This window comes from Eretmochelys imbricata, chromosome 3, assembly GCF_965152235.1.
Source record: "Eretmochelys imbricata isolate rEreImb1 chromosome 3, rEreImb1.hap1, whole genome shotgun sequence".
NCBI classification, from domain to species: domain Eukaryota; kingdom Metazoa; phylum Chordata; order Testudines; family Cheloniidae; genus Eretmochelys; species Eretmochelys imbricata.
This window is the reverse complement of record NC_135574.1, coordinates 102,373,061-102,445,149: the sequence shown is the minus strand read 5'-3', so window position 1 is coordinate 102,445,149 and position 72,089 is coordinate 102,373,061. Positions and strand designations below refer to the sequence as shown.

Here is a 72,089-nt window from a genome sequence, read left to right as displayed (position 1 = left end):
CGGCTTCATGAGCCATGGCATTAAGGAGTAGGCTGGGTCCCCAAGGATAACTATAGGCATTTCAACATCCCCAATGATTATTTTCTGGTCTGGAAAGTAAGTTCCTTCCTGCAGCCGTTCCCACAGACCAGAGTTCCTGAAGATGCGAGCATCATGTACCTTTCCTGGCCATCCTACGTTGATGTTTGTGAAGCGTCCCTTGTGATCCACCAGTGCTTGCAGCACCATTGAAAAGTACCCCTTGCGGTTTATGTACTGGCTGCCTTGGTAGTCCGGTCCCAAGATAGGCATATGCATTCCGTCTATCGCCCCATCACAGTTAGGGAATCCCATTGCAGCAAAGCCATCCACTATGACTTGCACATTTTCCAGAGTCGCTACCCTTGATAGCAGCAGGTCAGTGATCACACTGGCTACTTGGATCACAGCAGCCCCCACAGTAGATTTGCCCACTCCAAATTGATTCCCGACTGACCGGTAGCTGTCTGGTGTTGCAAGCTTCCAGAGGGCTATCGCCACTCACTTGTGAATTGTGAGGGCTGCTCTCATCTTGGTATTCTGGCACTTCAGGGCAGGGAAAGCAAGTCACAAAGTTCCATGAAAGTGCCCTTACGCATGCGAAAGTTTCACAGCCATTGGGAATCATCCCAGACCTGCAACACTACGCGGTCCCACCAGTCTGGGCTTGTTTCCCGGGCCCAGAATCAGCATTCCACGGCATGAGCCTGCCCCATTGCCACCAGGATGGCCAAATTGCTGGGGCCTGTGCTTTGAGAGAAGTCTGTGTCCATGTCCTCATCACTCTTCTCACCGCACTGCTGTCGCCTACTCGCCTGCTTTTGCAGGTTCTGGTTCTGCATACACTGCTGGATAATATGCATGATGTTTAGAGCTGTCACAACTGCCGCAGTGATCTGAGCGGGCTCCATGCTTGCCATGGTATGGCGTGAGCAGGAGAGCAGAGTGGCAGTGGAAGCGGTGGATGGACAGCAATATGGCGCCCGCACGGAAAAAGGAGCAAAATGATTGTTGGCCATTGCTTTCAAGGAGGAAGGAGCAAGGGGTAGGCTGGCAGCTGATGGTGCTAGCTGTCATTGTCTCCTGGGTGCTCACGGTGCTGCTGGCTGGGAGAGCAGCCTGAGGCAGAATGGCCCCCTCAAGGACTGAGTTCACAACCCGGGGTTGAGCAGGCTAATGCTCTGCCAATATTCCAGGCAGGACTGAATCTCCATTGGACAAACCTTAAAGAAGAGAATGACCTGAGTCACTCCCATTTATATCCAGGCACCACTGACAGACCTTACCCAGATCCGTCAGGAGCACCCATGTCTGCCCAGGCACCCTGACTGACCTCACTGAGGCCAGCCAAGAGCACCAAGGAGACGGAAAGAACAGATATCAGTCATACTACACCGTCTGCTGCCACAAGGCAATGAGCTGCTGCTGTGTAGCAATGCAGTCCCATGTCTGCCAGCACCCAGGAGACATATGGTGACGGTGAGGTGAGTGGGCTCCATGTTTGCCGTGGTATGGCATCTGCACGGGTAACCCAGGAAAAAAGCTGTGAAACGATTGTCTGCCATTGCTTTAACAGGGGGGTGGGGGGGCCTGACAACATGTACCCAGAACCACTCACAACTATGTTTTTTGCCCCATCAGGCATTGGGACCTCAACCCAGAAGTCCAATGGGCAGCGAAGACTGCAGAAACTGTGGGATAGCTACCCACAGTGCAACGCTCCAGAAGTCGACGCTAGCCTCAGTACTGGGGACGCACTCCGCCAACTTATTGGTCTTAATGGTCTTAAGTGGGGACACACACAATTGACTCTATAAAATCGCTTTCTAAAAAATCGACTTCTATAAATTCGACCTAATTCTGTAGTGTAGACATACCTTTAGACTGCATCTCTTCATTTCAGTGCTTGTGAATAACTCACATACTATCCTTAGAAGTCTGTCCTCGCAACCTGTTTTCTGAAAGTTATGGAGAAGCATTTGTTGTAGTGGAATTGTCTGAACTGCTCTTCTGGTGGTCAGAAACTAGGCTAGATCTTCCTCTATGCTAGAAGAGTGTCAATAGTACACTGGTCATAAATTGCTCAAAAGATATAGCATGTCAGTTACCATTTTTGCTGCTCCCAGTGAAGCCAGCTCATTAACTCATGCAGACGTGCACACATATCTCTGACGACAGCTGTGCAGCGGTCCTTGCCCCAGGCATACTATATATATATTATATAGAGTAGGCATCCTGCTGAGAGCTGAACTATCTAGAATTAGTTATATAGTCTAAAAACAGCCTTTGTGTAGACTTGTAGAAAAGAAATATATGTCATGCAATTTTGGTTGGTGTCCATCTGTGCTGAGATACACTGATAAATGTAGATGATCTTAACATGGATGTCACCTGCTTTATTTAAGGGAACATCTTTTGTTAAAGGATCATGGAACCCCATATATTTATTTTAAGTGATAGTTATGAAACACGCATGCTGGATTAGGTTAATGTTAAACAGGGAGTGAGCCAGAAAATGTGAACATAGATCTAAACTTTTAGTGTTCAGGGATGTTCAGATTCAGGGTTTTGTTTCAGCCCATTATAGACGTAAGAGTCAGTTGCAAAGTTTGGAACTGTTCACAGCCAGTGTTCTGGCCTATTCCCAACTTCAGTTCATCACTTTGTAGCATACAGTACCTGTAATTGAAAAATGCTGGGGCCCACTTCCAACTCCCCTACTTCCCTGGATAGGAGTAACTCCTACTCTCATATCCTGCAAAGGGCTGCAAAAAATAAATAGAGTCCCTATTGTTCTAGATATTCCAAGCAGGGAGCCATAGAAAGATAATTAAAATGTGTGGAAACAAATAGATATAAAAACTGATTTTAAAAGAAAAAAATCCTTTATTTTAGAGATATGTTTATTTTCAATTAATATTTAAGAGAGGGGGAAAAGACAATGAGAGAGCGAGGGAGAGAGAGATGACAAAAACACCTTTATTTGCATAAACTTTCATTCAAAACTGTTTCAGATTTCATAAAATTACAATATACACACAAAATATATCAATAAAATAAAGCAAAACTCTTATTAAGTGAACATTATACAAGAATCACTAGAGCATCGTCACCAAGTTCACTCAAAATATTGTTAACACACAAAGTCAGCTGAAAAGTGTCCAGGTTACAAGTCAATTTATACAAGGTGTAATCAATCTGCAGCCAGACCACAATCAGTGCACAGAACAGCCCCAGCACATCATACCGCTCTACCCCGGCCATTAGGTTCTGGTGAGATTTCAAAACAGCTAGTTTTGCATGACTCAGCAAAAAGTTAGGTAGGCATGAAAATGGCTGAATGTGAGCACTGTATCTCACTCCAAGAACAAAGAGCGGCTTGGAGAAAACCAGTTCTAACCCTCAGAAAAGCTGCTGCAAAAAAACACAAAGAGGAATCAAAGGAGGGCAATGTAGGATAAAATTGAACACGGTGTCTGAAGCCAAACATAAGGGGCACTGTGCAGATATCTTAGGGGTAATATGGTGCACAAAATGCTTGATTGCTACTATACTGTGTGGGACCCTCCACTGCAAGATACTGGAGCACTTAAAAAGAGGTAGTTTTTACAATGTCCTCCAAGCTGGGGATATAGAGTCAACCAGGGACAGGGGCATCCTCCAGGCTGTATCAGGGAGATCAGAGAGGGCGGCATAATACTGCAGCTTGACACACATGCCACAGAGCTTCTTCTTGGTCATGGTTGCAAATGGAACATTCACCAAACCCTTCCAGGACAACAATCTGCCTGGTTGCTCAAGGATCTCATCAACAGAAGGGGAGGACACAGGATTCTCCCCTGGAAGAACTATCCCGGAAAAAACTTCCCACAAATACTGAGCAGCCTGCAGAGGAAGCACCATCTGGTATTTAGAGAGGACCTTATCCAAAAAACACACAGGCCAGATTCTGGTCTAAACAGCAAGAGCTGTCCTGACTTCTCGATTAACCAACTAGGAACAATCAAGTGGTTCAGCTTGGTCAACACAGCCTGAGTAAAGGCAGAAAATGGGCTCCTGGAGGAAAGTACTTCATCAGGAAAAAGTGGGTTAAAAAACAGCAGCTCTTCCAAGAGTCATAAGCTGGAAAATGCCTGGTCCGGTCGCACATTCTGCAGAAGTCATCAGGTGTTAAAAGGGCCATTATAGAACGAAGGCAAATCTAGACACTAATCAACCAGGTTCCAACAAAAATAGGTTAGCATCAAAGCCCATTCCACCAGTGCAATGGAGGAGAGAAAAAGCAAGGGACTGCCAGGCCTGCAGGGAGCCAGAGTATAAGAGTACAGCAACAGGTGCATGGACTGGAGGCAAAAGGCTGCCATGCTGCTGACTAAATCAATGAGTCGCTGTACCCCTTCATCTAATGGCAGGAGCAGCAAAGAGGGCACAACCAGTGGTAATGATTAGAAAAAAAATGGTTAATATGCCACTGAAAGGCCCAAGGCAGGGTGCAGCCACACTAGCTGGTGCCACAATGATGAGACAACAAGATTGTTAGCAATCAAAACCTGCCCCTGAAAAGAGCGTCCAGGAAGGAGCCAGCGCCATTTCTGCAGATGGCCTTGCACCTTCTCCTCAGCCCCCTCCCAGTTCCTTAGCATGTATTGTTCAGATCCGAAAAAGACCCTTAACACTTTAATCCCAGAGGTGTCCCACTGCAATTGTTGGGGCAACAAAGGGGGACCACTGTGCTATCAAGAGCCCAGTAAGATAAAATTCCTCTTACTTGAGTGTCACGGGCTCCTCTATTCACTGCTGGGTGGCACCTCTTTCTGGCTATTCTGGGGATTACCTCTGCCCAGTTTAGCACCCCTTTCTTCTCTTCCACCGTCACAGCTCTCCTCCAGCTCACAGAGCTGCAGTATGGCTCCTTCAGGGCTCAGCCCTCCAGCCAGGTCACACTGTGATCCCCCTTCTGGGGGAGCTTTTCAAAGTCTCTCTCCACAGGCAGTGTCAGGCAGTCTTCATGCCCACTGCCTTGCTAGGGTTGCCAACTTTCTAATCCCACAAAACTGAACACCGTAGTCCTGGCCCTTCCCTAGGTCCTGCCCCTTGCTCACTACATTCCCCTTCCCTCAGTGGCTCACTCTTCCCCACCCTCACTCACTTTCACTGAGCTGGGACGGGGGTTGGGGTGCAGGAGGGGGGTGAGGGCTCTCGCTGGGGGTGTGGGCTCTGGGATGGGGCTATAAATGAGGGGTTCAGGGTGCAGGAGGGGGATCCAGGCTGGGGCAGGGGGTTGCAGTGTGGGAGGGGGTGAGGGCTCCAGGAGGGTGTGCAGGAGGGGGCTGCAGGTTGAGGCAGAGTGTTGGGGTATGGGGGGCATGGGCTCTTGGGTGGGGTCAGGGATGAGGGGTTTGGGGTACAGGAGGGGGCTCTGGGTTGGGGGGGGCTTAGGGCTGGGACAGGGGATTGGGGCTCAGGGTTGGGGCAGGGGATTACCTCCAGCAGCTCCCGGTCAGCAGCACAGTGAGGGGGATAAGGCAGGCTTCCTGCCTGTCCTGGAACCACAGACTGCGCTGAGCCTCAGAAGCAGCCAGCAGATCCTCACCTAGGCGGAGGTGCGGCAGGAGGCTCTGCAGCTGCAGCTGCTGCAGCTCCCATTGGCCACAGTTCCTGGCTAGGAGCCAGGAGCCAGACCTGCTGGCCTCTTCCAAGGTGCAGCACAGAGCCAGGACAGGTAAGGATTAGCCTGCCTTAGCGCCGCAATTCCGCTGACCGGCATTTGAACGGCCCGGTCTGCGGTACTGACCAGAGCCGCCAGGGTCCCTTTTCGATCGGGTGTTCCTGTCGAAAACCAGACACCTGGTCACCCTATGCCTTGACTACATCCCTCGTGCAGCGACTCAGGCAGACTTCCCATTCACTACCCTATGCAAACACCACTCTGCAGTGCATGGTAGGGGAGCCCAGGCCCACCCTCTGCTCTGGGCTCCAGCCCAGGTTCCTGTAGTGCCCAGTTAAGGTCTGCAGCTACTCCAACCTTACCACCCTCACTCCTGGACCACTTCCTACCTTGCTTCTGCAAGCATTTCATTTTCCAGCTTCCCTAGTCAGGCCCTCTCTCTTAGGCCTACTCAGTCAACCCTTTTCCAGGGGGTTCCTCTCTTCCTTTCTTCTCCCTTACCTCAAGGAGAGAAACTGCAGGTTTCCTCCCTTCAGCATCCCACCCTGCTGCCAGTCTCCTGGCTTTATAGATGCCCTGCTTGTTCCCTCACAGGTGAACTTCCTTCTAATTAGTACCCTCCACACAGCCTATATCTCCCTCTTCGCAGCTTCATTGGCTGATCGAGCCCACCTGGTCTAATTCAACACTTTCAGGGCCAGTGTGGGGAGTACACCCTATCACTCCCAGTTAATGCAGACAGAAGACCCTGTTCATACACTTGTAAACAGGCACAAAGTGCCTGCACGTCAGTCTCAGGCATGATAAAAACTGAGATATTATCCGCATGGGCTGACAGATGAACCAGGAAAGCATCCAACACCCCTGGCACAGAAAGGCCAGTCAGACGGCTTCTGAGGAGGTGCAGGAATGGCTTCATACTAAGACATACAGCATCCTAGACAGGGGACATCTCTGATTGTTGCCTCTGTGAACTGGGAAGCAGTGGCTAAGATCCACATTAATCTTTAGGACACTAAAAATGTTATGGTACCATAAAGAAATATCAGAAGAGAACACTGGCCCAACCTCAAAAGCGTCTAACATTTTTAAAAGATAACTATGGTTAACTCTATGAAAGGCCTTTTCCTGGTCCATTGAAACAAGCCCTACATCCAGATTACAAAGTTTGCTAACAGCAAAAACACCACAAATTAAAAGCAAATTATCCAAAATACAGCAGTTAGGAATACAATGTGTTTTATCGGGGGGTATCAAAGAGTCCAGACTGTCCTTCAGCTGGTTGGCTAAGGCTCTGGATAAAATCTTATGATCAGAACAGAGAACAGAAATAGGTCACCTGTTCCGTAAGTCACAGATGTCCCCTTTTTTGTGCAGCAGAGTGATCACTACTCGGCAACAACTAAGGTGCAACTCTTTCTTCCAGTTACACTCCAGCAGCACTAGAAAAAAGTCAGGACCAATAAGATGCAAAAATGCTTGTAAAATTCAGATGGCAGCCCATCAACACCTGGGGCCTTGCCTATAGAAAGTTGGACTACAATGGAGAGTTTCTGCAGTAACAATGGGGTGTCCAGACACCACTGTTCCTCAGATGGGGGACAGTTCCTGCAGTAACATTGGGGTGTCCAGTCAGATGGGGTAATCTCTGGTACGGCTTCTCCATTGCCAGTGCTACAGAATACTGTAAAAGAAACAGTTGTTTTCTGGATCTCAGCAGGGTCAGACATCAGATGACCATCCAGTAGCCACAGGCAAAAAAACTCCAATCTGCAAAAGAATCTTGTGGGAACTTCAATTTCATGGAGCTGAGTAAAATGGGTCTGAACCAGGGCTCCTTGCACCTTCTCTTCCAACAAGCTCCTCAGGAGTTAGTACTTCTCAGTTAAGGTTTCGTGAAGCTGCACTGGGTTTCCATCAAGGTGCCATGAAGGCCGAAGATGGCTTGTTCCAGCGTGCTCATGGCTTGATACAAGGGCCATGTGGCAGCCTGGGTATGCTGTTGGCAGAACAGTTGGATCTGGACCTTTCCCACATCCCACCACTGTCTCAGGAATTTATACAGGGCCTTGTGCTGTTGCCAACACTCCCAAAACACAGCAACCATCTGGGTGAAATTCAAGTCCTGTAATAATTTGGTATGAAAGTGCCAGTGGGAAGCACAGGAAGGAAGAGGGAGACACACACTGACAGAGACATAATGATGATCAGACAAATGAGTGGGGGTCGTGGAAAACCGAACAAACATATTTACACTGGCCTTCATGGTATAAAAGTGATCCTGTCTAGCCCCTGAGATCTGGTTGGAGTAGCCTTCAGCCAAGAGTACTGCCTAACAGTGGGTGGGAGAACCTCCAAACATCTACTAGCCCAAAGGTCTGCAAGAGACAATACAGTTCCCTGACTGACTGTGTGGCTCCTCATGGTTCCTGTCTAAAACATAACCTTCAGAGCAATTGAAATCCTCTCCCAGAACAATAATAGAATCATGGTCACAGCCAAGCATGGCCTGGGCAAGTGTCTGCAGAAGGAGACATGATATCACCCCAGGGTAGGGACAAACACAGTAAAAAGTTTTAAAACAATAGTGCCAATATGTGTCTCCACCTGGAGGAGCTAGACCTGCACGATCTCTTTCACAGAAAGGATCTCCTCCCCTGTACTCTGGGGAAAGAGAACATCTACCCCAGCAGTGACATTGGAGCCAGGGCTCAAGAAAGTTCCCCCTTCCCATTCCTTCAACCAGTTCCCCTGATAATCAGGGTCTGAGTGTATTACTTGCAAAAGGACAACATCAGTCCATTTTGGTCTGAGAAATTCAGAGTTGTGCCCTTCTATGACCATCCTGCATCCATTAATATTTAGGGGACCAAAGTTGGCAGCAGCACAGAGACTAGAAGGAAAGAACCAAGCAGCAGAGAGAGACAATGAAAGTACTTTGAAGAAAGCGAGCCATGGGGTGGACTTTTTATCTTGAATGACCCCGCACACTTCCTCATCTTGCTCAACAACTTTTTGAGAAGGAAATGTTTCCTATGATCAACCTAGGTCTCTCTTAAAACAAGGGCAGTTGAGCGAACAAAGCATTGTAAATCAGGGAAATAGGCCGCAGTCTCAACTCCCTGCTTCCCTTTAGTGCTATTACTAATCTCCTTCACACTATACTCACCCTTCCTAGATATCTGACTGGCTGGGACATCAGGAACCAGTGAGGAGTCAAAGAGATCATCATTGTTCTCTTCACCTCCCTTAGACTCCACTAACACAGAAGAGCCATTGAGCTACCACTGTAACTTTCTCATCATTCACAAAGGAGAGAGATTCAGTGGGAGTAGCTGTTCCCAACAGTGGTAGGCAGTGCAGCCCCAGGCTGGGACCCAGCATCATCATGGCATCATGAGGAATCTCCATGCCAGGGGAAGAGAGTACCCCACTGGGTGCTTCAGGCATAGAGTTACCACCCAACGCAAGACTATCTTCCTCCTTAGGGCACACAGCTCCATACTCAGCCACTGTCAGAAGCTTAGGGGCCTATGAAGTCTTAGCCCTTTTAGAAATAGTCCCGCATAAATCCGTATTGTTGGTCTGTCCTTCACCCCCATGTCTAGAACCTGTCTCTGCTTCCTCTGCAGGGAGGTGCTTCTCAATATCCAGGACTTGCTTCTGGGGTCACAACAGAGGGTTCCTCTGGGAGGGGGCTGCTACCTGGACAATAGCAGACTACATACAGCAAGGAGGGGAGATACAGGCTTTCTCTCCTGTTGGTCCCTTGATATCCCTTGACTATCCTGGGGTCCTCTCCCACATTCTTCCCAGGGACCCCTAAACCAGCAGTGCATGGGCACGAACCCCTCAAATGACCAGGGTCACCACACAGGAAACATTGCAGAAGTAGCAAACACTATATTAGCTGCTCTATCTATGTGGTGGTTTAAAGCCAGGTTCAAGGGCTGTTTGGGGTAATTTACCAGCAAATAAACCCGGTGCCAGAACAATCTTAACAGGCCTCATATCTGGGTTCAAGCAGCCTAACGGAATCATCATAACATCACAAATGACCTTCCCATGATGGGAGAGAGCGGACAGTAGCATCTCGTTGTGAAGGAAATGGGGATGACATTGGAAAAAACTACTTTTGTAGCAGAAGTTAACAAGGAAAAAACTTGAACAAAAGACTTCTTGGCCCAGTGCCTCTCCTGTACCAAACGATTCACAGACTGCTCCTGGGCCAGGAAAATCATTATGGATATGCTCATTTGAGAGGCTGATTTTATATTAGCATAGCCAATTACCGCCCACAATCTCTAGAGAGAGACAAAGAGAAAGGCTATACAACCTTTTGTGAGAGGATCTTGACTTTGGAACAAAGGGCCAGCTCCTCAGCTGGTGTAAATCCCTAAGCCACTATATACCAGCTGAGGATATGGCCTAATATACTGAAAACTATATCAATAATAACCATAGTGTCAACATGTTTTTCCAATGAATCATGCAAATGAAATATCATGGATTACAAGGTTTGTGCCTTTAAGAATAACAAGGTATTGTCATGTTTTTCTAGAGGGCATTTCAAAACTCTATGAAGAATGGTTGCCACATGAAGGCAGTGTATAGTAAACACCCAGGGTCTCTGCCAATCTGACCTGGGGGGAAATTCCTTCCTGACTCCAAATAAGGAGATCAGTTAGACTCTGAGCATGTGGGCAAGACCCACCAGCCAGACACTTGGGAAAGAATTCTCTGTAGTAACTCAGAGCTCTCCCCATCTAATGTCCCATCACCAGCTGTTGGAGATATTTACTGCTAGCAATTGCAGATTGGCTGCATGCCATTGTAGGCAGTCTCCTCATACCATCCCCTCCATAAATTTATCATCAGTTAGGTTTTTTGCCCTCACTGTTCCTCTTGAAAGGCTGTTACAGAACTTCACTCTGGCATGAAGTGAAATGACATAGAAAACTAGAACAAAGACAACCCCCGGTGATTATTGGAGTGATCCCTGAGCTTATGAACGACCAGCTCAAGAATACATTAGGAATGCAAGACATCATGATCCGTGTCCTCTGGAAGACAGCGCTCTTCAACACTGTAAGAATTTTAAGGAAAGTCAAAGGATAATGAGTGCATTTGAATACCAAAATGCAAGAATTTTGCAGAGAGTTTAACAAAGCTCCTGACTACCCAAATCTGCTGAGTCAGTTTATGGTCAGGATTTATTGATGACTCATGAGAATAAATTTTAGACCATAGCTTTCCCTTTTTTTGTGCTTAAAGAGCCTGTATATTGTGAATATGATTTGTTTAAATAAACTTCCACATGGTGTAACACTGATGACTAAATAAATAATGATGAATTTCCAATATAGACTTGTGGGATTTGTGAACTTTTCATGAATATAAGTTTTCAAATGAAGCCTCAAGTAACAAATAATATGGGCCTCATGAATAAGTGTGAATCACATTTAAATAATTTGCCTTAGGTATATTCACACATCTGTTGTTTTTTTTTTTGTCATTATGGAGCCAGTTCTAACAATCATTTTGGAAATTTGGTAATGCTTCAGTTAAGGTTCCCAAAACCACATTAATCCATTTTGCCTTTATAATGTTATTTTATCTAAATTTAATCAGAATTGCCAACTGACGATTAAAAGAACAAACACAATAGGCCTGACTCTGACCTCGCCTTTTACCAGTTTTACGCTGATGTAACCTCACTGACTTCACAGCTGATTGTCGCCTATGTAATTAAGAGAAAAATCAGGGTTCATGATGTGTTTTAAATTGTATGACTAGTACACAATTGTTGTAGCACAAGAGGATTGCTAATCCTTTGTAAGACATTTTTCTTATCAAAAACTTTTTTATGTAACACACAATAATTCTCAACAGGCCAAATCTCGAACCCTGCCAAAGCCTAAGTAAATGCAAGCAGGCAAGTTGGAATCTGGCCTGATGCATTTTTGACCTAAATTTCTGAATGTTTGTCCATCAATACTAAATCCAATACTAACTACCTCCAAAGCCAACAGGGTATATGTGGTCACCAGAAAGGGGGATAGTCTTCCCATTTGTGGATATGTGAATAGCCTCTATTCAATGCCCATATGTTTGGAAACGCCTTTTGTCTAGTGCAGCAAAGACATCTTTTTAATATAGTATAGTCCTACACTTATTCTTCAAGCAGCGAAGTAAAAAGGATTTATAGCTCATCAGGGATTTTTTGATTTTAAATGATTTTAAATGATAAATAAACCCATTTCCTGTATCAGGGTTCAGGAACCCAATTTTCTTTGTCCACACAGGCATGGCAGATTGTTCACAGGTGATGTATGATGTTTCTGCATGCAGTATTAGTCATATGGGTACCTGCAGTACCCAGGCCATTACAATGTGCTTGTAATATATATTGCTTATAGTTTAATATCTAACATTTATCTACAGTAACTGAATAAAAATGAGACCTATTATACCTCTCTCTATTTTATCTGTCACTCAGTTATAAATTATAATTGTAATGCAGCTAAGGTGATAATGCTAAAAACATAATTCCAATGTCCACATCTTATTTAGGTGCCTGCCCATTGATTCTGTGCACTTATGGTCACCAGGTCTATACAGATTCGGTAATGGCATTTTAACTGCAGCAATGAAATCCTATACCTTATATTTTTTTCTAACATATATTGTGCTATCCTTAATCTACAATAGATGGACTTCTGTAGGAACTATCTCCTCCCTTGTGTATACAGCTAAATTAAACAGATCTAGCAGTTAGAGTATAAGATATACATATTTATGCAAACTGCAGGCTTCTAACTAATAACAGCTTTGGGGATTTACCATTTGATCCTAATGAATGCATAACACTAGCACGGGATTATGGACAAATTTTGCTTTCAGTTACACTGGTGTAAATGACCACAAGTAGTGAGTTAACAATAATAGCAAATCAAGCAAACTAACAAAATCCTTCTAAGGCCCTGATCCAGCAAAGCACTTAAGTATAGGCTTTATTATAAGCATGTGGATAGTCAAGTTGAAGTCACGGGAGTAACTATGTGTTTAAAGTTAAGACCATGCTTATGTGCTTTGCTGGATCTGGGCCTAAATTACTTGTTCTGATTTCCCATTTCATTCTCTCTTCTATGTGTCTGTCTTTTATGCTTCCATCCTGGCATACAGGGTTAAAATTTTAAAAGTACATGTAAATGACTTAGGAGATTTTCAGTGGGACTTATGATCCTAAGTCACTTGGGTGCTTTTGAAAATTTTACCCATAGTCTATATGAAATCTGTGTGATTCCACACAACAATAACTGCTTACCTGGGTATAATTCACTATGACACTGAGGCCCGAGAATGGGATAAAGACTGCACATTGGCAGCATTTAACACATAAAAAATAAATACAGACTGCCTGTATTGACTGTGATGGGGTTACTGCATATTTAGACGGGTATGACTGAAAGCAGAATGTGGCCCTCAATTCTGTGTACTTTTGAATGAGATTTCTGGGGGAAAGGTGCCTCTTCACCTCCCTACACACTTGTGTATCTTCCAGGCAGAATGTAATTGGTGCACAGTTATTATTCACAGGTAGGAACATGGGAACTTCATGCAGAATCATTTAGGGTGCAGGTATTATTCATTCAGTGTGGGTGATTTTCACCCATATGCAGAGATCAGCACCAGGTTAATGTGCCACTTAAAGCCAATTTAAGCCCACAAAATAGGGCTTTTAACTACTTTTTCCCTCTCAACTACCTTCCTGCTCAGTACAGCACTGAGAATAGCTTGGCAGGACCCAAGGATGTGGCCCATGATTTCTAACATGACAAACAGCATCCTTTTAATATAACGGTACTCTATACCAATAGGGGTGCAGATTTAACTATATATCTGTTCTATATGTCTTAATGTGTTTCTGTCTCTGATGTTATTAAAGTGGTCACCATTTCTACCACAGGTTGGTATAATGTTAATATTTCTGGTACAAATCTCATACTTCCTGTCTATGGAAAGGTTTTCCCATATATGCAACTTTCTATCCATGCATGACATTTGCTGAAAAGCCTACCAAGCTCTGTGCTATTTCTGGAGTTTCTAAATAACCATTTTAAATCATTTTTGTTTGCTGTTCAGTTGAAAGAAAATAAATTTCATTTAAATCAGACTCCTTGACCCTTCTGGTTTTTAGAAAGAACAGAATAAAAACCTACGGTCAAATTCTGCTCTTATTTATATCAGTGCAAATTATAATAATACCAGTTTACATAAGTACCTAAGACAAAAATTTGGCCCTCCTATTTCTAAATGGCAAATGCTGTAGAAGCAAATTGCTTGGCACTAATCTGTTTCCATTATGCTCTCTGTCCTAAATTTTAGTTCTAAGAACAAGGCTTTCCATTATCCTTCCTAAATTCAGAATGTATGTCTTTACGGGTTTAAATTTTCTGCTTACATTCTCAGTAAATCCATAGTCTTTTGCAATGATCCTAAATAAGGTGAGGAGTTAAACGAAATAATTACTTTGACCCTACAGATAAAGACTAAACTGATGACACTGTCAGGATATAAAAAGGATATTAATTTGTGAATGTAAATGTGGTATTTCCAGGAAGCTTCATTCCCTCCAGAGAGCTTTCTTTCTAGTTTATTAAAGAAATCCACAATCTGAAAAGAGAGTACAGACTAGCTCTACCACTCAAATTAAAAGAATCATTACAAAAGCTAGTTAATTGCTTAAAACTAAAAGCTTTCCTTTGCCCCTGTTCCTTTTAAATGTAGTATCTGCTGTCTAAAAGATTCCAAAATCAGGATTATACATTTTTAATATTAGAAATTCTCCATCAGAAATTAGTGTAAAGAGCATTTGTTTAATTAAAAATATACTTTACTGGACTCTTCAAAGTAATAGATGCACTATGGGACAACTCTTTAAAGCAGGTTAACTTTAAAAGTCTAATTACAATGCAACATAATCTGTAGACAGAACCCGCCCCCCCCCAAATATCTATTTAGTTCATGTTTAACCTCCCAGCAAGTGTATCGTGATAGTTAGCAGATGTATTCTACTCTATTTTCCGATTCTAAGTATACTGTATCCCTCTTTGCCTTTTTCTACTTTGTGCGTCCAGGCCATGATAGAGTAGCCTGTTGCATATTCCAATTAATCTGAGTGAAGAAGCTCTTCCTTGCCAGTTTTGGCCTGAGCACAAACCAAAAGACAGAAGTACTAATTCTTCTTTTAAGGATGGGCATGGTGGTGTGTTCTGAGCACAGGAGATGGGAAATCCTGAATCCTAAACCCTGCTATTACTCTCTGTCCTTTCAGATTAAGTCAGATACACCACTTAGCACCAATGGTACTCCTTTCATATAGGTTGATGGGAACAAAATCTAATGTCAGAGGGATGTGTAGCCAGAAGTTGGGGAAGCAGCAGCTCCTCTGCACATCCCTCCCATCCCAGGATCCTACAGAAGCCTCTCCACGCTCCTTCATGAATTTAGGACTTTGGGAAGTAGAGGGCAGATATAGCATGTGTAGGAGTCAAGGGAAGTACCAGGAGGCATCTGTACTCTACAGCGTGGTGCTTTTGTAACCATGGAGATTTCCTTGTAGATGTTATTGCTGCTAGAAGCAACATTAGCTGACCCTCAGCACCTGCCCTTTCCAGATTATCTAATGCTTGCCAAGTGCTTTGAAGATTCAAGGCATTATGTAAGTGTATGTAAGTGCTAACTTGTTTTCATCTCACTGGACCCCTTTGGAAATCTTAGACATAGTCTGCAGACCACAGGTTGAAAACCACTGGTGTAGTAGATAGGAATGCTGGCCTTGCTTTATTTCCCAGCCCAGTCACCTGACTTGAGTCATGGTTACAAAGCTTAATCCCTTTATCGTGTGACCCCAGGTAGCCAAATGTAGGCTTTGACTCTCTGCAATACCACTTGCTTCCAGGAACATCTGGACACTCTGCAGTCACCTCCTGCAGTTCCCTGCCAGGCTCCTGTCTAGGCTGAGAAATGGAGGCAGTTTCCTTTGTTACATTTTTATTAACATTGTCTTTACCCAGGGCTGCCACCACAGTCCAGGCTTTCGGCAGCCTGCCCCATCAGATGTCCCCACAGCCTAGGGGGACCCTCGCGCATCCAGCTGCGTGGCCAGCAAAAGCTGCAGTTCACCCCCTAGCCACTGGGGGCTGCTGTGGCACTTGGCCTGAGGGAGGCAGGTGGCCTCTCTGCCTCTCCTCTCACTGCTCCCCGTGGGTGGGCACAGCCAGCTGGTGCATCAGGGAGGAGGTCGTGGTGGCGGCAGCTGGTAGGGTGGGAAAGGCCAGGGGCCTGCAGGGGGCAGCGGAGCAGGGAGAGAATAGGGTGGGGTCTGCAGTGGGCTGGGGTCAGGAAAGGGGAGGCTGTTGGGAGGAAGGTTGGGAATATGTTTACAAATATGCAAATTATCCCATTAAATAATTTACATAAAATGCCCCACGTGGAGCCGCACAAAGCCTGGCAGCCACGCCTGCCTCCAGCGCCAACTGAGCAGCACACAGCCGTGCGGCAGAGATTCCCTTTGTTTCCTGGCCCGCTCACGTCAGGGCAGGTAAATTCCCGTGTCACACACCGCTGACTCCACTGGCTGTGGTTAGACGCTGTTATGTCATGACCCGCAGGATGCGTGTGGGAGACTGAGCCCCTGGCTGGGAAAGCGTGCTGAAGTCTGAAGTTTGGGTATTCACAGAGACAAAACTCTCCAGCAGTTGAACCTATATATTGGCCCTCGAGTCTGCCACATGACCTCAGCCCCTTTAGAGGGCTTCAGGTAATGCATAGGGTGGTAAAGGCAGGGCCATAAAATCATTTCTTCTCCTTTCAGTACAGACCTTGTCATGCTGACCGGGAGCCAGGGGCATGCACAAGGGGGGGCATGCCGAGAGGAGCAAGTGGTGGGCGGGGTTGGGGTAGGGGGGAGCCAGCGGGCTGGTGGGGTCTCAGGGCATAGTGCAAGCAGAGGAGGCTGGGGCCCCTTCTGAGCATGGGCCCAGCTCCATGACACCACTGGTGCCATTGTAAACCCAACACTGGCCATAGGAGAGGCGGAACAGAAACTCTAACTACAAATACTCATTTTAGCAGTTACTCTCTTTTTTAGGGAATGTTCTTCTTTTTGAATTATTTCCAACTGTTAATTGTACTGATATGAAAAACCAGAAGAAGAAGAAGGCACATTAGGTCTTGTGTAAACAGGGGAAATTAACTGGTACAGGTGTTCCAGAGTAACTATTCTGCTATAGCTAGTCTGGTATAAATTAGTTATTCCAGAATAATTTTTGACAGGAAATAATTTATAGATTTTATTGCAGAATAATAACACTTTTATTCTGTAATAGGGTCTCCAAACCAGGCAGCTATTCCACAATAGCTATTGTGGCTATTCTGGAGTAGCTATTGCTGGTCAATTTCCCCATGTAGGCAAACCCTAAGTAACGTGCCCATTCATTGACTGAAATGTTATTGAGATATTCTGTGCTAGCCGTTCCCATAGTCTGTTTGTAAAATTATAGTGTTGGTGACACCCAGTGGAAGAAAAAATTATATCTTACATCTTCCCCTTCAAAGCAGCTCCCATTTCAAGTCAATAGTCCACAGAAACAAAAATGTCTCTCATTAAATATGCCTGAATGTTTGCTCAGTTTGGTATGTGTCAGAGCACCTTAAAACATTAGCTGACTTTTCCTATTGGCATTTACAATAGGAACTCTAAATAGCTTGGGGCTCTAAATAACTGAAGAGTATAGATATAAATCTGATTCTGTGGGGTTCTGTGTTCTCCAAACTCTGATTCTTTTTCTCTCTCACTCTATAACTGTTATTATTCATGCTACATGTATTATTTGCAAAACAAATCTCATCATAGTATCTGAGCACAGGGAAAGATCTTGCAAGTGAAAAAATTCCACAAAGCATTCTGATCCTAAAGGCAGCTGATGGTATTTCCCAGTAGGACCACAGGACGGAGCTGTAAAGAATCACAGCCTCTGAAAGACTCAGCATGTTATCAAAACATACAAAATGTAGGTACAAAGCTCATTGAGAGGTCTCTGCATTACCATCAAGTGATTCAATTCATACCTAAAAGCTATTTGTTTCCTTTTTCCTGCTCTGTCTGAAGGTAGTGGGCACTATAGATACCTTTGCCAAGGGGACCGACTGAACAATAAAGATCACCTCCCAGAAGAGAGGATGCTTTCTCAGTGTCTGGCAGACAGCTGGAACTCACTCCTGGAAGAGATGAGAACAACCACAACTTGAGCCGCTTTCAGATCTGACAGAACTGTCAAAGACATTGATTTGACCTCGCCCTCCCACAATAACAAAGGGTGTGGAACAATAGAAGAGATCCCTAAATGCACTGCTTTGCTAACTTTAAAGCCTAATGTCCCAAATCTAAAATTAAAAAATACCTTTTGATTATATTCAGAGTAGCTACAATGGATTCTTAATCTGATACTATTCTGGTTTATATATATCACATTCAGGCAAAGAGTGAGTGAGATATCCGCTGAAGATACTAGATAAGGAGAATGGGCCTGCTGTCCCCCATATCCTATGAAGGCAACTGCAGCTAAGGACAGTGAAAAAATAAAATCATAGTTCCAGTCATAGGCAAGAATGTTTTTTGTATGCATTGTATTCGTGGCAGGAAGAGTTTTCACAGCCAACTTTTAGTAGCAATTACGAAGTATTTTCTCATCCACGCTTTGCACCAATCTATCTCATCCAGAACAGATGCATTATTGGAACTATAAAGCTTTGTTTGCATCATATTAACTAGAATATTTGTTATATCTAGCTATCTGCATGTATACAATGCCAAATCAGAGTTTGTAGCAGTGCAAGGGAATAATGGGATATAAGACATCATATACTCCCTTGCACCAGCTACCCGTACCACAGTTGAGGAAGAGAGGAGGCTGTACAGAGCCAAGGCAGGCCCTTCCTGGTAGGTGGCAGGCGGAGAAGGGAAGTGGATGGAGTCTTCATTCCTCCAAACAACTCCTCCCAGATATGCCAGGGAAGTAAGCTGCATAGGCGCCGACTCCTTGGGTGCTCCAGTGCTGGAGCACCCATGGGGAAAAATTAGTGGGTGCACCCACCAGCAGCCAAGCTCCCCTGCCCCCCCACCCCACCTCCCCGCTCCTCCGCCTACCTTTCAGCGCTTCCCACCCAGCCGCCACCAAACAGCTGTTTGGCCGCTCTGGGAGGGCGGGGGAGGGAGGAATGGGAATGTGGCACACTCAGGGGAGGAGGCGGGGCTGGAATTTGGGGAAGGAGTCTGAATAGGGGCAGGGAGAGGGCAGAGTTGGTGCAGGGACTTTGGGGAAGGAGTTGGAATGGGTACAGGGGCGGGGTCTCATGGAAAGGGTGGAGTTGGGGTGGAGCCGGGGAAGGTGCGGGGGGTCGAGCACCCACTGACAGGAGCAGAAGTTCGATCCCGCCTGCCGACGACCAGGGTCTGTCAGTGTTACACTGGCACAGGGCACCTCTTCCTTGGAGCAATGGGGAAATTCTGTTACAATCTGCCTCCTGGTCTGCTCCAAAAGGGCAGCACAACAATGCATTGTCCCTTGCTCGGGGCTTGTGGCAAAGCCACAGTTAAGCTTAGAGTGTTTTTCACTCAGGAAGTGGAATATTGATAATTTTAGAGGTGTCAGAGTTGTAGGCCAACCTAATGAAATACAGATTTACAAACAAGATCCAATGAGTGTGTAGGCATAGGGGTGGTGGCAGAGGAATTGGGGTCAGAGAGACTCAATGACAGATTTGAGGTGGGGAGCTGTAGGCAGAGTACAACAGCAAAGTGGCCGATTTCAAGTGAACAGGAGAGAGGGAAGGGACTGGAGGCATATGTGGGATGATATATCCAGTGAAGAATCCACTTTGCTTGTGGTTTTGAACTGCAGACTAATAATAAAAAAGTTATCAGAATTTTGCAACTTCAAAACAATCTGAGTTTTATTTTATTCAAACTGGTTCCTCCATCCAACTGTATGTAGGCAGGGCTTCTCAATGGCTCACAGGAGCCCCTTGTTAAAATCATATTGTTAAACTAAAGGGAGGGTTGGGGTAATTTCCTTTTCCCTCATGGGAGTTCATTCCCTCCCTGCACATTGCTAACCATCTCTGCCAAAGATGATGTAGCCCCAGGGTTTATTAAAAGAAAAAACTTCTGAAGAGACAATTGTGGTCTGAGGAATATAGCAGACTATATCAAATGTCAGGTATTTTCAGGAAAAGTATTTTCAAGGATGATACTCCACCCCAGCTCCCTTTACAAGGTACTCCCTCCCCTCTGCCCTCACACCCTCACCCCTACAAGCACATGCACAAAACTTGTTTCAAACAACACAAGTAGATACTATCAATACACTCAACATAATTTCTGAGGAACAAAGTCTAAACATTTCCAGAGAATTACACTTAATACAAGTTTGTCTGCCAAAATAGCATCCCCTTACTCTTTATAGTTATAAGAGAGAGCTTTTTTTGGTTTAAACTAGAAAACAAATGAATAGTTTCCGCAGTCCCTCACTGCTTTACGCCTGGCTCATGGGTCTTACCACAGTCTGAGGAGGTCATAGGCGCGGACTCCGTGGGTGCTCCGGGGCTGGAGTACCCACGGGGAAAAATTGGTGGGTGCACTGTACCCACCAGCAGCCAAGCTCCCCACCATGCCCCAGCTCACGTCACCTCCGCCTCCTCCCCTAAGTACGCCACGTCCCCACTTCTCCCAGCGCTTGCCACCGCAAAACAGCTGTTTCGTGGAGTAACAAGCTGCGGGAGGGAGGGGGAGGAGTGGGAACGTGGTGCGCTCAGGAAAGGAGGCGGGGAAGAGGCGGGGCCAGGGCGGAGATTCGGGAAAGGAATCCAATAGGGGCAAGGAGGGGGCAGAGTTGGGGCAGGGACTTTGGGGAAGGGGTTGGAATGGGGGCAGGGCAGGGGTGGAGTTGGGGCACAGGGGCAGGCTGAGGGCGGGGGGGTTCGAGCACCCACTGGCGCCAGGAGAAGTTGGCACCTATGGAGGAGATAATATTTTGTGGGAGCCCTTTGTCAAAATACTGCCAGCGCAGCATTTCGCTCATCTCTATTTCAAAACATAAATACAGAGACAGTGCCTAGAACACTGGACTAGGACTTAGAAGACCTTGGTTCTGTTCTAAACATTGTCACTGGCCTGCTAGATCATCTTGGATAAGTCATGTCACCTCTCTGTGCCTCAGTTGTGCCACCATAAAATGGGGATAATGATAGTTAACTCCTTTATAAAGCACTTTGAGATCTATGGATGAATAGAAGCTAGGTATTATTCGCATGAAGATGCCTGTGGTCCTAACACACCTGGATGCTCCCCTTCACCCAGCAGGGCTCATATTCTAATAACTTTGGTACTAATAGTCATTAGTTTAATAGCAACGTGTTGGCATAATAGATTAGATTAGGAAAAAACTGTTTGTTTTTCTTTCCAAGAAAAAGTCAGGATGACATGCTGGCACTTTTGCTGTGCAAGACTCTTGCTCCTTCTTTTCTCTCTGAGTTCTGTCCCTTCTGTGCCCTTCTCAGAGTTTTGATAACTCTTGTTAAGAATTACAGATATAAATGTTCAAAAGTGACTAGTGAATTGGGGTGACTTGATTTTTAGGTGCCCAATTTGAGACCTTAAAGGGGACTGAAATGCAGATGGCAAGTGCTGAGCATGAATTTCAAACTCTGTTGAAGTTCCCTCATCTTTAGCTATTAGTTAACAATCTCAAAGAAGTATTCACAAAACCAGACTATTTTTAACATACATCCCTTACTTAACATTATTGTGCACTGTGTTTGTACATTTATACACATTGTAGAACAACCCGTACATTTGAGACAGGACGTGTATGGAACATAACATTCCCTTTTAGCATATAACTTTTTGAAAACTTTGCTGAACTTTGGAAATCTGGTTCCAGTCATTCAGTATTACTCATTGCATGTAGAATTTCTTTTAAATTGCAAACTATGGTCAATAAAATTGCCATAACTTGAAATACCACTTTCTGACACTTACCTTTTTTTTTTGTGCTTTAGATATTCAATAAAAATACATTATGGAAATTAAAAACATGAACATTTTGTGTCTGATGAATAAATGGTGGAAGGGCATAAATGTTATTGGGCAAACAAAATACATATTAGTAATTTACATTTCTCTTGATAAGGAAGGGCAGTGAGAATTTTCAGTGATGCATCACATGAGGACCGTATACAGAAGAAACATATTTACATGTTATGAATTACAAAAACCTTGAGGTAAATTTCCAAGTGAGTAGTCTTTTGGGGAGATTCCATTTTTGGGTGCCCTACTTGAGACACCTTAAAGAGGCCTCATTTTCAGCATGTGGGTGTCATTATAAACTCACTGATTTAAAGCCCATATAGTGCAACTAACAGCACATGGGCAGATTACAGCACCAATGCAAACCAAATTGCAGGACTGGGCCTTAACTAATATTCAGCATAATCAAAGTCGTTAAAATTCCAAATGTAATTAACTCCATTGTGCCCTCTGCCCCTTCCCAAAAATATATGTAAAATGCATACTTCTGTGAGCTAAGCTTATAGTGCCAATCTGCACTGAAGTGGTTGGATAAAATAAGTCCTTCATTCACCTACTGTTGGAAGTAACATATTGGCCACAAATATGTTGGAAGTAAGATATTGGCCACGAATAGTCACTTTTTACAGTTTTACACCAGTTTTTCTCCGTTAACTACAATGGGAATACTGCATATACACTACATAGGTCAGAGAAAAATTAAGCCAAAGATATTTCCAATTTGATGGCAAAAAATAGGGCTGTCAATTAATCAGTTAACTCATATGATTAACTCAAAAAAAATGAATCACGATTAAAAAAATGAATCACAATTAATCACACTGTTAAACAATAGAATACCAATTGAAATGTATTAAATATTTTGAATGTTTTTGTACATTTTCATGTAGGTTGTATTCTGTGTTGTAATTGAAATAAAAGTGTATATTATTTTTTATTATAAATAATAATGATAAACAAAAGAAATAGTATTTTTCGATTCACCTCATATAAGTACTGAAAGTGCAATTTACAAATGTATATTTTTATGTTACATAACTGCACTCAAAAACAAAACAATGTAAAACTTCAGAGCCTACAAGTCCACTCAGTTCTATTTCTCGTTCAGCCAATTGCTAAGACAAACAAGTTTGTTTACATTTATGGGAGATAATGCTGCTCTCTTCTTATTTACAGTGTCACCAGAAAGTGAGAACAGGCACTTTTGTAGCTGGCATTGCAAGGTATTTACGTGCCAGATATGGTAAACATTCATATGCGCCTTCATATTTCAGCTACCATTCCAGAGGACGTGCTTCCATGCTGATGACTCTCATTAAAAAAAAACAAACGTTAATTAAATTTGTGACTGAACTCCTTGGGGGAGAAGTGTATGTCCCCTCCTCTGTTTTACCTGCATTTTGCCATATATTTCATGTTATAGCAATCTCGGATGATGACCCAGCACATGTTCATTTTAAGAACACTTTCACTGCAGATTTCACAAAACGCAAAGAAGGTACCAATGTGAGATTTCTAAAGATAGCTACAGCACTGGACCCAAGCTTTAAGAATCTGAAGTGCCTTCCAAAATCTGAGTAGGACGAGATTGGGAGCATGCTTTCAGAAGTTTTAAAAGAGCAACACTCCGATGCGGAAACTACAGAACCCAAACCACAAAAAAAGAAAATCAGCCTCTGCTAGTGGCATCTGACTCAGATGATGAAAATGACCATGCGTTGGTGCGCACGGCTTTGGATTGTTATCGAGCAGAACCCATCACCAGCATGGACGCATGTTCCCTGGAATGGTGGTTGAAGCATGAAGGGAGATACGAATCTTTTAGCACATCTGGCGCATAAATATATTGCGATGCCGACTACAACAGTGGGGAGAGAACACCTGTTCTCACTTTCTGGTGACATTGTAAACAAGAAGCGGGCAGCATTATCTCCTGCAAATGAAAACAAACTTGTTTGTCTGAGTGATTGGCTGAACAAGAAGTAGGACTGAGTGGATTTGCAGTCTATAAAATTTTACATTGTTTTATTTTTGAATTCAGGTTTTTTTATACATAATTCTACATTTGTAAGTTCAACTTTCATGATAAAGAGATTGCACGACAGTACTTAGGTGAATTGCAAAATTCTATTTCTTTTTTTCTTTTCTTTTTTTACAGTGCAAATACTTGTAATAAAAAATAAGTATATAGTGAGCACTGTAAACTTAGTATTCTGTGTTGTAATTGAAATCAATATATTTGAAAATATTGAAAACATCCAAAAATATTTAAATAAATGGTATTCTATTATTGTTTAATAGTGCGATTAATCACAATTAATTTTTAAAATTGCTTTACAGCCCCAGTAAAGCAAATTTCACCACCAAAAAACCTGTTTTTAAGGCATGTTGAGGCAATTTGGCTCAGATAAGATTTGGATAAGTATCTAAACTAAACTTTTTGAGGTCCACTCAGCCTGAATTCACCTTGATTTTTTTTCAAGACTACATGTGTGCAACTGCTGTTTCTATGTGTTATTCTTTAATGTGAACAAAAAGGGAGAGCTCCTAAAGATGGCTGATATGAAGAGAAAGGAGCAGTAAGGGCTGATGACCACAGGCACCTGACTCAGCAAATATTATATGTGACTTTCAAGGATACACTTTCCTTTTATTTGAAAGAAAGGCTGCACTGCCACAGAAGGTAAAACTTGAAGTAAACCTCAGCTTTTATTTTCTATTTCCAAGCTCAAATTGCTAGGTCTGCCTCTTTCATTGCATTTTGCTTCCTTGTAGTTTTTCCCGTAAGTTTGATTTTTTTGCCAGTACTTCAGTCTTTATGCTACTGGCCCAGCCCCAGCCCACATTCAAGGCACTTCTAATGCTGTGAGAACAGAAGGTGCAGTAGGAAGTCAGTAGGTGTTTTGCTAATGGAGAAGGAAGGGAAATTGTTGCAGCATGGTGTTAGCTTCTGGGTTGAGTTGGTTATTTGTTTGCTTAACAGATGTCAAGGACTTTTCAGAAAGGCTTTGTTATGGGTTTTTTAAAATATATATAATTGAATTAAATAAGTACATATAACTTAATAGCCCCTCTGAGACAGAGAGAGAGAGAGAGAGAGAGAACAAACTGCCTTTAAATAAAGCACAGAACTCAACGTGAGGACACTTGGGTTCTCTTCCCAGTTCTACCACAGAGTCTCTGCATTGTTGTTCTTAAGGCAAATCACATAACATCTGTGCCTCAGTTTCCCCACCTGCAAAGTGGGGAAAATGAGACTTACCTCGCTCACATTGGTTCCATGAAGCTTAACATAGGTTTGTAAAAAGCTTTTTGGGGGGCGGGGTGGATGACTATGTTGAATTACATCATATTAACTAATAAATAATAATAAGTGCATGTTCTTTTTTACAGCCATACTTTCTCAAGGATGGATTAATTATTTTTCTTGGGATATTTTTCTGTCTCTTTTTATGTCTTTCAACTTGGAACTTTGCCCAACTCCACTGCTGAGTGGGCATCAGTGCCTCAGCTCATCTTTTAATGGCCAGGGGGAGAGATGAGGCTGGTTGTGCTTTTTTATACTGTTCTTTTTCTGGAGTATTTGCATGTTTGTCTTGGTTTGTCTTGCTCCGTTTCTTCCTTTTCTCTGTTGTTTCTTTTTCTCTCTCTCTGAATTGTTATTTCCCTTCCTCCTACTCCCCTTCCCAGGATCCAGGCATGCCTGTCTGACTGACCTTATTCCCAGGAGGTGGACCTTTTCTTTTGAGAGAAAAAGCTTGACACTCAAGGAGGTAGGAATCCCATAGAGAACTGGCCCGGCAAGCATATTTTCTTAAGGATTTGTTGCCAAATTTTACTTCCAGATTTTGGAAGAAATTGAGCAACTGTGCTCCACTGCCTCACCTCTGTGACTCGCTAGATATGAAGGCCCAAGGAGATAAGATGGGTGCACTCTTTCCCCCCTCTTTTAAAAATATGTGAAGGGAACAAATTCGAAAAGTCAAAGAGGTGTTTCTAAGGGAGTGCATTCTCCCCCTGTTTCCAATCCCACAAAATAGGACTTTTGGAAATGTAGACAAGAGAGGAGCTGGGATTGGGTACATTTGCATAGGGTGGGATCTGCTAGAAACATTGGCCCAAAGCCTGCAGATTCCCCTTATTCAGCAGTTTAGAATTAAAAGTAATTCTTCAGTTTCTACTGTGATTATTTTTCTAATTATAAGCTGTTCAGTCAGCCAAAAGATTCATTTCTGAAAGCAGATATAAGAAAATAGCCCAGCTGATGACTTTGATGCCATCTGGGCACCAGTGAAACGAATGCTTCCTGTGAGCGCTACTGGCTTACATTTTCACCTTCACCTTTTTGCTTTATTAACTGCAATCCCTTCAGTCCTCCTCCTTTTTTCTGAACAGCATGACATCCTGTTTGCTCCGAAGCTGCAGCATTGTGAGACAGGCATTTCTAATTATATTGCATGGTGCCTGGTTAACTTGTTAGTCCATCTCAGTCGTTCTTAATCATTTCCATATTGGGATCCTGCTCTGTTACCTTTTCCATACCAGAATGCCCCTTCCTTAGCCGGTTCTCACCAGGAGACCCTTCCCATGGAGCAACCTGAGAAGGACAGAGTGATTGGATTTGCAACCCCTTATCATCTGTTTGCAAACCCTCTGGGTGTTGGGAACTGCTGCACTATATCTTTCTGCAGACTGGGACCCAATCAGTCATGTCCAGGATGCAGCCTTTACGATAAGGGCTCCCAAATAAAGACCGGCTCTCTTATTCAAGATGATTTTGTGGAATGTCCTCACTCCATTCACAATAGTACAGACATCTCCCCTTCAGTTTGTGATTGTGTAACATTAATGTGGCAGTTACATTAGTTGCATACATGGGAAAGTAATATAAGGAAAGTACTTAATGTATTTTAGTTGCCTTTAATATGGTGCTTGGATCTTTTAGAAAAGAGTTAAATGCACTGTCTGCTTTTGGTCTTCATTTTGTCTTCTTCCTCACATATGTCCTGTTTTTCTCCACTGGAAATAAGGTGGGGGAGCCAACACTGTATGACCAGCCAGCCCTCTGAGGCAGGGCCGTCCTTAGGATTTATGGGGCCCTACGCAGTATTATTAAACTGGTAAACCTATGCTCCGTTGAAGGCAGTCCCCAGCCAGCACCACTGATCCCAGAGTGTCGAGGTGGCACAGCCATCACCCCTGCCCGTGGACCCCCAGAGCCCACCCCATTGCCGACACACACCAAGCTTCGTAAGCAGCAGACACTGTGGCAGTGGCTCAAGGCAGGCTTTGTGCTGTCACGTGAGGGCTGCATATTGCCAGAGCCCCTGCCCCTCCTGCAGCCCCTCGCCACTCCTGGCTCACCAATAAATATGCCTCTCGTTAGCACTCTAACTGGAGAGTTATGTGTGGAAGGGAAGGGAAGAATGGAAAAGGGATACAGTCATAGGGTCTCTCTCCAACTCTTGTAAAAAATAAACAAAAAGTAAATAATACCTGCACAGACTGCTGAATCTGAATGGGCTCAAAGCAGGGGGTAAATATGTTATGAAGATTTGCAGTGTCACCTTGAGTGGGGAGGAAGGGTAGAAGCTCTAAAAATTCTTGACATTTGTGAGGAGGGAGGAGATAAACCTAATTATAGTACTTTCAGTGCTGCCTCCTCTGTTTTCTCAGCCCATCCTTCTAACTCCTCAGGGGCTGTCTCTGTTTCCAGCAAAACAGCCTCTTCTTAGTTGGAAGGCAAACATAATGATAACCCACAGAAACAAAATCAGTGTAATCTCTGACATATATAATTACTTACTGATGGGCCATATTTTCAGATCTGATCCATCACTCACTCCATGAACCCAAATTTTAAGGTTTGACAAAGTTTTGATTAGCCCCACCACCAAAGGAGAATGAGACGGTGGAAATCCACCATGTTTATTATTCTACCTTTATGATTTTCTACTAGGTCCTCCTCACAAACACAACCCTTACCTTTGCTAGACACCAGTGAGGGCCCCAAGGTCCTCTGATAACTTTTCTGTGGGGCCCCAGCTGCCACTAAACTGAAATCTCATATACTCTTGGGTACGCAATGTATTATGGTATATATCACCTCAGGGTTTGAAACATTACAGTGGGTCAAACAAAGAATCTGGCTACCCCACAAACTAGCAGTCAAGAGAGGGAAATTGAGCCGCACACGTGCTCCCAAAGACAAGCATCCAGGACGAGGGACTTGTTTGCAGCCAATATGCCACATAGGATAATGCCCTCAGGCATCCCAAGTTCATTAAAGAGAGAGGGGCTAGGGATTTTGGACACTAGAAGAAACAAGGGTCTGTTTAGAGGTCTAACTGAAAAAAGAGTCTAAGAGTTTTGTCTAAGAGTCATGTTCAGGGAGGGAGCTATTTGAGAATCGCTCAAGGAGCAGGGCAGGCCCTCAGATTGTCACAGGGAAATCTCGCCATAGATAAAATTATTAATTTTCATAATTAAAACAGATTTTTCAAAACAAAATTACAGCTCCCCCCCATGGAAACAGCGTCCTGTTTTTATCAAAAATTCAAAATAAATATGAAATGTTTTTTTTCTTTTTTAAATGTACCATATGTAAACATATCTCACTGGCAGTAGTGAGTATTTTTTTTTTTTTTGACAGACTCTGACAGCATCCAACGGCTGCTGACTCCTTGATATGCTCTTATTTGATTTTCTTTCTAAAAAAAAATTTACCAGTAGGAGAAGGATTAGTCTGACTCTTGTAACACAATGCCAAATGTACCATCAAAAATAAATAAATAAATAAGGCCACAGCAAGAATCTTTGTTATTTTGGAATCCAAATGTTCCTGCCTCTAGACTTTCCTGTGACCCACCTCTCAGAAAAGACATTTATTTTCTCTTCTGTAGAATGTCCTTGTCAAGCAAAGACTGATAAGGGATGTTTGGTGACTGTTTTAATTAAGGTGAAAAACGTTTAGGAATGCTCCTTCCTGAAAATGCTACTAGGGCAAGAGTTACCAGCCTTCCACCTCTGCCCTCGCCTTCACTCCCGTTCTGTCCCCACGTGTTAATGCATTAACTGCAACAAAAACAAACAAAACAAAAAAGAAACAAAATTAAAAGTCTACACCACCCTAGCGGCTCACTTGGTGCATGCCTACATGAGCAGCTCGCCTCACTGATGCTCGAGTAAGGGTTGCACTATCTAGCCCTATGTACATAGTTCATCTTTCACTGTTGTAACCCTTGTCTTGCTTCCCCCCCCCTTTGTTTATTATTGCCCCTTTCTTCGGTTGTAGTTAGTGGGAATTGTGGGTACTTAGCAGTGCCCAGGATTGGGCCCTTTGACTCTAAACTCATGTGGCAGGCTCTTGTCTTTTTATTCATCTGTAAAGTGCCATGCACAACTCCGGCATGGTAGAAATGACTAAAAATATACCATCACTACTACTGGGCACTGGACTCAGAGGCTGAAAGACTGACGCTGCTTTGCTCTCTAGAATTTATCTCAATAACTTGTTCATCGTTCAAAAGAATTAATTGACACCATCTGTGTGTATTCAGTACCCTAACTTTAGCTGACGCAGCAAATAGTTTAAATCTCCCTTCATGTTCCTTCTCTGTTTTTATTTTTTTTTAAAGGTACATTAACACAAGAGAGATCCTTTAAGCTAATGGCTAAAGAATGTGCCTTGAGCTGTGTGTGAATGCCTAATGGCTTCAACTGTTTGTTTAAAGGCAAAACCAATACTTCTGCAAGATGGCCCTCCCACTTGCCTGTGATAGGCTACCAAGAATAGCAACAGCCTGTGTCACTAGAAAGGGCAAAGCCTTCTGAAATAGAAACAAAGTTGTTCACAAATCACTCTGTGCCATACACTCTGTAAGCTTCTGCATCACGCTGCCATGAGGAAAATAACCTGTGTGTTTGTTGGCAGCATGGGACGGACAATTGCCCTGTGAAGTGTTTCTACCCTGAAGTGTGGAATAGAGCTGTTAAAGGGCAATGGTCCCTGTGCAGAATGTGGAGGACCTCAACCAGCAGGGCAGGAAAATGAGAACAGGGGAGAGTGACGATAACAGAGGCAGCCGCAGCAGCAACACCAACCTACACAAGCTTCCCACTCAGACAGGTAATGTGGCACAGTTTGAATGCCAGCTGTGACTGAATGACAATAGAGCAAATATGTGTAACTAATGTTCGGGTTTGGAAGAAAATAGCCTGGCAAAAGCCAGGAGAGTCTAAATTAACACCTTTCGTCTGCCCCCTAATTCCTGACATTGCAAGAGAGGGAAAATGTGAGCAAAAAACAAAGTGTCACCTTTCCCTTTCAATGAGGGTGTTTGAAATACTTCCCCCTGAAGGCCTTGATCCTACAGCTCATGTATGCACCCTCTAATGTGTAAATACTTCTCCTTTTGCAGATTAGTCACCTGAAACATCAAAAGAGCCACTGATGCCCACAATGGCTATTCTATTGCGACCCATGCACACAAAGGACCAAATTCAACCCTCCCTTTGAAATCACTGGAGCTCATGGACTCCATTGGGAGTTGCACCTGCTTATAGCAGTTTGACTTTGGGTCTGCAGACTAGGAATCCAATATGAAATTACTACTGAAAAAAATATTTGCAAGCATAGAACAACTTTTATCCATCTGCACTTTGCTGTTTTAACTGTCATTTTCTCCCAATCTCTGGTGTAACACATTTTGTACATCTAGAGATTCTTTTACTGAGATCAGAAGGAGGGGACACAAAATCGTTACATTCTGTACCATGATTTACAACTGAGGCAGAAGAAGGAAAATATTGCTGAAAACCAGAGAGGGCTATGCCTGAGTTAATGTTCGCTTAGAAATAAATGAATTGCAATGAACTAACTAACCCAAATATGTTAAGATACTATTGGCACAAATGATATTGCTGGCGTGTAATAAAAAGTTATTGATAAGGCCAGCAATATCCACTGATATCTGGGATCGCAGGGAAGCTAAGGTTAATGAACAAAAAACCATTCAGTTTGCGGACACATTACTGAACTATTGTTTTTACAATCTGTGTATTATTTATGCAACATAGTCATCAGGTTACAATGTACCCAGTACCCCATACTTTCCAACACCTCAGTCTTTTGCACTTACGCAGCCACGAAGCGTGAACTGGGTTGGGTTTTCTTTTTGTTTTTGTTTTCTTTTTCAGGGACATAACAATTGTACAGATTTCAGTTTTAAAGTACTGTGTTTTCAGCAAGATTTTTAAAAAATATTGTTAAAGGGCTGGAGAATTATGAATATATGAAATATGTATTCCACCAGCTGGCCTGAAAGTAATCTCCAGTTTAAAGGACCCATATCCTTCTGAACTGTTTTAACTTCCATGGGAAAGTAAAACTTTCCCCCCTATGTAAATAACAAATATTGTTCTGTATATGAATTCTATTGTGTTCTCACACTGTGTGGTGGATAGTGCCATCAGCAGGAACTGAATTACTTAGATACATGGCAACGGGTGCTGCAAATACCCGAGGTTTAAAATGAAGCTCCCAAAATGAACAGTGCTTCTGAACTTGCTACACCATCTAGTCAAAATTTTGGATAGTAAAAGTGAATATTATTATATGGGGTGCAAATAAAATGTTATCTGACAAGGAAAGAAATGAGATTCACATTAAGCTTGCTACATGACTCAGGTCCCAATTCAGCAATTGTTAACCCTCTTGAATCCAGTTATAAGACTGGGGCCTAAATCAAATAAATTTAGGAACTGGCAATTCAACAAGAGAAAACAAAGATATTTCATGCCTACCCTTTGGCCTCATGCTGGGTCTAAAGAAGCCTTGAACATCAGAACAGGTCAATGACATGTATCTTCTTCACACTTAGTTTTAGAGAGGTAGACTGACTACATGATGGTATAAAGGTTTTATTGCATGAGATTGGGATGCCAACTTGCTTACAAAAGCCAGACCCAAGAATGAATTATGCAGCCGTTCCCAACAAGCGCCAACAAACCACACCACAATGTATACACAATGTATTCTGCATATGCGACATGTTTTAGAGAAACACTATTTTAGAAACATATTTGAGCATTTTAAAAACTTTTGTTAATACTTTTTTCCCATATCCTTCCACCTGTAAAGCCAGGCTCTCCTTATACTATCCAGTCTAACTATCCAGCTCTGAGAGGGAGAGGAAAGAGATAACCTGGGGAAAATCAATTTTCCATACAAATGTTGCAGTTCTAAGGTTTGTTATCTCATGATCTACCAAGGCTACAAACAAATGCCTTGTCCCATTGGAGAGGGGGAATCCCATTGTTTGGTAGTCATATCTATGTGATGAACTCCTTTCATCATGCACTTTTGACTGCCTGACCTATTTACCATTAATCTATTTTTGATAGAACTGCACCCAACTTTCCAAATCTCTAGATAGTTGCAAATAGCAAACATTTAAAAATATAAAAAATTATAACCTTCCCGAAAGCTGTTTACTTCTTTCCCGGAAATGGAGACTTTCTCACTCCAAGTTACCCTTGAGGCAGTTCAGGAAGGTGAGGGATTGAAAAAAATTCATCTATTTCCAGACACTCTGACAGTGGGCTGGATTTGTAGCAAGGGCACAGAGATGAAAGACTCCACATCCCATAACCAACATACCTGTTTGGGCAGCAATTTCCTTCTGTCTGCATTGTGGGCATTAGTGTACTACAAATAATAAATTATAACAACAAAATAATTTTATTTACAATTTTTTTAAAAAAATTGTGTCATTATGGAGACAGAGAAACTGAAATGTGCTTTGTGGAATAATTAAAAAACAATGTGGAAACATTTGTGCACAAGAGGAATCTCCATGCCTGGAATAATCTCATCTGTGAAGCTGCTGTGATGTGCTGGACAGAGTTCGAAATTTCCATAGTCAGGAGCTTGCTACAAATTGAAGGGCAGATAAGGATGGTTTTATTTGCCTCTGATGGAATCACCCCTTCTCTGAAAGCTTGTAAATCTCCCCTGCCAGAAATGACTTACCCGTGCATCTCATAATATACAGTTACCTTTGAAATGGCTCAGATTGCACCAAATGACAGGTTAAAAAAATAATGGGGAAGGATTCACTCCCTCCATAACATTTTCATCTCCCCATCTCCACCCCTAATTTCAAATTACACATGCTGAACTCTAGGCTATACTGTTACTATCCTCAGTCTGTTTTTCAGGAACAAACCATAAACCTTTTAGCAAATGCTCTTAAAGATAAGTTTGTTTGCCAGGCAGTGCTGCCTTCTTCCTTGGTTGTTAGAACGCATTTTTATTGAAATGGAAAAATAAATGAATAGCTTTCTCAATCCTTTTTATTTTTAGTCACACACCCATTGGCCATGGGGTTTATCTAGAATTTTTTATGGAAGCCTCCCATTAAAATATATATATTAGCAGCACATGACTGTGAATTGCTATATATATTTTAGGGTTCTCACAAAAACAAAAGAAATATATATATATTTTTAAAGAAACATTTTTAAAGGGAATGTCTAAACCCCTCTCCACCCAGAAATATCACAAAAAGCCTGCATTTAAAAGGATTCAGAGTAACAGCCGTGTTAGTCTGTATTCGTAAAAAGAAAAGGAGTACTTGTGGCACCTTAGAAACTAACCAATTTATTTGAGCATAAGCTTTCATGAGCTACAGCTCACTTCATCAGATGCAAACTGTGGAAAGTGTAGAAGATCTTTTTATACACAAAAAGCAGGAAAAAATACCTCCTCCCACCCCACTCTCCTGCTGGTAATAGCTTATCTAAAGTGACCACTCTCCTTACAATGTGTATGATAATCAAGGTGGGCCATTTCCAGCACAAATCCAGGGTTTAACAAGAATGTCTGGGGAGGGAGGGGGTAGGAAAAAACAAGGGGAAATAGGTTACCTTGCATAATGACTTAGCCACTCCCAGCCACTTTGTTCTACAAAGAAGATAACAGAATGCCACTAGCCATCACCTTCAGCCCCCAACTAAAACCCCTCCAACGCATTATTAAGGATCTACAACCTATCCTGAAGGATGACCCAACACTCTCACAAATCTTGGGAGACAGGCCAGTCCTTGCTTACAAACAGCCCCCCAACCTGAAGCAAATACTCACCAACAACCACATACCACACAACAGAACCACTAACCCAGGAACCTATCCTTGCAACAAAGCCCATTGCCAACTGTGCCCACATATCTATTCAGGGGACACCATCACAGGGCCTAATAACATCAGCCACACTATCAGAGGCTTGTTCACCTGCAGATCCACCAATGTAATATATGCCATCATGTGCCAGCAATGCCCCTCTGCCATGTACATTGGTCAAACTGGACAGTCTCTACGTAAAAGAATAAATGGACACAAATCAGATGTCAAGAATTATAACATTCATAAACCAGTCGGAGAACACTTCAATCTCTCTGGTCACGCGATTACAGACATGAAAGTTGCGATATTACAACAAAAAAACTTCAAATCCAGACTCCAGCGAGAGACTGTTGAATTGAAATTCATTTGCAAATTGGATACAATTAACTTAGGCTTGAATAGAGACTGAGAGTGGCTAAGTCATTATGCAAGGTAACCTATTTCCCCTTGTTTTTTCCTAACCCTCCCCCCCTCAGACGTTCTTGTTAAACCCTGGATTTGTGCTGGAAATGGCCCACCTTGATTATCATACACATTGTAAGGAGAGTGGTCACTTTAGATAAGCTATTACCAGCAGGAGAGTGGGTTTGTGTGTGTGTGTGGGAGAAAACCTGGATTTGTGCTGGAAATGGCCCACCTTGATTATCATACACATTGTAAGGAGAGTGATCACTTTAGATAAGCTATTACCAGCAGGAGAGTGGGGTGGGAGGAGGTATTTTTTCATGCTTTGTGTGTATAAAAAGATCTTCTACACTTTCCACAGTATGCATCCGAAGAAGTGGAAAGTGTAGCTCACGAAAGCTTATGCTCAAATAAATTGGTTAGTCTCTAAGGTGCCACAAGCATTCCTTTTCTTTTCATTTAAAAGGAGTGTCTGTAAAACTACTGGAAGTGCTAAAGCAAAAGTCACATTGAAGTCAATGGGAATTTTGTCAGGGAAAGACTTGGAGTTTGTCTTCACATACAGTGCTACAGCTGCACAACTGTAGCGCAGGTGAAGACATTACTACGCCGACAGGAGAGCTTCCCCCGTCAGCATACTTAATCCACCTCCATGAGAGGCAGTAGCTATGTCAACAGAAGAAGCTCTCCCGTCAACAAAGCATTGTCTACACCGGGGGTTAGGTCAATATAACTCAGTCGTTCAGGGGTGTGGATTTTTCACAGTTATACCGATATAACTCTGTCATGTAGACTTGGCCTGAGTGGAAGCTGAATAAAGCTCTCAGGATTTAACCCATTGGAAATTGTGCCCAAGTAAGGACTGAGTATGGTAAGGGACATTAAGATTTGGCCCAGTAATAAGAAAAATATGTATAGGCTCCAGGGAAAAGCAATGACTGCGGATTAAATGTGATTCACGTAGAACTGCTGAGAGAGTTTGCTATTGAGATTGTAGAATGTTCTATTTGCCCTTTTCATGCCAGGAGGTGCTGTACATTCAAGGGCCAACTTTGAAAAGGCAGCACAATTCATTTCAAAAGGATGTTAGGATTGACAGATGATAGGCTCATCTGCAGAACTGTGGTGGGTGGGGGTCACTGTCAGACAACAAATGGGAATCAGAGTCTTCCCTAAAAATTAAAAACCTGCTCGACTGGTATAACTCGCTGTTCCAAAACCTGCTTTGGGGAAGAGAGAGGAGGTGAGAGCTGTAGATCAATGGCGTAACACTAGTTGCCGCAAGTTTGTAAAACTGAGTAGGTCTAATAACATGAGCCTCAGGCCTTAGAGGAGGTTCTCAAACTAGGAGTGAAAAAACAAAGCTAACATTTAAAATTACCAATACAATAATCATCCTATTCTTATTAAACATTGGCATGTATCAGTGGTGCACAACCTTTGTGGCCTTGAGTCCCACGCTGGCAAGTTCCAAGCTGTCTGAGGGCCACACCAAACTGGCATACTTTTTTAAATCAAAAATAATGTATTTTAAAATAACCATACTATTTACCCCGGGGGCATAAGTAATATCTTATTCCTGCCCCACTGAATTCCTCCACTGGGACCTAACTGGAGGATTTTTTCCCCCAGCACTACTAATGTATTAAAAGCAGAAGATCAAAGGTGGGAGAAGGTTAATTTCTGCAGTGAGGTTAACACCTGTATCACATATGTATACCAGGAGCCAGATTTGTAGCAGGTGTAAATTGGGGTAGCTCAGTTGAAGCCAATTTACGTCCCCTGAAGATCTGGCCCACAGTGTAACTTTGCACAAATCAGGGCTGCCAATAAACCTATTGTTCTTGGATACTGTAGGCCTAAATGGAGAAAAAAGTACTGGGTACAGTGCAAAGGAGATCACAGCAACTGAAAATAAATACAGAGCTATCCATTAAATACAGAACTATCCATTACTTTCCGATGGGCTAGGTATCTTTCTACCATACACCACTCTCAGGCCAAGTTGACTGAACTAATCGTCCAAAGCTGCCCCAAAAGAATTAGTTGAAATACTGTCTGTGCTATGTTGCAGAAGCCACTTCCCACTGGTCCATGAGCTCTCTGCAACTAACTGGAATATCAGCAGTCAATTCACTTGGGCTCTAATTGTGTGGCAGCCAATATCATGCTGAGAAAAAACAACAACTATGCTGAGTGGAAGAATTAACCCAACAATAATAAACTAGAATTATCCACCAAAAGCTAGGGTGCACAGGCTTCACAACAAGCAGAATATGATTAGTTACATCTTTCTTGTAGTAATAAACAATGAATCTCAGTTGTATAAAACACAGTTTATTTTAAAGTGGAGATACAATGGCACATGTTCTCCATTTTGTCTATTCTAGCACCATCTGGTTTTTATTCCCAGTGATGCAGCCATCAGAAACTATGTGAAACAGAGGCAATGCTAGCCCATTGGGGGCCCTAAGCAGGAATATTTTTAGAGACCTCCCCACACACAACACATACTAATAATTAATAGGGAGCACCCTTGAGCTGCTCGGGGCTCTAAGCAACTGCTTAGTCTGCTTACGCCTTGTGCTGTTTCTGATGTGAAATAGCTGATCTTTTTGTTAAAAAGAACTCAAGGATTAATGATGAGTGAATCCCAAAGTGTTCAGAGGTTTGCACCCCAAAATTTGGCTTATCTGAAATATCCAATCTATCTATCTGGAGCAGCAAAACTGGGTGGGAAATCTTAGTCTGGTTTCCAGTGGATAAGTATCCACATCACAAAGGAACACCCCCAGAATCAGCAACCGTAGCATTCTCAGCAAGGCCAAGGATTTAATGGGAGTCCAGGATAAACTATATTCTCACATGTTTCAGAATAACAGCCGTGTTAGTCTGTATTCGCAAAAAGAAAAGGAGGACTTGTGGCACCTTAGAGACTAACAAATTTATTTGAGCATAAGCTTTCGTGAGCTACAGTTAGTCCCTCCAAGGTGGGACTGAAGCACTTTGGTTAGGAAGCATAAACTATTCTTGTCTATAATATACCAACTGTGTGGATAAGGGTTCTAGGGCTGTCAGTCTGATGCCTTTCATGGCGACTAAATTCAACTCAGGAAACATGTTGGAAATTTAACAGGAAAAAAATGATGATAGGGGACAGTTCTCAACAGCCCTGTGGTTGGCCCACTTCTTGTTTACATCTTACGTTTCTAAAAGTTCATGTGTCAGGGCTTCAGCTTACTACTTGCAGGGGTTAGGATTGGAAGGGATTTCCCCCAGCACCAATTTATTTTTCTCTTCTTCTTCTGAAGCATCAGGGATGGCCCCGGCTGGAGATGGAACACTGGACAGAGAGCACCAGGGCTCTGAGGTGGCGCCAAACATTTTCTCTCTCAAGTGCTTGGCTGGTTGGTTTATGCTCACATGCTCAGGGTCTAACTGATCACCATATGTGGAGTCAGCAAGTGGCAGTGACCTTGTTTTTTCCCCCCCTTCTCCTGAACTGTGTGGGTGTGGGTCACTGGCCAGGATTATCTGCCTATATCTCACTTACTCATTCCCCAGGCACGGGTGCACCTTGGTCCCTCCTATTCTCTATCTGTGGCACATAATAGTCTAGTCTCCTGTGGACCGTAATACTTTGGTCTAATTGCAGAGCTTGTCTTCACGTACAGCACTACAGCAGCACAGCCGCACCACCGCAGCACTTTAGCGAAGACGCTACTATGCCAACAGGAGAGCGTCTCCCAGGGACATAGTTAATCCACCTCCCTGAGAGGCGGCAGCTATGTTGACAGGAGAACTTCCCCACCAACACAGTGCTGTCTACATAGGGGGTTAAGTTGGTATAACTACGTCACTCAGGGGTGTGAATTTTTCACATCCTTGAGCAACGTAGTTATACCAATATAGATCTGTAGTGTAGACCTGGCCTCAGTTGTTGGGTTTAATGTGCAGGTGCTGGGTAATGTTGGTGGCCTGTGATATACAGGAAGTCAAACTAGATGATTTGGTGCTCCCTCCTGGCATTAAACTCTATAACTGAATGGGAGTCTTTCAATGGGTTTGGAATCAGGTGCTTAAGAGATACTAAAAATAAAGGGGAAAAACTAAGTGCATTACATGATGTATTTTTTCCTGCTTTCAGCAATGTCACTTGATATGATCAATGTTGTTGGGTTTTTTTCATTTGATCCTATCGTTTCCCCCCAAACTGAGACCTCAGAATAAGATTTTGAGGACAGGTTTATAAAATAACTTTATTATTGATGATTAGAATGGTACAGAGCTCATTTTGGTTTTCTTCTGTAATTCCAGGATGTGGAACATTTACTTTTCTATCATCTACCATTGCTGCCATCAGTGGATTCCTAATGGGTTATGAACTGGGACTCATCTCTGGGGCTCTTCTTCAGCTAAGCAGTATACTAGCACTTTCTTGCAAACAACAGGAAATAGTCGTAAGCTCCCTCCTCATTGGGGCCTTACTAGCATCACTTACTGGTGGATTCCTAATAGACCGATTTGGAAGGAGAATTGCGATTATTATAGCATCTTGTTTACTTGTACTGGGAAGCCTGATCTTGATAATCAGTTCATCATATGGCATACTTATTGTAGGACGGATTGCTATTGGTATTTCAATATCATTATCCTCAATTGCAACATGTGTATATATCGCTGAGATAGCCCCACAGCATAGAAGAGGTCTGCTTGTATCATTAAATGAACTTATGATTGTGATTGGCATTCTTTTTGCCTACATTTCAAATTATGTATTCACCAATGTTTCCCATGGCTGGAAGTATATGTTTGGCCTTGTGATACCAATAGGTGCCTTACAAGCTACTGCCATGTATTTCCTTCCACCGAGTCCTCGGTTTCTTGTTATGAAAGGTAACGATGAAGCTGCTAGCAAGGTACTGGGAAGGCTCAGGGCAACTTCAAATACTGCTGAAGAACTCACTGTGATCAAGTCTTCTTTGAAAGATGAACATCAGTACAGTTTCTTGGACCTGTTCCGTTCAAAAGACAACATGAGAGCCCGAATGCTAATAGGCCTCACGCTAGTGTTTTTTGTGCAAACAACAGGGCAGCCTAACATTTTATTTTATGCATCCACTGTTTTAAAGTCAGTTGGGTTCCAGAGCAATGAAGCAGCTAGCTTGGCCTCGACTGGAGTTGGAGTGGTTAAAGTGGTTAGTACAATCCCAGCCACTGTTTTTGTGGATCAAGTTGGAAGCAAAACCTTTCTGTGTATTGGTTCTTCTATTATGGCAGTGTCACTGGTCACTATGGGATTGGTAAATCTTAATATACACATGAATTTCACTAATATCTGTAGAAACCAGTTCCTGGAAGATTCCATTTTTCATGGACCAGGAAACATGAGTGCCAGCAACGAGAGTCTCAGGGAGCAGTTTGCTGGTATGCCTTCCCAAGGCAGAACATCGCTAACCACGCTGAGAAAATTTGAAACTGCTAAGACAGAGGAGCAGAACAGCACAGCCTTGGCAGGAGGAAAGACCTCTGCAGCAAGCCAAAGAGGATCCCACATAGTAATAGACACTGTAGAAGTTCCAGTTGCTCTGAAATGGCTGTCTTTGGCCAGCTTGCTTGTTTATGTTGCTGCTTTTTCCGTAGGTCTTGGACCAAGTAAGTGTTTCATATTTTTTATTCCTTTTAATGATTTATTTAAAAGTAAATTAAGCACTGGTTTTAGATGCCCATGTTGACATCACTGGAAACTGAAGTTCTCAATCCACAGAACAAACATCACACTAAGCAGCAGTATGTGTTTCCACCATGCTGCTCTGCCAACAGACTCTGGAGACACCAACCAAGGCGGGCGAGAGAGCAATTCAGTCTCCATTGCCCAGTCAGTCTTTGACCTCTCTGCTAAGATCGCCTCTAGAAACACTAATGGTGATGAGGGCATGTTACCACTACAAAGTAGGTTGAGAAATTTTAAAATAAGTCTGTAGAATATCCAAGTGATGGTAACTTTCAGGGTGAAATCCTCACCCCATTGAAATCAATGGCAAAGCCAGGATTTCACCCTCAGTCACTGCCAACTGGTGTTGATTTGAATCAGCGACCTGTAAGTGAAAAACTCTGTATCACATTAACTGTGTCTAGAACCATTTTTAATTCCCCCACACTCCACCCCTTTTCTTTTCTTTTCTTTTCTTTTCTTTTCTTTTCTTTTCTTTTCTTACCATGTAAATGATAATACATAAGCTGTACTGTGATGGCTCATAAACCCAAGTTAAAAACATATTGCTAGGTGCTTCAAATGAGCATAGCCTTCCCAAATCAACAGGAGCTACACCGATTGACTCCAGCTGAGGTTCTGGAGCATGTAGCCACGCTGACCATGTAACCCAACCTACTGCTAGGAAATGGAAAACATTTAATCCTACTAAGTAAACTCTCTTGGCCCATACACTTCCTATCCTGAACAGAATAAACAACAAAAAGTTAAGAATTGTTCAATCTATAAAATATCCATTTAAACCAAAGTGTGCTTTTAGAAGAAACACCACTGCAGGGTCCTCACTAATGACAGAAGGCAACTTTCCTGCCATTCCCATTCCCAGTGACTAAAACTACTCTTTTCCTTCTTTTTCACATAGGGTTGATCTTTTATTAAACCAGATTGTAAAATGTGCATGCACAAAGCCTATTATTTATTAACAGACTTTGTGTGCCTGTGTGCCCTGACACAAACTTGGCTTGGAAACATACTGTACTCCTTGAAGTTAATTACGACAAAGAGTTTACCAGGAGCATAACAACCCTACTGTCATACAAAAGGCAAAAATGTGAAGACAAAACCCAACAACAGTTATTTATTTAGGATAAATAGCTCACTAGGATAGCTGCCTGAGATAAATATTCATTGCCAAGAGACACCGAAAGGATAGCAGTTTGACAGTTACTCCAGCATACTTCAGTACTTTATAACCAGTCTAAGGACTAGATTCTGTTCTCAGTTACATGGGTATAAATCCTGAGTAACATCACTAAAAAGAGTTACTTCAGATTTACACCAGTGTAACAGAGAGCACAAACTAATCCTAGAATAGCAACCAGTAGGGAAGCATCACAATTTCAATTCCTTTTCCATTAACAAGTTTTCTTAAAACAAGGAATTAAAAGTTTCTTCAAATGAAACAAAATGTGGACATCTATTTTATTGGAAGGGGCAACTTATTCCAGCATTGGGGATGCAATCAAGTTGCTTTCCACAGACTCTTGAGTTCTAGGGACTTTAAAGTAGATAGGTTTGAACAAAGGCATGTTTGCGATGTACACTGTATATGAAGTGAATCAAAATATGGTGGTGTATCTATGCAGTGTAGTAACTCAGTGTCCAATGCTCAGCTAAAACTGATTAAATACAGAAAGCTCAGATTAACTGAACCAAGGAATTGCTGGAGTCTATAAATAATGGAGGGTTTTATATATTGTAATTATATGTGCCGTGGCTGAAAGGCAGGATAAGGATTGAGTTTCATATGTAACTCCTGGCTTCTTCTGCTTGCAGCTCAAACACTTTAAAGATATTTCAAATGTGTAGATTTCGTCTGTTAAATTAAATTTTCTTAGTTTAGCTTTTTTTAAAAAAACGATCCCTCAATTATATAAAATGGCCCATTTAAAATGTTTGGATTACTCATCCCCTCAACCTGTTACACTGTCTACCAAATTGTTACTTTTAAACCATGTCCCATGTGGGAAAGGGAGGGGCCATGCCACAGTATAAGTTCCAGAACATTCTGACTGACAAAGCCAGACAATCTGCATGGGGCCCCAGATGGTGCAGACTGTAGTGGAGGTTTCACTACCCTTTCAGTGAGTGCAGAATGCAACTTCCCTTCAATGTCTGGCTTGCTCTGTTGGTTGATATGAAGAAGGAGAGCTGGGGCTGACCTCACTTGGCATCTGTATTCTTTCTTGAGTAATGAGCACCTCCAGGCAGATGGAATTGTGCCTACCCTCGAAAGGGGCAGAAGGTTTCTTGCACCCACCACCTCACACAGCCGGGCAAAGCTGGCCACAATAGCCTTTTGTCTATTTAGAAAACATATGATATTTAGAGTATGTGTAGTTCAAATCCTTATGGAGAGTACATGTGAATCCATCCTTCCAATCCAGCTCTTTCATCTTCCTTTTTTCCTACTGTGCAAAGACTTTTGGCTCTAGTGTGAGGTCCAGTTATTATTGCCTTTCTTGGTAGCCATTTTTTGTTTTATTTTTGTACCTCAGTGGTTTCTTCTTTTTACCAAATTACTAGAAGCAATTAGATTTTCTAATGAACTGATTTGCTAAATATTACTGTCTATTATTGCTTATGAAAGCACTCAGGCACAACCATAATGAAAACAGATAGATTAAAGCCTTTTTGCATTATAAAAGAGTTGTAGACAAGAGAGCAGCTGTCTAGTCCTAGTTTAATTCCAATATATTGTATATTTATATAAACAAGCCCTTATGCAAGATAAGAGGGGCAGCTTTATTTCTCTGTTTTGCATTAAGTTTGATGAAGTGCGATCCAGCTTTTCGCTTACACTCGGTTTCAGACAATGATTAGGGTATATTACAAGCACAATAAATCAGCGTTGCACCACACTGCAGGACAGCACACATTGTCTCGCTGACACTACTCACATAAGCACCATCAGCTCCTATTAACTAAAGTGCAGATGTTAGACATACTTGACACACCTTTGGCTTCTTTATCTTCTGTCATCAACATCTGGCATTTCAAAAAGGTCAAATGGGGAGGAGTCCCCTTCACCAGGAAACAAAAATACTTGCACAGCAGATAATTATCAATCCATAGTGAACATGAAGCTGCAAAGGCAAGGTGAGTGAGGTAGAAGCTTGTTTGATTTCAGTGAGTGTTTGCAAAGAGATGTGGGCCCTCAGGACCTATGTTCAGGCATAAGAACTTGCCATACACTTAGGACTTGAGAAATTTGAGCCTACAGATGACACTACCCTTAAAACAGAACACAGAACAGAAGTGGGATGTTGAGTTTAATGCTGTACGTAGATGGATCACAGATACATTGCCTATATTGAAAGCTGGATGCAATAGTGAAAATGTATTTAATATAGACTAGGAAACAAACGTCTTCTGTAGAGGGTATCTGCTCATGGCCACATACTAAAGGAAGAAAATTAATTGGAATAACAGAAAGTAAGTCATATCTATGATGTGATAACCATTTGGGGACAGAAATAAAAAGTTCTGTGTTGTAAATAAAAGTAAACTCCACCATTGGTCACCATTAAGTTGTAAGACTGAGGCAATGGAAATTCCTAATGATGAGATTATTTTCCTAAATGAGACCCATGAATTTGAGTGTGATAATCCTGTTGGTTAAAAACACGTCTAAAACAAAAAACATGCCACATCAGCCTGGTGTTTCCCCCCCAAACAATACAGGCACTTTCAGACCTGATAGAAGTGTGTACAGTTCCACACTAACAGTAATGGAATGGCACCCGTTTACAAAGGATCAGATTCTTTGTCCCAATCTGCTCCCTTTGTGCCACTTAGGACTGAAGCTAACGCTGTGCAAAGAGAATGGAAAAGTCCAGTAAATCCCCTGCTGGGGATATTCCAAGCATCTGGAATTCACAAAGAAACAAACAAAAGAGCTGGCAGAGCCAGCTCCTATGCATTCCACCCCACATCATCCAGCCCAGGGGTTGTCTCAGGCTTGGGGAGAGTGACAGAATAGCCATAGCATGAAATGCAGTTATAGCCAAGTGGTGCGTGATCTGTAGACGACCGTACCTAGCTGGCGTAAGTTAGAGCAGCCTTCAACCAGCTCAAACCTGAAGCAGGGCCAAGGCCAGGGCAGATTATCAGGAGCCATAACCAGTTCCTGATGGCCTCTCGCTAAAATGGACAAAGCACAGAATGTATGGCAAGGTCTGAATTTATTCCAACAAGTGAAATTAAACCCATGGACATAAGAGCAATTCACAGTTTGAACAGAGCTGATAGAGTTTGGGGCAATGGCAAAACTAACACAAATAAAGGAAATTCTGCATGTGATTCTGAAATTGCGGGGAAGAGTAATTGTCCAGATGAGATCTACACATTTCCCACAGCTTGTAAAGCTGTGAAACTGACAACACTGACTTCTGTTATAGAAACACCAGATGCAGATCACTTCTCCCAAAAGGTATAGGTGGAGGGACTTTTTCTGCTTTTAGGAACATCATTTGGCACTTATTCTATGGTGAGGAATGCTTTTATTGAAGGGGAGCATAAATAATTTTCTGCATTTTGGTTATATATATATATATGTGTATGCATGTGTGTGTGCGTGTGTGTACCACCCCCACAGCATGTTCTCTAAATACTTTCGCAAAATGACTCCTCTTTCTAATGTAAAATCTTAGCCTGTTCTCTTTGCAGATGTAGAGGCTTTTAGGCTGTTGAGCAATACACTTGGGGCCTAATCCTCCGCTGGTATAAATTAGTGCAGCTTCCTTGACTTCAATGGAGATGCACTAATTTACACCAGCTGAGAACTTGGTCCTTTGTTCCCAAATATCATTCTCAATAAAATCTCACCTCTGTCTCTGTCTCTACACACACTACAGAGGCCTGATCTTGCACACACTGACTATGATAAGTACTGCTGACTACCTTGATTATTCCCATTGAAGATCTATTACAAAGTAGGCATTTGCAGGATCAGGCCCTATATTTGTATTTGTTATCATTAGTTACAGCGTGAGAATTGATATCTGGGAGCCTTATCCTGAGAGTGGAATTGTACGTCCTTTACAGGGCTTCAGAGGAAAATGAATTTCCCAGTAAGCAGTTTAAATTGCAGAGGCAAAGCCAACTTTAAGTTTTTGTTCTCGGGGGTGGGCTTTTAAAAAAATTAATAAAGCCTAATGTTCACAAGCTGACATTTTCACCAAGAAATAAATGGACATTCTGTTAACATCAGCCATTCATTATTCAGCATTGGGAGAATAGAACAGAATTACATATTGATTATTCAGTTCATCACTTTTTCCCCTTAACTTCTAGAGTCAGAAGATGTTGCATAGCTAAGCAAATGGGATCTACTCATGCCTCTGTGTCTGTGGAGAGGTCATGGCAATGCAATCACTGCACCAGGGGGAAGGGCAGTGTTGAGATCAATTTCACAGTGGCCTTTGCATCCTATCATGCAGAAAGTGTTTGTGAGTATGGTATAGGGGACAGGGGAGGGCCTAGGCAGTTACGTGGACCCTCCTCTTTTCTGTCCCCACCCCGTCATGGAAGAAGTATGTGGAGGTCAGTGCAGCCTCAGTGTTGCAATAGCGGTCATGGAGCAAGACCACAGCTGATCTGTAGGGAGAGAGGATTCCTATACTCACGCCCACCCATCTCCTGAGCACCCAACCTAGCTACTGTGGCTGGGCAATGGGCCCAGTAAGATAAAAATGATTCTATTTGGACTGCATTAAGTGCCCTTTCAAATTAATTTGCATTGAACAGAAGATTTTTGCTCACTAATATCATCACTGCAGAGCTAACTGGGTGGTCAGCACCAGGGTTACTTTAGTTCAAGTCTGAGCAGCCACACTGCAAAGCCATATCTGAGTTACTGAGGTTTCATCTACACTTCGAGCTGGGACGTAATTCGCAGCTTGAGGAGACATGCCTGAGCTAGCTCTCATGAGCTAGCATGCTAAAATTAGAAGCACAGTGAGACCAACATAAGGGATGAGAGGGTCTCATAGCTGCATACCTGTGCTAGATGCTAGCTACATACCTGGGTGGCTCTCCCCTCCCTCTGCTGCTGCTGCTAGCCGAATATTTACTTAGCATTTTGGATGTGTGTGTACTGGGGGTGGCTATCCCCTCCCACTGCCACAGCTATACTTATATTGTTAGTGTGCTCTCTCGATCAGAGCTAGTGTGATATGTCTCCTCAAACTGGAAAATACAGCTTCCAGCTGCAATTTGGACATACCCCGTCTCCTCACACTGGTGCTACATTCACCCATGTGTATTGCTAGGACTTCTAGGGGCATATTAGATGGGGTGAGATCCGAGTTACCCAGGAAAGAATTTTCTGTAGTATCTGGCTGATGAATCTTGCCCATATGCTCAGGGTTTAGCTGATCGCCATATTTGGGGTCGGGAAGGAATTTTCCTCCAGGGCAGATTGGAAGAGGCCCTGGAAGTTTTTCGCCTTCCTCTGTAGCATGGGGCACGGGTCACTTGCTGGAGGATTCTCTGCTCCTTGACGTCTTTAAACTACGAATTGAGGACTTCAATAGCACAGATATAGGTGTGAGGTTTTTTTTGTAGGAGTGGTGGGTGAAATTCTGTGGCTTGCGTTGTGCAGGAGGTCAGACTAGGTGATCATAATGGTCCCTTCTGACCTAAATATCTATGAATCTATCAATCTATGAATCTCATGGTCCTTTATTCTGCAGTAAACTGAGCCACTCTCTGTATCTATCTTAGTGAATTGTAGGACAACATGTCTGTCTTTCTGGGCAGACAGAGGGAACAGTGGAAAAGCATTGAAGGATTAACAGCACTCCAATGATTTAGCCCACATCCGTGGCACAAAGGGAAAGGGGGTTACTAGTTTGAGTGTAAGAACCACTTGGGTTTTAGCATATATCTCAGGAGAGGCCAGTAGCCTGGATGTAAAGCACCACTAAGTTCTGATGAGAGGGTTTGTGCGTGGATGGGAGCCACATTAGGGACAACCCAGTGAGAGCCTAACTCTCGGCTGAAGACATACTCTATGTAGGACCAATGTTTACTAGAAGCCTGTGAAACTTCTAATAAAGCAGGATGAAACATGGCTAGCATCAGGTTTTGCTACAAACCCAACTTTGGGCAGTTTTGCCAAACTCACCAAGAATGGATTGAAATTCTGGGTGAAACCTAGATAATTTATGCTTAATTTGGAAATGTCAGTTTTGGATGAGTTTTGCTGGGAGTTTTTGAGCTTATGTAAATCCAAAGACTTAAGGCAAGATGCAGGAGGCAGTATGTGTGTATGTAGAAATCTAGTCAAAGCAGTGAAATATTAACCACTGAAGGAAATGAAGGGGACGAATCCCCATCCAGCTTTTTACTATTTTGTGGTAGTCCTCTTCAGTGGGGACACACACCTCATGTGTTTTCATGTGGTTTAGAATAATTAACTTCCAAAAAAAACAAGTATCTGTCTATACTGACGTGCCCTTGCAAACTGAAACCATGATCCTTGCAGTAATTCCACTGAAGTCATTGGAGTTACATCAGGGATAATATTGGCCCACTGCATTTTGCACATCTGTAATCATTAGATTTACTTGTTACATGGTTTGAAGATGCTAAGTGTCTTGTTTTGTACATTTCTTTAGCATATTCCCTTCAAACACTTGATGCAAATTTAAAACAGAACAAAATAGCCAGCTTCACTTCTGGCTTTGATCAACCCACTGATGTGATGACAAGAGTGATACACTATGCCCATATTTATGATCAAGACACTATTTCCCTCCACCCCTAACATATTGCTGCAGAACCCAACTTTGATCAAATTTTAAATGGGGACATCGCGTCTCCTTCAAGAAATTGGAAAATCTGGTAATGAAAATAAGTGAGTGAGGATGCAGTGTCACTTGCAACATCATTAGAGCTGTGCAAAGTTGAAAAATGTTTGTCTGGATCAAATGAAATGTTCCATTAATGCTTTTAAAAATAAAACAACATTCAAAACAAGTCATTTTGAGTAAAAAAATTGAAACATTTTTTAAGAATGTCAAAATGAAATGTTTTGATTTTTTCAGGGGTTTTTTCCTGACCGAAATGATTCTGCAAATTTGACATTAATTTACAAAATGTTTCAGACAACCCCAGTGTGCATTTTTCAGTGAAAAAAGTTTCAGCCTTAAAATTTTGCCCATCTCTAAACATAACCCATTACTCTCAGCAGTTGTTTTAGTTGGATATTATTCAGCTACAAAATAGCATAAGCCACATGGCCTTACAATAGATTGGAAGACACTGGTAGAAGTTGTGTGTGCTACAGCTCTCATCAATATCTCTGACACTAGACAAAGTAACATTTCAAGCTTTTATAAGACATCAATTTACTATATTTGTTTATAGTGCACATACATTTAATGTTAATCAGTCATGCTACAGTGTTCCCTTGTACATTTGTTTGAAGCATTGTATTTATGAGTTCATAAGTTTTACAGACTCTTCATGATCTTGCCTTACAGTTCATATAAATAAAATGTCCAGCGTTTACATGACTTAAAAAAGAGCAAAGCGCTTAAAGTTAATCATGTGCTTAAGTGGTTTGCTGGATTAGAGCCAGAATGCTCAAACCTGGAAAACATGTGTTTAATCGGTTTACAGCAAGGGTTCTCAAACTTCATTTGCACTGCGACCCCCTTCTGACAACAAAAATTACTACATGACCCCAGGAGGGGGGACCGATGCCTGAGCCCACCCAAGCCCCACTGCCCTGGAGGGGAGGGGGGCAAAGCCCAAGGGCTTCAGCCCCAGGCAGGGGGTCTGTAACCTGAGCCCCGCCACCCAGGGCTGAAGCCCTTGGGTTTCACCTTCAGCCCTGGGCAGTGGGGCTTGGGCTTCGGCCCCAGACTCCAGCAAGTCTAAGCCAGCCCTGGCGACCCCATTAAAATGGGATCCCGACCCACTTTCGGGTCCCGACCTACAGTTTGAGAACTGCTGGTTTACATGATAGAAACCCTCATGTTCAAACAAAATTAAAAAGTGGCATATTTTAGGGTTATTTTTCCTAGAAAACAACTGATTCATCTTTTTATTTTGAGGTTCATAGCATAGCCAACATGTACAGCAGAGTCATTTGAGAGTTTGCTCTGCTCTACTACACTGATGTTGTTTTGGATTTGATGCAGATAGAACTTATCCAATTCATTGTTCACGTGCTATTCAAATAACACCACATGTAGTCTTCATAGAATCACAAAAAGAAAAGGAGGACGTGTGGCACCTTAGAGACTAACAAATTTATTTGAGCATAAGCTTTCGTGAGCGACAGCTCACTTCATCAGATGCATTCAATGGAATCACAGAATATCAGGGACCTCAGGAGGTCATCTAGTCCAACCCCCTGCTCAAAGCAGGACCACTCCCCAACGAAATCTTCATTTCATATAATGTCCACAGGCTGATAGGCTGCAGTGTAGTGAGCGCGGGTGCCAAAACACAAGAGAAAACCCTTGCTCTGGATTGAACACCATCCATCTGCCAGCATTCAGTTTGAATTTCATAGAATACTTGATGCAAGTAAAGTGCCAGCTAGTTTGAATTATGCTTAGGTAGTCTGAAGCTGAATTATAAACATCACAGAGCAGTGTGAGTTTTCTAAACTGCCCTTAAAATAGATTAATCTGAGCCAATGTGGTGGAATAACTAAGTATTGTTTATTTTATAGCAAGAAAGAGATTTACTTAATCTGTGCATAAGAGTACTGAAATTTTTTTTTAAAAAAATGCTGAGATTCCAGAGTTTTCCCTTTGTTCAATTAGGATTCAATTCTGCAAGGTGCTGAGTAGTCTGGCCTAATTCAGCAAATCACTTAAGCAGGTGCCCAGCTTTTAGCACAGGAGTAGTCCCTCCCAGTGACTTCAAAGGGCCCACTCAAGTGCTTAAACTTAAACCTGGAAGAAGTGCTTTGCTAGATCAGATTGAAGTGCTCAATGCCCTAAAGGATTAAGCCTTTAGCTACCTCCAAACAAATGAGTTGCATGTTGAGAGCATAAACCCAATTCTGCTCTCCCTGTAACCCCACTGAAGTCAATGGAGTACACACATGTAACAAAGGGCAGAATTTGGCTTTGTGAGAAGAAAATTGACAAGGACTGAGGCTAGCTGCCTATATCTATAAAAGACCTTCAGTACAATGGATTAAAACTTGATGCTATAATGTTAGGTATTCTGACCCCAGTTCAGCACAGTACGTAAGTAACTTTAAGCTTTGCGTAATCCCATTGACTTCAGTGAAACTACTTGTGCTTAAAGTTAGGCATGTGCTTAAGTATCTTGCATAAGCAGGGCCTCTGGTAGGTGCAAATCCAGTTCCATATTGCTAGGCCATAGAGCTCTACTTAGGAGCAGAACCCGTGTAGTTCCACTGTGCAAAGTGGGAGGTTGCATGTAAGGGAGCTGTACAGGAGGTGCACGCAGGGGCTGAGAGGAGTAGGATCTGGTTAGCTAACATGTGCAAAGTGTTTTGAAGAGGCAAAGCACTACATATATGCTGAATCTTATTTAGTAGCAGCAACAGTAATGCCACTGACCCAAACTCATGTCGAATGAATTTTACAAATGCATGCAGACCATCTCATTCATATATATATTATTGTAATAACAATATATTCTAACATTTTATTTTTATGTGACGGTGACATTTTCCTTTGCCAGGCAGCACACAAATAAAAATATAGAACCTTTTATCTGCTATCAAAAGGCCGTTATTAGTTATTGTATGTTTGAATTTAACGTTTGCCCTTCATGTAATGTAGGTCAAATGTTACATTCAAATATGCAGTAAATAGTGGCCTTTGATTATCATAGTAAAGGGTTTACATTAATTTCACTTGACATTCCCTGGAGCACGTCTGTATGTGGTCATTCTGTGAAAAAGTTTTTTAAAAGTGTGTCAAATTCAACACAGTCCAGTTTCTACACTTGGGAAGATGATATTTCAGAGCTTCCGTGTTCTTGTGCAGGCTTAGTACAAAAGCCCAGAGCAATTTTAATTCAATAGGATGCTAAATGCAAACACATTACTAGATTTCACCGGCAAAGATAAACACAGCATATCAAGTATTATAAGGTGACAAAGTGCTTGATGCCAAAAAAGTATGTTTTTTAAAAAGTCACAAGTTTATAGCTTATCCAAAGTAGAGAGTTCAAGGGGTCATGTTTTTCAAGGAAACAAATGCCAAGAGCATTTTAATGGCATACGAAGTTAGCTCAATCCTGTTACTGCATTTTGCTGTATGAGGCCTTGATCCTGCAAACATGCGAGGGCTTAAATTTAAAGCATGAGAGTAGTTCCACTGAAGCCAACACAAATAGAGTTGTCTGCCGGATTGGGGCTTTAGGCTCCAAAGTAACTGACTCATAAGGTAGGTCTGGATTTACAGCAGTGCAACTGTGAGAAAGTTCTAACTCATTCAATGTGACTGTTTGCTATGGGGAATATATACATGGGCTTTTCTGAAAAAATAAAAAGGCATGTGCAGTATTGCCCATATCAGGCCCAACTCTACAAACTTTCCATGCACAGAATTTTGCCTTCAGTGGGACTTGTAGGATCAAACCTCAAAGGGAGATGCTCAGAAGACAATCAAGAACAAATATGCCCTGAACAACCTCACTTCATAGGAAGGAAACATCAAAAACATTCATACTTTTTCCTGTTAAAAGAATACACTTTCTGTTTGAAAGCATAAAACTAGAATTGTCCCTGTTCCTGGGTCTCAGTCAGCAGTCATTTCTGTTCTGCGGTCCCCTCAGGAGTAGAATGTACCCTGTCTTCTGTACTAGAAAAGCAGGTACATTCAGCCACCCAAGTTGTGTATTTTTTTGTCTCCATACTTTTCTGGAGTGAAATATGCAATAATCCTGAGTAGTTTGTGCATAACTTGTTTATGAATTAGAGCCTCTGGCTTCCATGGTCATTCCTGTGCAAATGCCTCCAAGGATTATCTTAGATTCAATATTCAGAACAATCACTCACAAGTAGGAATACATATTCCCCATTTTAATAAGAAAGGCATTTCTTAAGCTACAGTATGTGACTTACTCTAAGCAATTTTCCATTGAAGCTTATTTTTTCATTCTTGTGTGCTTGCCTGCCAAGTGGGCTGTTTGTTGATGGAGCAGCATGAATGCCAACATGGGCAAGAACAAAAAGGAAACAGATTGTGTAGTAAGGTTACAGAGAGAACCTTTACCTCATACTTCAGGGTTTAAATCAATCTCTATTAGAGATTAGGATGAAACCTGATGTGCGAGGCAAATTGCCCCATATCTGTCTACTGCAAGGGTTCTTACACTTTCCTTTGAAGCATCTGGTACTGGCCATGTTTGCAGACATGATATTGGTCTAAGTGAAGCTGAGTCCTGATGCAGGATGGCAATTTTTATGTTCCTATAGAACAGACTGGCTCTTACGTAACAGTAATCACCTTTTATAGGGAAGCAATCCACATTCATGAATATTATAGGGAATTTTATAGGGAAATTTTAATAGGGATTTTATAGGGAATTTTATAGGGAAATTTTATCCGGAAGCAATCCACATTCATGAATATTATTGGGGATTTTATAGGGAATTTTATAGGGAAATTTTATCAGGAAGCAATCCACATTCATGAATATTCTTTTTCTTCTACATATAACTGAATATATTCAAAAAAGAATATTGTATTGCTTCCCAAAGACACTAGAGTTGCTACAATTTGTATCAAGTATCTAGCACACAGAAAAGAGGTCATGGGTTCTAACGGGGATGTTTAACTGCTCTGTTTTAACATGAATTGGAGGAGCAGACAGAAGGAGGAATGAGGAAGAAGTACATATTTTAGTTCAGAAGAGGGCTCCGCAAAGGATGCTTTTTTATTGCTCAGCTTATCTCCATATCATTGATGCTCATGGTTTGGACACAGATTAATTATTTTAAGGACTTGAACACTGTTTTCCACAATCCTGATTGTCTTCCATATGTGACTTCCAGGATTTGGCCCACAGAATTTATCATAGCAGAAGGGGAAAAAAAGTGAATTTAAAATTTGCCTCACCAGTCCAGACCATTGGTCCATCAATTCTGGTATCCTGCTTCCAGCAATAGCTAATGCTATTTCATGTGAGGAAAGCAGAAATAAGATACCCAAAACATCAAAGTACCTGGAAAACTGTAGAATGAAGTACATGGGAAAATGTTTATTTCCTGATCTCCCAAGGAGTTGGGATACACACTGATGCATGACATTTGATTACCCTTGTCTTAGCTTGCTAGTCTTACCAATGGTAGTTAAATGCAGTCCTTTTTCAAATCTAGACACAGTTTTTGACTTGATGTTCTTTTACAGCTATGAATTCTAATACTTGATTACAGGCAAAGTAATATATCCTTTCACTTGTTCCATATTTACTGATTATTAATCTTGAGTGACCACTCTTGTCATAGTATGGGGATAGAGCCAAAAAGGAGGATTGCGTTCATTTACACAAATTTTAAGGCCAGGAGAGACCATAATGAGAATCTAGTCTGACCTCCTGAACAAGACAGGCCATAGAATTTCTTCCCATTATTCATGCATCTTAACGATCTTCTCTGGTTTGGAATAAAACAACTGCCTCTAACTCTGCCTTTTTTCAAGTTTAAACATTCCTAGCTTTTGCACTTGTTTGTTCGTAAGCCTCAGCATACTTCTAGCAATCTTCATTGTCCTTCTCCGGAGTTGCTGCTAAAGTATTTGCAAATAATCAAATTCTCTGGGGTCAGTGTCAAAACACTGTACCGAGTGATGTAAATGAGGGTCACATGGCGGTAAGCTCACCACACAATTTACAAGAGTGATTTTCCACAGTATGTTTTATCTGCCTCAGAAGAAAAAGGTTTGTTTAGCTGTGTGACCTCACTCCCATTCCTGTTATATCTTTAGTTGTCCCCCATAATCACGTGGAATCCTGGACCTGTGGATCCTCCCCTTAGGCTGGGGGGAAGTCCTTTACCAGCACTTCCTGGATCCCAACACGGAAAAAAAAAATTAAGAAAAAAAAGAAAAAGGTTCTAGACAAAATAATCAATTATGGCAGGATTGTCACGTTTCCCATCCATGCAAGAGAATAAGGGGGGAAATGTTCCACTTTGTTCCTCTGCATGGGCTACCAGCACCACTGGTCTGTAGAAGTGGGGAGACAGCAGGCTTCTTGGGCAGATGCTTCTCCTTTCCCCTCCCACTCCCCCACTCTCGACATCCATTTAGATGGTGGAGGAGCAACTGGAGAAGGAGAGGGAATGGGTAGAAGTAAAGTGCTACCAGTATGGGGCAATATCTGATTTGTTCCAAGGGGGAAATAAAGGCAAGCCAGGGAAGGAATTGTGACTCACCCTTTGAAAGCAGCATAAACTAAACCAGAAAAGTCTCTTATTCCAGAATAAGGGTATGTCTACACTACGAAATCAGGTCGAATTTATAGAAGTCGTTTTTTTAGAAATCGGTTTTATATATTCGAGTGTGTGTGTCCCCACAGAAAATGCTCTTAAGTGCATTAAGTGCATTAACTCGGCGGAGTGCTTCCACAGTACCGAGGCTAGAGTCGACTTCCGGAGTGTTGCACTGTGGGTGGCTATCCCACAGTTCCCGCAGTCTCCGCTGCCCATTGGAATTCTGGGTTGAGATCCCAATGCCTGATGGGGCTAAAACATTGTCGCGGGTGGTTCTGGGTACATATCGTCAGGCCCCCGTTTCCTCCCTCCCTCCGTGAAAGCAAGGGCAGACAATCGTTTTGCGCCTTTTTTCCTGAGTTACCTGTGCAGACGCCATACCACGGCAAGCATGGAGCCCGCTCAGGTAACTGTCACCCTATGTCTCCTGGGTGCTGGCAGACGTGGTACTGCATTGCTACACAGTAGCAGCAACCCATTGCCTTCTGGCAGCAGATGGTACAGTGTGACTGGTAGCCGTCCTTGTCATGTCCGAGGTGCTCCTGGCCATGTCGGCCAGGAGCGCCTGGGCAGACATGGGCGCAGGGACTAAATTTGGAGTGACTCGACCAGGTCATTCTCTTTAGTCCTGCAGTCAGTCCTATTGAACTGTCTTATGGTGAGCAGGCAGGCGATACGGATTGCTAGCAGTCCTATTGCATCATTTTCTGCCGGGCAGCCATGAGATGTGGATGGCATGCAGTCCTTCTGCACCATCTGCTGCCAGCCAAAGATGTAAAAGATAGATGGAGTGGATCAAAACAAGAAACAGACCAGATTTGTTTTGTACTCATTTGCTTCCCCCTCTCCCCCATCTAGGGGACTCATTCCTCTAGGTCACACTGCAGTCACTCACAGAGAAGGTGCAGCAAGGTAAATCTAGCCATGTATCAATCAGAGGCCAGACTAACCTCATTGTTCCAATAAGAACAATAACTTAGATGCACCATTTCTTATTGGAACCCTCCGTGAAGTCCTGCCTGAAATACTCCTTGATGTAAAGCCACCCCCTTTGTTGATTTTAGCTCCCTGAAGCCAACCCTGTAAGCCATGTCGTCAGTCGCCCCTCCCTCCATCAGAGCAACGGCAGACAATCGTTCTGCGCCTTTTTTCTGTGCGGACGCCATACCAAGGCAAGCATGGAGGCCGCTCAGCTCACTTTGGCAATTAGGAGCACATTAAACACCACACGCATTATCCAGCAGTATATGCAGTACCAGAACCTGGCAAAGCAATACTGGGCGAGGAGGCGACATCAGCGCGGCCACGTGAGTGATCAGGACATGGACACAGATTTCTCTGAAAGCATGGGCCCTGCCAATGCATGCATCATGGTGCTAATGGGGTAGGTTCATGCTGTGGAACGCCGATTCTGGGCTCGGGAAACAAGCACAGACTGGTGGGACCGCATAGTGTTGCGGGTCTGGGACGATTCCCAGTGGCTGCGAAACTTTCGCATGCGTAGGGGCACTTTCATGGAACTTTGTGACTTGCCTTCCCCTGCCCTGAAGCGCATGAATACCAAGATGAGAGCAGCCCTCACAGTTGAGAAGCAAGTGGCAATAGCCCTGTGGAAGCTTGCAACGCCAGACAGCTACCGGTCAGTTGGGAATCAATTTGGAGTGGGCAAATCTACTGTTGGAGCTGCTGTGATGCAAGTAGCCCACGCAATCAAAGATCTGCTGATATCAAGGGTAGTGACCCTGGGAAATGTGCAGGTCATAGTGGATGGCTTTGCTGCAATGGGATTCCCTAACTGTGGTGGGGCCATAGACGGAACCCATATCCCTATCTTGGCACCGGAGCACCAAACCGCCGAGTACGTAAACCGCAAGGGGTAGTTTTCAATAGTCCTGCAAGCTCTGGTGGATCACAAGGGACGTTTCACCAACATCAATGTGGGATGGCCGGGAAAGGTACATGACGCTCGCATCTTCAGGAACTCTGGTCTGTTTCAAAAGCTGCAGGAAGGGACTTTATTCCCAGACCAGAGAATAACTGTTGGGGACGTTGAAATGCCTATATGTATCCTTGGGGACCCAGCCTACCCCTTAATGCCATGGCTCATGAAGCCATACACAGGCAGCCTGGACAGTAGTCAGGAGCTGTTCAACTATTGGCTGAGCAAGTGCAGAATGGTGGTAGAATGTGCATTTGGACGTTTAAAGGCGCGCTGGCGCAGTTTACTGACTCGCTTAGACCTCAGCAAAACCAATATTCTCACTGTTATTACTGCTTGCTGTGTGCTCCACAATATCTGTGAGAGCAAGGGGGAGACGTTTATGGCAGGGTGGGAGGTTGAGGCAAATCGCCTGGCTGCTGGTTACGCGCAGCCAGACACCAGAGTGGTTAGAAGAGCACAGGAGGGCGCGGTACGCATCAGAGAAGCTTTGAAAACCAGTTTCATGACTGGCCAGGCTACGGTGTGAAAGTTCTCTTTGTTTCTCCTTGATGAAACCCCCCGCCCCTTGGTTCACTCTACTTCTCTGCAAGCTAACCACCCTCCCCTCCTCCCTTTAATCATTGCTTGCAGAGGCAATAAAGTCATTGTTGCTTCACATTCATGCATTCTTTATTCATTCATCACACAAATAGGGGGATGACTACCAAGGTAGCCCAGGAGGGGTGGTGGAGGAGGGAAGGAAAATGCCACACAGCACTTTAAAAGTTTACAACTTTAAAATTTATTGAATGCCAGTCTTCTTTTTTTTGGGCAATCCTCTGTGGCGGAGTGGCTGGTTGGCCAGTGGCCCCCCCACCACGTTCTTGGGCGTCTGGGTGTGGAGACTATGGAACTTGGGGAGGAGGGCGGTTGGTTACACAGGGGCTGTAGTGGCAGTCTGTGCTCCAGCTGCCTTTGCTGCAGCTCAACCATACACTGGAGCATACTGGTTTGATCCTCCAGCAGCCTCAGCATTGAATCCTGCCTCCTCTCATCACACTGCCGCCGCATTTGAGCTTCAGCCCTGTCTTCAGCCCACCACTTACTCTCTTCAGCCCGCCACTTACTCTCTTCAGCCCGCCACCTCTCCTCCCGGTCATTTTGTGCTTTCCTGCACTCTGACATTATTTGCCTCCACGCATTCGTCTGTGCTCTGTCAGTGTGGGAGGACAGCATGAGCTCAGAGAACATTTCATCACGAGTGCATTTTTTTTTATTTCTAATCTTCGCTAGCCTCTGGGAAGGAGAAGATCCTGTGATCATTGAAACACATGCAGCTGGTGGAGAAAAAAAAGGGACAGCGGTATTTAAAAAGACACATTTTATAAAACAGTGGCTACACTCTTTCAGGGTAAACCTTGCTGTTAACATTACATACATAGCACATGTGCTTTCGTTATAAGGTCGCATTTTGCCTCCCCCCACCGCGTGGCTACCCCCTCAACCCTCCCTCCTCCCCGTGGCTAACAACGGGAACATTTCTGTTCAGCCACAGGTAAACAGCCCAGCAGGAACGGGCTCCTCTGAGTGTCCCCTGAAGAAAAGCACCCTATTTCAACCAGGTGACCATGAATTATATCTCACTCTCCTGAGGATAACACAGAGAGATAAAGAACGGATGTTGTTTGAACACCAGCAAACATACACTGCAATGCTTTGTTGTACAATGATTCCCGAGTACGTGTTACTGGCCTGGAGTGGTAAAGTGTCCTACCATGGAGGATGCAATAAGGCTGCCCTCCCCAGAAACCTTTTGCAAAGGCTTTGGGAGTACATCCAGGAGAGCCGCGAATGCCAGGGCAAAGTAATCCTTTCACATGTTTGCTTTTAAACCATGTATAGTATTTTAAAAGGTACACTCACCGGAGGTCCCTTCTCCGCCTGCCGGGTCCAGGAAGCAGCGTTGGGTGCGTTCGGGGGGTACTGGCTCCAGGTCCAGGGTGAGAAACAGTTCCTGGCTGTCGGGAAAACCGGTTTCTCCGCTTGCTTGCTGTGAGCTATCTACAACCTCATCATTATCATCATCATCTTCTTCGTCCCCAAAACCTGCGTCTTTGTTACCTCCAGCTCCATTGAAGGAGTCAAACAACACGGCTGGGGTAGTGGTGGCTGAACCCCCTAAAATGGCATGCAGCTCATCATAGAAGCGGCATGTTTGGGGCTCTGACCCGGAGCGGCCGTTCGCCTCTCTGGTTTTCTGGTAGGCTTGCCTCAGCTCCTTAAGTTTCACGTGGCACTGCTTTGGGTCCCTGTTATGGCCTCTGTCCTTCATGCCCTGGGAGATTTTGACAAATGTTTTGGCATTTCGAAAACTGGAACAGAGTTCTGATAGCACGGATTCCTCTCCCCATACAGCGATCAGATCCTGTACCTCCCGTTCAGTCCATGCTGGAGCTCTTTTGCGTTTCTGGGACTCCACCATGGTCACCTCTGCTGATGAGCTCTGCATGGTCACCTGCAGCTTGCCACACTGGCCAAACAGGAAATGAGATTCAAAAGTTCGCGGTTCTTTTCCTGTCTACCTGGCCAGTGCATCTGAGTTGAGAGTGCTGTCCAGAGCGGTCACAATGGAGCACTCTGGGATAGCTCCCGGAGGCCAATACCATCGAATTGTGTCCACAGTACCCCAAATTCAACCCGGCAAGGCCGATTTAAGCGCTAATCCACTTGTCAGGGGTGGAGTAAGGAAATCGATTTTAAGAGCCCTTTAAGTTGAAATAAAGGGCTTCATCATGTGGACGGGTGCAGGTTTACATCGATTTAACGCTGCTAAATTCGACCTAAAGTCCTAGTGTAGACCAGGGCTAAGAGTGTCTGCACAGGGAGCTAAAGTGGCATAACTGTAGAGGTATAATACCAGTATATCTCCTCATGTAGACAGGCCCTCAGAGTCACAGAGCTACATGTTCAATCTAGACCCCATTATATGTACTCCAAAGGCCTGTATCTTTCTCTGCAAGAAGTCCCATTGAAATCGATGGAAATTCCTGTGAAATAGCATACTATTTTTTGAGAGTAAGCAGAGAAGCATCTGGCCCCAGGTAGTTTAGCAAAATGTGGAGATGTCCTTCGCTGCAAAGTACTTTATCATCTAACTCTTTGGAAATGCTTAGAGCCAGGAGTCCAGCTGGAGAAAGACCTGAGGAGAGTTTGCCCTCAGAGCAAACTTCATTCATTAGCTGCACCCTCTGATTCATTGCTTCTCTGCACAGTTTCAGTGTCGTGCCTGCTGTTTTATTTGCTCGCTTATTTCTCTCCTTGACTTTGAAAGTTTGTTGCATCTCTAAGCACCCTTTGCCTACAGATATTCTGCTGACATTGCTTATGGGATAATCCCCTTCTTATCTTCAGTTTGGACCTCTTGTTGCTAACAGACCATTCCATTCCTTTCAGTCTTGCATACCTCTACTCTTTCATTTCTAAACTGTAAATCCGCCTAATCTCTTCTCACAATTTATGCTGCTAAAACCCTGAATTCTTTCAAGTACTCTTCTTTTTAATTCTGTCCATCAAGGACTTGATTCTGCACAACACAGGTGCAGGAAGGGAAGACATGAGCTGAATGCACAAGTCCAATTTCACGTTGAAAGCACGGCTGTGCAGCCACTCTGCGTACTAGCAGGAGTGAGGTCAGAGGGGACTTAGTCATGTGCCTCATTTGCGGATTGAGGATCACACTTAAAGCCATGTAATTCTTCAGATATACTCATTTTTACCACACCCTGCCCCTGGTGTGTGGTTTTGTTTGGTGTGGTTTGGTTTTGTTTTGTTTTGTTTTGCACTCCACGCTTGAGTGTAAGTGAGAGAACACACAGGGGCTGAGGCATATTTTCACTTAGGCCTCACCCAAAGCTCATCTGAAATCCATGAGAGACTTTCCCTTTGACTTCAATAGGCACAGGGCTTAGCCCTCAGCTCAGAGGGTCACGCTTAGGCTGCATCAACAGTCAAGCTGAAGGCACAATTCCCACCACAGGTAAACGTACATGTGCTACCTTTGATCGCACTAGTGCGCAAAAAATAGCAGCAGAGCCATGGCAGCACAGGTGATGGGATGGACTAGTCACCCAAGTAAGTGCCTAGGATCCTGGCTGGGACTGTACTCAGGGCAGCTAGCCCCTCTCCTCACCTGCACCACACAGCTACACTGCTATTTTTAGCATGTTAGCTCAATCAAAGCTAGCAGATGTGTCTCTCCCCTACCTGGAAATTACACCTTCAGCTTCAATGTCGATGCACCCCCTATTCTTACTGTTACTCCTCGGCTCACACTCAAGTTGAAAAACCACAGCTTTGTGCTCTCTGCAGAATGCACACCACCCAAGGACTGTCCAGATGTATGCTGTGCGATTATTACTATAATGCACACTTGAAACAATGCTGGAATGCTGTACGTGGTGGGAGAGGGGCATTATTTTCTGACGCAGAGTTGAGGTTTGGGCTTATTGTTATAGTGCTGAACATATCTGCTGAAGCGAGTGCAGGTGAAGCAGTCAGTTACTCTGCAGAAGTGGCTTTAGAGATAGGCAGGTTAGATTTTCAGAGCTTTGCATGGGGACTAGCGTCACGGCTCTCGGTATTAATTATGACGACAAACAGAAGCTGACACCTAGTTACTGGTATCCCAAGAGGAAAATACAGCCCCTTTGTGCCTCCTGCAGCTGCTGCTTCTTGGCAAAAGGACAAACGGTGATAGCGATTCCAGAGAGGTGTCACAAGCCAAGAATCGTTCATTATTTACTATTCAGATTAGGGGAAAAGATGGACAGAACATATTAGGGCACGTCTACACTGGCAGAGTTACAGCGCCAGCAGTTACAGTGCTGCTCAGAGAGCACTGAAGGGAAACCGCTGTTGTGTGTTCACACGGACAGCTGCCTGTGCAATAGCGTGTTCACACTTGCAGCGGTATTTGGAGCGGTGCACTCTGGGCAGCTGTCCCACAGAGCACCTGTTTCTCTTCTGCCGCTAAGACTTGTGGGAAAGCAGAGGGGGGTTGCGGGGCATCCTGTGTCCTGTCCCAATGCCCCATGATGCATTGCTTCACATCCCAGCAATCCCTCTGCTTCTGTCCGCATTTGGCACCATCTTTCAACGGTTTGTGTCCTGCGCGCCCTGCCTCTTCAGCTGCAGGAATGGATCCCGAACTGTTGATCAGCACGCTGCTTGCTCTGACCAAAACGTCACGAGTGGCAGTGGAGTTATTCCTTAAACTACAAAGACTTATATTTCTCTACTTCTCCTGGATACTAAATCCAACCACTTGGAGCCAGCAAAGTGCAGGTTATCCACATTTTCCTCCCAAAAATGCCTCTCTTTTCCCCACCTTTGTCACTGCCGTGGTGTAATGAGTTCTGCCCCTGCCAAACAGGAACCCTTTAGTCATACTTGGTGTGGCGTACGGCCCAATGGGAAGCACTGCCAATGTTCTATGTTAAAATTGTAATTTTCAGTGATTTTAGTGTAAGTGAAAAGGAAACAAGCATTTAGTGTTCTACAGAAAGAAAATCATTAAGGGCCCAGTTCTGGTCCAGAGTCATGGCTGTGACCAAAAACCTTTAGATGCCTGTGTCCCACCTGTGTGCTCTCCTGGTGTTGTCCACTCCTCCTGCATAAGCTATCACCATCCTCCAGCTGATCTAAGTTATGCTCTGCTGCCAATGACCTAAAGGATCTGCTATGACAACAATGATTTGTCAAGGCACAGGAAAGGCCTAGTAGTCTTACTTGGGACAGGTGGGCTTAGGGTTCACTGGGGTTCTCCTCTTGTGTCTGGCTAAACCAGTTTTTGGATCACTTTGCACTAGTGGTATGAAGCATAAAGCAGCCACAGCACAGCCAAAGATCAGGACTCTGTCTTCAGTTCCACCTGTGCAATCCAATTAAAATCACTGTGTGTAAATGAAGTCAGAATTTGGCTTTATGTGTACATGGATATTAGAGTGATATAATATTATATATAAGACAAAGGCAAGACACTCATAAAACAAGAATAGAAATATATCATATCTAGATATATATCATATCTACCTTTACCTCAAGAGGAAAGAAAACTTACATATATAGCATATGGCTGGAGATAGCAAACTTGCTGTATTTTTGGCAGGTATTCATAATTCAACATAACATGCAGTGCTGCTCACAAACCAACGGGTACTCTGTCTCGCTGCCTCCACATACGTTAACCTGTATTCTGAGAGAGAGGTTTAGTCAGTTCCCTCTTTCACATTCAGCTGTGTAGGGATAGCACTGTCAAACCTTGCCTCACACTTTTCAGACATGTAGTGTTATGCACACGCTTGAAGCAGGAAAACATTGTTCTAGTGTTGGGTTGCCCCTGAAAACCCTATAGTACAGCAGTTGACAGGCATTTTATTGACTGAATGTGAGTCACATGACTAAGGTACCACACACAGCTTGGAGTTCAGGCCTTGGTCCAGTGGGAGCTGCTGGTGTTCAGCACCACAAAACAAAATCAGGTCTCTCATTCAGGTGCCTAATTGTGGATTTATGTCCCTAATTTTAGGCTCCCAGGCGTCCTTTCAAGAATAATGTCTTTTTTCCCCTTCCTTTCAGTGACCTGGCTAGTGCTGAGTGAAATTTTCCCTGGTGGGATCAGAGGACGGGCCATGGCTTTAACCTCTAGCCTGAACTGGGGTATAAATCTCCTCATCTCCTTGACATTTTTGACTGTAACTGGTAAGAATTCTTTGTTTCTTCTTGAGTGTATATGCCCATTACCGGGCATTGTGATGCATTCTCAGGGTGTCTAGCACTGTATGTCATCCTGTTAGCCCTGTCTCTCATCATAAAAGGGAACTGTTGATGTTAAACTGAGTGACAATTTCCTGCCACTCCAGTTGGTTAGCCAGCCCCACAGATCCCTCAGGACTCTGCCAGTCCTAACTTTGCTTTGCAGGTTAACCCTTGGTGCTCTTCAGTTCCTGAACACTCCAGAAGCATCTCCCTTCAGCATCTAACCCGTCACTGGACGCTCACAGAAATTACCAAGTGCGCTGGCTCTAAAAAGGCTTGATTTAACCAGGAATTCACACTCTACTTATCACAACTGCACTGAGATGTACTTACGATGAAACAGAGAAGTTTATTAACCAACAACAGAAATTTAGGTGATACTAAGCAGAGATAATACACAGACAATGGTTACAAATAAAACAAAAGTATTATCACACTTTCTAGTGACAAACTTAATGGACTTCAATCCTTGTCTAAGGCAGACTTCTCAACTACAGCCATTTCTTAGTGACACCAACCCACCATTCATGGATCCACCATTCATGGTTACAAAGAGCACTGACCTCTTTGTCCCCTCAGTGATGGATAACCAAAGCTTATTTTTGCTTCTCCTTATATTCCCCAAAGTTGGTCCTTTTCACTAGTCAGGATGAACCCCTGGGGATCAGACTCCAGTGTCTTCCTATGCTGATTTCTCATCCTCATGTTAATTTGCTCCTTCTGTTTACCTCCAACAACAAAATGAACTGTCCAATGTTTCTGGCATCACAATGCTCAATTTATATCAGAAAGAGGGAGATAACTGTTCTCCCTCTTGTCTGGAAGAAAACCTGTTTCACCCTTTGGTTACAGATTTTAAAGCTTAATATCAGTAAGTATCCATAATTCCTCCTATACACAGTTAATACACAGTGTTAATGTTTCACAATGATATTAATGACCAGTGTATCACCAGCTTTCATTTGATATCTCACACAACATTCTTTACAGATAAACACTATGACAGCAATGTGTGAGGTGTAGTGAGTTTTTCAGGCCTGACAAGAGTTGCTGATGCAGTAGTGAACTGCCAATGCACCTCTGCATCACAGGCATAATGAATCTTTCCCATATGGACAACATAACAATCTCTGAAATGTTAGAAATAAAATGCAAGGGCCAAATTCAGAGGTGATTTGCTGGTGGGTGTTCCAGACCCCACAGAGAGTACACTAGATCAGTTTAGACTTCATCTGCAGTCCTGACTGCCTTCCGCTCACACGCCAGTAAGTAGGGGGTAAATATGCCTGAGGAAGCATAATGGATTCAGATTAAGAGACTAATTTGTACTACCTCTGAATCTGGCCACAGGTCTCTTACTTGGGCTATCAAAGACCTCTTCACTAATAAGCTATACAAATAACAGTTAGGACTCAGTCCTGTTTCCTTTGAAGTTAATGGAAGTTTTACTCTAGGGTAGTGCTGGTTGAAAATTTTCCAGTGAAATGTTTTTCCATTTAACCAAAATTTACACATTCCTGCCAACTTTCAATTTTGATGAAGTTCTGTTTAGAGAAAAAATGGAAAAAAGTGTTTTGATAAGGCTGAAACATTGTTTCAACCTTATCAGAATGAAATGCTATGTTTTTTTGTTTTGAAAAATAAAAGACTGTTTATAAATTATAATGTAACAAAATAAGAATGATTTGATCAACCTCAAACAGTTTATTTCCAGAACTTTATTTCACCAGAAGTTTAGAAATGTTTTGGTTTTAGACCATTTCAAACAAAAACAAATTTCCAAATGTCAGAATTTCCTGCAGAACAGAGTTTCAACCAGCTCTACTAGAGTTCAGCAGAAGCAGAGTCAGCTCTCAGCTGATTATCTTGGAACTCGCTGCAGGTCTGGTAGAGTTCAGTAATGTTAGATGGAGTGCTGAGATTAGGTTATCAAGAAGAGGTACGATCCAGACTTAAAACAGGGTAAGGAAAAATAGTCTGCTTTTCCTTGGTTAAAACTCAAGAAAAATTTCAGGCCAAATTCTGTTCAGTTAAATGAGTGTAAATCCACAAGAATTTGACTAGCAAAAGTGGAGTTAGTCTGGATTTACACAGGCAGGCAAAATTTGGCTGTTAGTCTTCAGGCAAAAGACTGAAGGTGCATTCAGGTTCCATTAAGAAAAGGAGTACTTGTGGCACCTTAGAGACTAACCAATTTATTTGAGCGTGAGCTTTCGTGAGCTACAGCTCACTTCATCGGATGCATACCTTGGAAACTGCAGCAGACTTTATATACACACAGAGATCATGAAACAATACCTCCTCCCACCCCACTGTCCTGCTGGTAATAGCTTATCTAAAGTGATCATCAAGTTGGGCCATTTCCAGCACAAATCCAGGTTTTCTCACCCTCCACCCCCCCACACACAAACTCACCCCCCCACACACAAACTCACTCTCCTGCTGGTAATAGCCCATGGGCTATTACCAGCAGGAGAGTGAGTTTGTGTGTGGGGGGGTGGAGGGTGAGAAAACCTGGATTTGTGCTGGAAATGGCCCAACTTGATGATCACTTTAGATAAGCTATTACCAGCAGGACAGTGGGGTGGGAGGAGGTATTGTTTCATGATCTCTGTGTGTATATAAAGTCTGCTGCAGTTTCCACGGTATGCATCCAATGAAGTGAGCTGTAGCTCACGAAAGCTCACGCTCAAATAAATTGGTTAGTCTCTACGGTGCCACAAGTACTCCTTTTCTTTTTGCGAATACAGACTAACACGGCTGTTACTCTGAAACCTGTCAGGTTCCATTGAATCAAACAGGAGTTGTACTTGCATATCTGAGCGTACAATACAGCCCAGAGCATCAGCCTTAACTTTCAGCTCATGACACAAATTGACAGATGCTAGGAGATTGTGACTCTGATCTCTTGTATTCTCCATTGTTCCAAATGTATTTTCAAAACCTGGTTATTCACTGGAACCAACAGGAGTTAACTCCTAGATCCATTACTGGCACAGAGTGGACTGTCAGCAGTGGAAGTACTGGAAACTGCCAGCATGAAAGGATTAGTTAGAGCTGGCAACTACAACTGTGTGAAATATGTTTTTTTTTGCTTCATAAAATGTTCACATCAAAAATACATGTTGGAGGAATTTCAAAGAGCCTCTGAACTTTCAGACCAGCACCAGTGGTTACCAGACCTGCTATCGGGGGATAGTAGTTAAAAGTCAAGCCAGTAGTCAAGCATTGCTGAATTCTATTTGTGGTTTCTTAGTTTGCTTGCACAAGGCTAGAACTAGGGGTCCTGGGGATGCTGCCACATCCCCTGACTTGAAGTGGTTTCTTTCCATTATATGCAAGGGTTATAGTTGGGTTCAATGGCTCTCAGCACCCCCACTATACACATTATTCCAGAACCCCTGCACCAGGCACAATTAAAAATATAAGTTTTCCTTGTGACATAACAATTACTTACAGATATGAGGGCTCAATGCTGTCAACCCTGATTTCAATGGGACTGCCTTAAAAAACCCTTTTGTAATACTAACAAAACATATTTTTTCTTTTATAGACCTAATTGGTCTGCCATGGGTGTGTTTCATTTACTCAATAATGAGTCTAGCATCACTGGCTTTCATCATTGTGTTTATACCAGAGACAAAGGGATCCTCTTTAGAGCAAATATCCATGGAACTAGCTAAACAGTAAGTATCAAGTGTATTTGCATCCCCACCACACTCCCAATTAACTTGTGGCCTTTTACTGCCAGATTAATAAATAGAAAGTTACTTTGGGTTTGCTTGCAAGATCAAACTCCTTGAGGGTTCCTTCATTCACTAAAGTCAATGGCAAACCCCTCAATGGTGAAGGACGAGGCCCCAAAAGAGGATTTACAGTCTCCTACTATCAACTTCATTGTGATGAATAAGTAAACAGTAAGAGTATCTAAACTAGAGTTCAGGTTCTCCCAGTACACTCCAGCTGCTTTGTATCAGAACAAAAGCGGAAGAGTGCACTCGTGAATCTGTCCTTTAATGATGGGGAGGACCTCAAAGCTTCAGAGGTTCAGATGAGTTTTAAGCACACACAAATTCTGATCTGAAAGAACTTTCCAAATTGCTCAGGTCTGCAGATCTGTTGGGGAAATCTCACCAAAAAAGACCTACCAGGAAGTCTTGTGTATGTCCCTACTCAGTTGTGTAGTGCAAACTCCACCATAGCAATAGTGGAGTTAGATGGAAAATGTGCAAGTGTCCTCATTCCCATGTAGCCTTCTGCCTGTCCCATTCTGACCATCCTTTATTTGATGGAGTTCCATCTGCTTCCTTCCATAATGCATAAGCAGAGAAGGTCCTATGTGATTCCATATTAACAATGAACCCCCAAATCTCATAGGGGCACAAAGTTACAGTTCTATAGTATTTATATGCTGTATCCACATTCTTTAGGTAGAAGCTTCACTGATCAGAAATTAACTGATGCCTTTTAACAGTGCGCTAATTTTTGTGTGTGTCCCCTGAAACAGGGATACACAGGACTGAGGTGTAAAACTCAGGACTTTCCTGACATGTTCGAGATGGGTTGCAACCCTACATAGGGCACAGGACTGTAAAGGACCTCCTGGGTCAGAGGCTTCATAGGGAATCCAATCATATAAGCCTGTTCACAAAGTTATCAAGCTCCATTTTAAAAACTAGTTCAGTTGTTTGTCCCATTACTCCAGTTGGAAGGCTGCTTCAGGGCCTCACTCCGCTGATGGTGAGAAGCCTTTAGCTACACCAGCTGGCTGCTTTAATGAAGATCAGCTTCAAAGGAGTCCGACATCATGGAAAAAGGGGTAGGGAAATCACAGAAAAAGATAGTTGACCACTGTAATTCTTATGGGGTCATGTTACAGATGTCATAGGGTAAAATCCTGGCACAATGGAAGTCAATAGGAATTTTGCTATTGTCTTTTTTGATGAAATCCTGGTCCCAAAGGATTCTTTTGGCTAATCAAACCAACCATTATCTGAATTTGAGTAGACTATTGCTATCCCATCTCTGTTGCTGCTCTATGCCCCTTCACTAGGTACTACTAATTTGAAGGACAGGATATAACAAGTTCCATTGGCTGGATGTTGAAATGAGAAAAATTCTTATAAGAAATAAGACATTTTTGACAGTGAGGGTAATTAGCTATTGGAGAAACTTATCAAGAGAGATTCTTTATGACTTGGAGTCTTTAAATCAAGACGAGCTTGGCTGTTCTCATTGGTGGCAGATGAAAGAACAAGGAGTAACAATCTCAAGTTGCAGTGAGGGATATTAGGAAACACTATTTCACTAGGATGGTGGTGAAGCACTGGAATGGGTTACCTAGGGAGGTGGTGGAATCTCCATCCTTAGAGGTTTTGAGGGCCCTGCTTGACAAAGCCCTGGCTGGGATGATTTAGTTGGGAGTGGTCCTGCTTTGAGCGGGGGGTTGGACTAGATGACCTCCTGAGCTCTCTTTCAACCCTAATCTTCTATGATTCTATGGATGTCTTTCTAAAGATACTTTGTAGTTCAACCAAAAGTGATTTGGCTTGAAAATGTTCACTTATATAGAGGAAAGAATAATTCCCTCCACGGTAGGAATTCATAGGTGAAATTCTGTTCCCAGACTAGATGATCATAGTGACCCCCTCTGACCTTAAAAATCAATGAATTCTTTGAGAATACAATAAGGTAGTTGCTGACTACCAGTCTGAGGAATACATATTTATTGGACAAGATTTAAGGACTCAGTCTCCTTTGCTCTCACCATTCTCCTCTATCATTAAACAAACTGCAGAAAGAGAAAGAATCATTGCAAAGATCAAAGCTAGCAACATCCAAGTGTCTGTTACACATGGCATAACAAAGTATTTTCCTTTCTCCATCTAATTCTAATTTAAAAAGAAAAAAAAAAGGTAAGCCAAAACTGCCACCTAGTGGAGAAGTAGGGTAACATGCTCCCACAGTTCATGGGACCATGTCTTTCTCTTCAAAGCTCCAAAGATGTCTGTGTTTCTGAATAAATAGTAAAGTAGCTAAAATACTTACACAGACAGAAATTAAGCTGTAGGAAACCTGTGTCAAAACTAAAGCTGTCTGAGTGATATCCCAACAGTCTAGTCAATGCATTTGACTACATTACTCAGCAAATAATAAAAGGAGTACTTGTGGCACCTTAGAGACTAACAAATTTATTTGAGCATAAGCTTTCGTGAGCTACAGCTCACTTCATCGGATGCATTCAGTGGAAAATACACAAAGTAAAACTATTTCCCCATGTTTATTCCCACCCACACTGTTCCTCAAACTTCTTGTCAACTGCTGGGAAAGGCCCACCTTGATTATCACTACAAAAGGTTCAAGCCCCTGCCCCCAGTCTCCTGCTGGTAATAGCTCACCTTAAGTGATCACTCTTGTTACAGTGTGTATGGTAACACCCATTGTTTCATGTTCTCTATGTATATAAATCTCCCCACTGTATTTTCCACTGCATGCATCCGATGAAGTGAGCTGTAGCTCACGAAAGCTTAAGCTCAAATAAATTGGTTAGTCTCTAAGGTGCCACAAGTACTTCTTTTCTTTTTGCGAATACAGACTAACATGGCTGCTACTCTGAAACTCAGCAAATAATGTTTTATGTGATAAGCTGTAAAAACTGTTTATTGAATAAATCTACTCAACAAATCCTTGCAGCAGTTGTTGAATGTATTACTAGCAAATGATTGTGCATTATGTGACCAGCTGTAATCAAAACTTATTTCTGTGTCACTGAACTAGCCAAAGAGGTAGAAATATTTACAAGGGAAGAACAAACTTTGACCATTTGATTGAATGCTAAATGTTTCTTCTCTTTCAGGAAGTATACAAAGAGCTCCATTTGTTGGATGGGCCAACGTAGAGAGAAACTAGTGCCAACAGAACTTCCCAAGAGAGATCATCATGAGCCGTTCTACTAGACTGGAGAAGGATATTTGTCCAAGGGCAACCGAGACAGTTTCTACAATATTGACACTACTACACAACACTTAGTCTGTATTCCATTCTTTAGTAGCTTTATATTGCCACTGAAAGAAAAACATTTAAGATTTTTGTAGTTTAAAGTTTATTAAAAGGGTTAAAATAAGTAAAGCCAACATTCCTCACCTCCAAATTAACCCACCTCTGAAATATGGGAGGTGAATGGGTATTGAAATAAAACAATTACAATATTTAACATAGGGATAGCCACATTGCTAACTTCTTCAACTTGTGGGGACCCAGATCACTTTGTGTTGCAACACAGGTCACATTAGACTGGAATATATAAAAGGAAGAATCTGTGCAGTGCAGTTAGCAGTTAGCAGCTTTATTACTGTATTCACATCTGGCCATGCTAGAAGTCTGCATGACTCTCTCAGCACTCTTGGCCCCAACATACACAAGGTCTTGTGTGAAACTTGGATTGGATTTCATTGTCTACTTTAGTTATTCCAGAGTCAGGAACATGAAAGTGATCTTCCCCAAACAATCACCACTCGCCCTTCATTAGGCACTAGTTGGCTCATGGTCCATTTCTTTGCTGAGCAATAAGCTTGATTAACTTTTAAAACAGCAGCAATAGCAATTAAAGCTATGTTGTTGAACTTCTAGACTTGAGATGCTATCTGGACTGGTACCTGCTAAAGGAGTACTTGGAAAAAGCAAATCAGCGGAACACAAATTGCCATTTTCCAGTGCCCTCTTACATGCTGAGACACATAGGATTTCAATCTGTATTCAGTGGTGACCATAATTAACTGGCTGTACTGCTTAGAAATGTCAAGCTGAAGCTGTCACCAAATGCAGTCTCCAGTACTCAACAAAAGTAAATGGAGTGGACATGGTGGTTACCCTGGACAGCTCAAGTGGAGAGACTTCTACTCTCTTTGCCTAGAAGGTCATGAATGTTTTTGTAGAGTGAGCTCTTAGAAGACAAATAAGTCACCCAAACAGATGGGTATCGAGTCTTTTTTTTTTTTAGGGAAATCCTGATGGCTCACTGCAACCATACAGTGGAATCTCTTCTCCTTATGACCAGGATTTAGTCAAGGAATCAGAAATGATCCCTTCAGTTGATATTTTAATGCAACTTTGGGCAAGAAATCTGGCACTGCTTTAACTACTCTCATCTCGTTGAAAAAACAGATTTTTTTTGCACAAGAGGAACTGTAATTTTCCGACCCATCTGGCCAAAGCTATAGGCCTACTCAGGCTATAGGTTCTAAGGCAATTAAGCTTTCCATTAAGGATTCAAGAAGTGCATATATTAAAGAATTGAATACGAAGTTCAAATCCCATAGAAAAGCTAGAGAAGAGTCAAAGATACAATTTACTAGCAGCTATTAGGAATTTAGCTACCTCGGGATGTGAGCCTACTGATCAAGCTTCACCTTATCCTGCATGCTGTGGAGGGCTACAGCCTGATCTCTCAGAGAACTGACATCAAAACCCTACCCAATCTTTTTGTACAGGAAGTATCAGTTGAAGTCCATCCTCCTGCCAACACTGGAGTTTTAATACCATGATATTTTCCAGAGCTTTCGTTGTTTTAAAGGACACAGGCCCTGGAGCTTCCAGCAAATCCCTTAGATCGTTGCTCCAGAGACTGGTAAGATCTCATGGCTGGCCATCTTTTCCTGACACTGCTGTCGTCAGTATTCACATTACCGTGCGTGTCAGTTTTGGGCTGCATT

The 72,089-nt window shown here is 42.9% G+C and overlaps 1 protein-coding gene across 1 annotated transcript; it reads left to right on the top strand.

Annotated features, from left to right (window-relative positions):
- The first annotated feature begins 29,840 nt into the window (after positions 1 to 29,840).
- SLC2A12 (solute carrier family 2 member 12) lies at positions 29,841 to 70,387 on the top strand. The gene is given in 6 exon segments (XM_077812152.1): positions 29,841 to 29,967; positions 38,746 to 40,083; positions 63,199 to 63,321; positions 66,932 to 67,064; positions 70,235 to 70,328; positions 70,331 to 70,387. Coding segments are annotated over 6 exon segments (1,872 nt in total).
- The last annotated feature ends 1,702 nt before the right edge of the window (positions 70,388 to 72,089 follow it).